Below are 72,089 nucleotides of genomic sequence, written 5' to 3' on the forward strand. Positions count from 1 at the left end.
ACCACGGTCAGAACACTTCTCCAAAGCTATCAGCGCAAAGAAAAAAAAAGAGACACACCGCTCTCGGGAGGGCTCGAACCTCAGACCTTTTGGCTAACAGCCGAACGCGCTAGCCAATTGCGTCATGGAGGTAGTCGTGCTCCAATCTCACCACCATCAGAACATTATTTCAAAGGTATCAGCGCAAAAAAAAGAGACACACCGCTCATGGGAGGGTTTGAACCTCCAACCTTTTGGTTAACGGCGCAACGCGCTAGCCAAGTGCGCCACGGAGACAGTCGTGCTCCACTCTCACCACGGTCAGAACACTTCTCCAAAAATATCAGTGCAAAGAAAAAAAAGCAACACACCGCTCATGGGAAGGCTCGAACCTCCAACCTTTTGCTTAACAGCCGACGCACTAGCAGATTGCGCCAAAAGACAGTCGTGCTCCACTCTCACCACCGTCAGAACATTTCTCCATAGCTGTCAGCGCAAAGAAAAAGCGAAACGCCGCTCCCGGGAGGGCTCCAACCTCCAACCTTTCAGTAAACAGCTGATCGCGCTAGCCAAATGCGCCACGTAGACAGTCGTGCTCTACTCTCACCACAGTCAGAACATTTCTCCGCAGCTGTCACCGCAAAGAAAAAAGAGACACACCGCTCTCGGGAGGGCTCGAACCTCCAACCTTTTGGTTAACAGCTGAACGCGCTAGCCAATTCCACCAAGGAGGTAGTCGTGCTCTACTCTCACCACCGTCAGAACATTTCTCCAAAGCTATCACTGCAAAGAAATAAAGCGACACACTGCTCCCGGGAGGGCTTGAACCTCCAACCTTTCAGTTAGAGGTTGATCGCGCTAGTCAATTCTGCCACGGAAACAGTCGCGCTCCACTCTCACCACCCTCATAACATTTCTCCAAAGCTATCAGCGCAAAGAAAAAAGTGACACACGGCTCCCGGGAGGGCTGGAACCTCCAACCTTTCAGTTAACAGTTGATCGCGCTAGCCATTGCACCTCGAATCCAACTATGCTCCACTCTCACCACCGACAGAACATTTTTCCAAAGCTATCAGCGCAAAGAAAAAAAAGCGACACACCGCTCATGGGAGGGCTCGAACCTCCAACCTTTTGGTTAACAGCCGATCGCGCTAGCCATTGCACCACGGACCCAACCACGCTCCACTCTCACCACCGTCAGAACGTTTCTCCAAAGCTATCAGCGCAAAAAAAAAGAGACACACTGCTCCTGGAAGGGCTCAAACCTCCAACCTTTTGCTTAACAGCCGACGCATTAGCAGATTGCGCCACGGAGACAGTCGTGCTCCACTCTCATCACTGTCGGAACATTTCACCATAGCTGTCAGCGCAAAGAAAAAAGCGAAACGCCGCTCCCGGGAGGGCTCCAACCTCCAACCTTTCGGTAAACAGCCGATCGCGCTAACCAAATGCGCCACGTAGACAGCCGTGCTCTACTCTCACTACCGTCAGAACATTTCTCCACAGCTGTCAGCGCAAAGAAAAAAGAGACACACCGCTCACGGGAGTGTTCGAACCTCCAATCTTTTGGTTATAGCCCAACGCGTTAGCCAATTGCGTCACGGAGACAGTCGTGCTCGACTCTCGCCACGGTCAGAACACTTCTCAAAAGATATCAGTGCAAAGAAAAAAAAGCGACAGCGCTCATGGGAGGGTTCGAACCTCCAACCTTTTGGTTAACAGCCGATCGCGCTAGCCATTGCACCACGGACCCAACCGCGCGGCACTCTCACCACCGTCAGAACATTTCTCCAAAGCTATCAGCGCAAAGAAAAAAAAGAGACACACTGCTCTCGGGAGGGCTCCAACCTCCAACCTTTTGGTTAACAGACGAACACGCTAGCCAATTGCGTCACGGAGGTAGTCGTGCTCCACTCTCACCACCATCAGAACATTTTTCCAAAGGTATCAGCGCAAAGAAAAAAAGAGACACACCGTTCATGGGAGGGTTCGAACTTCCAAACTTTTGGTTAACAGCCGAACGCGCTAGCCAATTGCGTCACGGAGGTAGTCGTGCTTCACTCTCACCACCATCAGAACATTTTTTCAAAGCTATCAGCGCAAAGAAAAAAAGCGACACACTGCTCCCGGGAAGGCTTGAACCTCCAACCTTTGGTTAACAGCCGAACGCGCTAGCCAATGGCGTCATGGAGGTAGTCGTGCTCCACTCTCACCACCATCAGAACATTTTTCCAAAGGTATCAGCGCAAAGAAAAAACGAGACCCACTGCTCATGGGAGGGTTCGAACCTCCAACCTTTTGGTTAACAGCCCAACGCGCTAGCCAAATGCGCCACGGAGACAGTCGTGCTCCACTCTCACCACGGTCGGAACACTTCTCCAAAGATATCAGTGCAAAGAAAAAAAAAGCACACCGCTTATGGGAGGGCTCGAACCTCCAACCTTTTGGGTAACAGCCGATCGCGCTAGCCAATTGCGCCAAGGAGATAGTCGTGCTCTACTCTCACCACCGTCAGAACATTTCTCCAAAGCTATCAGCGCAAAGGAATAAAAGAGACACACCACTCTCCGGAGGGCTCGAACCTCTAACCTTTTGGTTAACAGCCGAAAGCAGTAGCCAATTGCGCCACGGAGACAGTCGTGCTCCACTCTCACCACCATGGGAAGAAATTTCCAAAGGTATCAGAAAAGAAAAAAAGTACACACCGCTCATGAAAGGCTCGAACCTGCAACCTTTTGGTTAACAGCCGAGCGCGCTAGCCATTGCACCACGAACCCAACCGCGCTCCACTCTCACCACTGTCAGAACGTTTCTCCAAAGCTATCAGCGCAAAGATAAAAATCGACACACTGCTTCCGGGAGGGCTCGAATCTCAAACCTTTTGCATAACAGCCGACGCACTAGCAGAATGCGCCACGGAGACAGCCGTGCTCCACTCTCACCACCATCAGAACATTTCTCCAAAGCTATCAGCGCAAAGAAAAAAAAGAGACACACCGCTCTCGGGAGGGCTTGAACCTCCAACCTTTTGGCTAACAGCCGAACGTGCTAGCCAATTGCGTCACGGAGGTAGTCGTGCTCCAATCTCACCACCATCAGAACATTATTTCAAAGGTATAAGCGCAAAAAAAGAGACACACCGCTCATGGGAGCGTTTGAACCTCCAACCTTTTGGTTAACGGCGCAACGCGCTAGCCAAGTGCGCCACAGAGACAGTCGTGCTCCACTCTCACCACGGTCAGAACACTTCTCCAAAAATATCAGTGCAAAGAAAAAAAAGCGACACACCGCTCATGGGAGGGCTCGAACCTCCAACCTTTTGCTTAACAGCCGACGCACTAGCAGATTGCGCCAAAAAGACAGTCGTGCTCCACTCTCACCACCGTCAGAACATTTCTCCATAGCTGTCAGCGCAAAGAAAAAGCGAAACGCCGCTCCCGGGAGGGCTCCAACCTCCAACCTTTCGGTAAACAGCTGATCGCGCTAGCCAAATGCGCCACGTAGACAGCCGTGCTCTACTCTCACCACAGTCAGAACATTTCTCCACAGCTGTCACCGCAAAGAAAAAAGAGACACACCACTCTCGGGAGGGCTTGAACCTCCAAACTTTTGGTTAAAAGCTGAACGCGCTAGCCAATTGCACCAAGGAGGTAGTCGTGCTCTACTCTCACCAAAGTCAGAACATTTCTCCAAAGCTATCACCGCAAAGAAATAAAGCGAAACGCCGCTGCCGGGAGGGCTCCAACCACCAACCTTTCGGTAAACAGCCGATCACGCTAGCCAAATGCGCCACGTAGACAGTCGTGCTCTACTCTCACCACAGTCAGAACATTTCTCCACAGCTGTCAGCGCAAAGAAAAAAGAGACACACAGCTCTCGGGAGGGCTTGAACCTCCAACCTTTTGGTTAACAGCTGAACGCGCTAGCCAATTGCACCAAGAAGATAGTGGTGGTCTACTCTCACAACCGTCAGAACATTTCTCCAAAGCTATCAGCGCAAAGAAAAAAAGCGACACACTGCTTCCGGGAGGGCTCGAAACTCCAACCTTCTGCTTAACAGCCGATGCACCAGCAGATTGCGCCACGGAGACAGTAGTGCTCCACTCTCACCACCGTCAGAACATTTCTCCAAAGCTATTAGCGTGAAGAAAAAAAGAGACACACCGCTCTCGGGAGGACACGAACCTCCAACCTTTTGGTTAACAGCTGAACGCGCTAGCCAATTGCGTCACGGACGTTGTCGTGCTCCACTCTCACCACCATCAGAACATTTTTCCAAAGGTATCAGCGCAAAGAAAAAAAAAGACAAACCGCTCATGGGAGAGTTCGAACCTCCAACCTTTTGATTGACAGCCCAACGCGCTAGCCAATTGCGTCACGGAGGTAGTCGTGCTCCACTCTCACCACCATTAGAACATTTTTCCAAAGGTATCAGCGCAAAGAAAAAAGTGAAACGCCGCTCCCGGGAGGGCTCCAACCTCCAACTTTTCGGTAAACAGCCGATCGCGCTAGCCAAATGCACAACAGAGACAGTCATGCTCCACTCTCACCGCCGTCGAAGATTTCTCGATAGCTATCAGCGCAAAGAAAAAAAGCGAAACACAGCTCCCGGGAGGGCTCGAACCACCAAACCTTGGGTTAACAGCCAAACGCGCTAGCCTATTGCGCCATGGAGACAGCCGTGTTCTACTCTCACCACCATCAGAACGTTTTTCCAAAGCTATCAGGGCAAAGAAAAAAAGCGACACACCGCTCTCAGAAGGGCTCGAACCTCCAACATTTTGGTTAACACCCGAACGCCCTAGCCAATTGCGTCACGGAGGTAGTCGTGCTCCACTCTCACCACCATCAGAACATTTTTCCAAAGGTATCAGCGCAAAGAATAAAAGAGACACAGCGCTCATGAAAGGGTTCGAACCTCCAACCTTTTGGTTAACAGCCCAACGCGCTAGCCAATTGCGCCACGGAGACAGTCGTGCTCCACTCTCACCACGGTCAGAACACTTCTCCAAAGATATCAGTGCAAAAAAAGCGACACACCGCTCTAGGGAGGGCTCGAACCTCCAACCTTTTGGTTAACAGCCGATGGCGCTAGCCAATTGCGCCACGGAGACAGTCGTGCTGCACTCTCACTACCATCAGAACATTTCTTCAAAGCTATCAGCGCAAAGAAAAAAAGCGACACACTGCTCCCGGGAGGGCTTGAACCTCCAAACTTTCAGTCAACAGTTGTTCGCACTGGCCATTGCACCAAGAACGCAACCACGCTCCACTCTCACCACCATCAGAACATTTTTTCAAAGGTATCAGCGCAAAGAAAAAAAGAGACACAGCGCTCGTGGGAGGGTTCGAACCTCCAACCTTTTTGTTAGCAGCCCAACGCGCTAGCCAATTGCACCATGGAGACAGTCGTGCTCCACTCTCACCACGGTCAGAACACTTATCCAAAGATATCAGTGCAAAGAAAAAAAAGCGACACACCGCTCATGGGAGGGCTCGAACCTCCAACTTTTTGGTTAACAGCCGATCGCGCTAGCCATTGCACCATGGACCAAACCGCGCTGCACTCTCACCACCGTCAAAACATTTCTCCAAAGCTATCAGCGCAAAGAAAAAAAAGTGACACACTGCTCTCGGGAGGGCTCGAACCTCCAACCTTCTGGCTAACAGCCGATCGCGCTAGCCAATTGCGCCAAGGAGATAGCCGTGCTCTACTCTCACAACCGTCAGAACAATTCTCCAAAGCTATCAGGGCAAAAGAAAAAAAGCGACACACTGTTCCCGGGAGGGCTTGAACCTCCAACCTTTCAGTTAACAGTTGATCGCGCTAGCCGCTTCTGCCACGGAAACAGTCGTGCTCCACTCTCACCACCGTCAGAACAAGTCTCCAAAGCTATCAGCGCAAAGAAAAAAAAAGAGACAGACCGCTCTCGGGAGGGCTCGAAACGCGCTAGCCAATGGCGTCACGGAGGTAGTCGTGCTCCACTCTCACCACCATGAGAACATTTTTCCAAAGGTATCAGCGCAAAGAAAAAAAGAGACACACTGCTCATGGTAGGGTTTGAACCTCCAACCATTTGGCTAAAAGCCTAACGCGCTAGCCGATTGCGCCACGGAGACAGTCGTGCTCCATTCTCACCACGGTCATAACACTTCTCAAAAGATATCAGGGCAAAGAAAAAAAAGCAACACACCGCTCATGGGAGGGCTCGAACCTCCAACCTTTTGATTAACAGCCGATCGCGCTAGCCATTGCACCACGGACCCAACCGCGCTCCACTCTCACCACCGTCAGAACGTTTCTCCAAAGCTATCAGCGCAAAGAAAAAAAGAGACACACCGCTCTCGGGAGGGCTCGAACCTCCTAACTTATGGGTAACAGCCGAACGCGCTAGCCAATTGCATCATGGAGGTTGTTGCGCTCCACTTTCACCACCATCAAAACATGTTTTCAAAGCTATCAGCGCAAAGAAAAAAAGCGACACGCTGCTCCCGGGAGGGCTTGAACCTCCAACCTTTCAGTTAACAGTTGATCGCGCTAGCCGATTCTGCCACGGAAACAGTCGTGCTCCACTCTCACCACTGTCAGAACATTTCTCCAAAGCTATCAGCGTGAAGAAAAAAACAGACACCGCTCTCGGGAGGGCTCGAACCTCCAACCTTTTGGTTAACAGCCGATCGCGCTAGCCATTGCACCACGGACCAAACCGTGCTGCACTCTCACCACCGTCAGAACATTTCTCCAAAGCTATCAGCGCAAAGAAAAAAAAGCGACACACTGCTCTTGGGAGGGCTCGAACCTCCAACCTTTTGGCTAAAAGCCGATCGCGCTAGCCAATCGCGCCAAGGAGATAGCCGTGCTCCACTCTCACCACCGTCAGAACAAGTCTCCAAAGCTATCAGCGCAAAGAAAAAAAAGAGACAGAGCGCTCTCGAGAGGGCTCGAAACGCGCTAGCCAATGGCGTCACGGAGGTAGTCGTGCTCCACTCTCACCACTATGAGAACATTTTTCCAAAGGTATCAGCGCAAAGAAAAAAAGAGACACACCGCTCATGGGAGGGTTTGAACCTCCAACCATTTGGCTAACAGCCTAACGCGCTAGCCAATTGCGCCACGGAGACAGTCGTGCTCCCTTCTCACCACGGTCAGAACACTTCTCAAAAGATATCAGTGCAAAGAAAAAAAGCGACACACCGCTCATGGGAGGGCTCGAACCTCCAACCTTTTGGTTAACAGCCGATCGCGCTAGCCAATTGCGTCATGGAGGTTGTCGCGCTCCACTCTCACCACCATCAGAACATGTTTTCAAAGCTATCAGAGCAAAGAAAAAAGCGACACACTGCTCCCGGGAGGGCTTGAACCTCCAACCTTTCAGTTAACAGTTAATCGCGCTAGCCGATTCTGCCACGGAAACAGTCGTGCTCCACTCTCACCACTGTCAGAACATTTCTCCAAAGCTATTACGTGAAGAAAAAAAAGATACGCACCGCTCTCGGGAGGGCTCGAACCTCCAACCTTTTGGTTAACAGCCGAACGCGCTAGCCAACTGCGTCACGGAGGTAGTCGTGCTGCACTCTCACCACCATCAGAACATTTTTCCAAAAGTATCAGCGTAAAGAAAAAAAGAGACATACTGCTCATGGGAGGGTTCGAACCTGGAACCTTTTGGTTAACAGCCCAATGCGCTAGGCAAATGCGCCACGGAGACAGTCGTGCTCTACTCTCACCACGGTCAGAACACTTCTCCAAAGATATCAGTGCAAAGAAAATAAAGCGACACACCGCTCATGGGAGGGCTCGAACCTCCAAACTTTTAGGTAACAGCCGATCGCGTTAGCCAATTGCGCCAAGGAGATAGTCGTGCTCTACTCTCACCACCGTCAGAACATTTCTCCAAAGCTATCAGCACAAAGAAAAAAAGAGACACACCGCTCTCGGGAGGGCTCCAACCTCCAACCTTTTGGTTAACAGCCGAACGCACTAGCCGATTGCGTCATGGAGGTAGTCGTGCTCCACTCTCACCACCATCAGAACATTTTTTCAAAGCTGTCAGCGCAATGAAAAAGAGAAACGCCGCTCATGGGAGGGTTCGAACCCCCAAATTTTCGTTAACAGCCCAACGCGCTAGCCAACTGCGCCACGGAAACAGTCGTGCTCCACTCTCACCACGGTCAGAACACTTCTCCAAAGTTATCAGTGCAAAGAAAATAAAGCGACACACCGCTCATGGGAGGGCTCGAACCTCCAACCTTTTGGTTAACAGCAGATCGCGCTAGCCATTGCACCATGGACCAAACCGCGCTGCACTCTCACCACCGTCAAAACATTTCTCCAAAGCTATCAGCGCAAACAAAAAAAAGTGACACACTGCTCTCGGGAGGGCTCGAACCTCCAACCTTTTGGCTAACAGCCGATCACGCTAGCCAATTGCGCCAAGGAGATAGCCGTGCTCTACTCTCACAACCGTCAGAACAATTCTCCAAAGCTATCAGGGCAAAAGAAAAAAAGCGACACACTGCTCCCAGGAGGGCTTGAACCTCCAACCTTTCAGTTAACAGTTGATCGCGCTAGCCGATTCTGCCACGGAAACAGTCGTGCTCCACTCTCACCACCGTCAGAACAAGTCTCCAAAGCTATCAGCGCAAAGAAAAAAAAAGAGACAGACCGCTCTCGGGAGGGCTCGAAACGCGCTAGCCAATGGCGTCAGGGAGGTAGTCGTGCTCCACTCTCACCACCATGAGAACATTTTTCCAAAGGTATCAGCGCAAAGAAAAAAAGAGACACACTGCTCATGGTAGGGTTTGAACCTCCAACCATTTGGCTAAAAGCCTAACGCGCTAGCCGATTGCGCCACAGTGACAGTCGTGCTCCATTCTCACCACGGTCATAACACTTCTCAAAAGATATCAGGGCAAAGAAAAAAAGCAACACACCGCTCATGGGAGGGCTCGAACCTCCAACCTTTTGGTTAACAGCCGATCGCGCTAGCCATTGCACCACGGACCCAACCGCGCTCCACTCTCACCACCATCAGAACATTTCTCCAAAGCTATCAGCGCGAAGAAAAAAAAGCGACATACTGCTCTCGGGAGGGCTCGAACCTCCAACCTTTTGGTTAACAGCCGATCGCGCTAGCCAATTGCGCCAAGGAGATAGTCGTGCTCTACTCTCACCACCGTCAGAACATTTCTCCAAAGCTATCAGCACAAAGAAAAAAAAGAGACACACCGCTCTCGGGAGGGCTCCAACCTCCAACCTTTTGGTTAACAGCCGAACGCGCTAGCCGATTGCGTCATGGAGGTAGTCGTGCTCCACTCTCACCACCATCAGAACATTTTTTCAAAGCTGTCAGCGCAATGAAAAAGAGAAACGCCGCTCATGGGAGGGTTCGAACCTCCAAATTTTCGTTACCAGCCCAACGCGCTAGCCAATTGCGCCACGGAAACAGTCGTGCTCCACACTCACCACGGTCAGAACACTTCTCCAAAGTTATCAGTGCAAAGAAAAAAAAGAGACACACCGCTCATGGGAGCGTTTGAGCCTCCAACCTTTTGATTAACAGCGCAGCGCGCTAGCCAATTGCGCCACGGAGACAGTCGTGCTCCACTCTCTCCACGGTCAGAACACTTCTCGAAAAATATCAGTGCGAAGAAAAAAAAGTGACACACCGCTCATGGGAAGGCTCGAACCTCCAACCATTTGCTTAACAGCCGACGCACAAGCAGATTGCGCCACGAAGACAGTCGTGCTTCACTCTCACCACCAGCAGAACATTTTTTCAAAGGCATCAGCGCAAAGAAATAAAGCGAAACCCCGCTACCGGGAGGGCTCCAACCTCCAACTTTTCGGTAAACAGCCGATCACGCTAGCCAAATGCGCCACGTAGACAGTCGTGCTCTACTCTCACCACAGTCAGAACATTTCTCCACAGCTGTCAGCGCAAAGAAAAAAAGGACACACCGCTCATGAAGGGCTCGAACCTGCAACATTTTGGTTAACAGCCGATCGCGCTAGCCATTGCACCACGAACCCAACCGCGCTTCACTCTCACCACTGTCAGAACGTTTCTCCAAAGCTATCAACGCAAAGAAAAAAAGCGACACACTGCTCCCGGGAGGGCTCGAACCTCAAACCTTTTCCATAACAGCCGACGCACTAGCAGAATGCGCCACGGAGACAGTCGTGCTCCACTCTCACCACCGTCAAAACATTTCTCCAGAGCTAACAGCGCAAAGAAAAAAAAGAGACACACCGCTCATGGAAGGGTTTGAACCTCCAACCTATTGGTTAACAGCGCAACGCGCTAGCCAATTGCGTCACGGAGGTAGTCGTGCTTCACTCTCACCACCATCAGAACATTTTTCAAAAGGTATCAGCGTGAAGAAAAAAAGCGAAACGCCGCTGCCGGGAGGGCTCCAACCACCAACCTTTCGGTAAACAGCCGATCACGCTAGCCAAATGCGCCACGTAGACAGTCGTGCTCTACTCTCACCACAGTGAGAACATTTCTCCACAGCTGTCAGCGCAAAGAAAAAAGAGACACACAGCTCTCGGGAGGGCTCCAACCACCAACCTTTCGGTAAACAGCCGATCACGCTAGCCAAATGCGCCACGTAGACAGTCGTGCTCTACTCTCACCATAGTCAGAACATTTCTCCACAGCTGTCAGCGCAAAGAAAAAAAAGAGACACACCGCTCCCGGGAGGGCTCGAACCTCCAAACCTTGGGTTAACAGCCAAACGCGCTAGCCTATTGCGCCATGGAGACAGCCGTGTTCCACTCTCACCACCATCAGAACGTTTTTCCAAAGCTATCAGCGCAAAGAAAAAAAAGCGACATACCGCTCTCGGAAGGGCTCGAACCTCCAACTTTTTGGTTAACAGGCGAACGTCCTAGCCAATTGCGTCACGGAGACAGTCATGCTCCACTCTCACCACAGTCAGAGCACTTCTTAAAAGCTATCAGTGCAAAGAAAAAAAAGCGACAGCGCTCATGGGAGGGTTCGAACCTCCAACCTTTTGGTTAACAGCCGATCGCGCTAGCCATTGCACCACGGACCCAACCGCGCTGCACTCTCACCACCGTCAGAACATTTCTCCACAGCTATCAGCGCAAAGAAAAAAAAAAGAGACACACTGCTCTCGGGAGGGCTCGAACCTTCAACTTTTTGGTCAACAGCTGGACGCGCTAGCCAATTGCACCAAGGAGATAGTGGTGGTCTACTCTCTCCACTGTCAGAACATTTCTCCAAAGCTATCAGCGCAAAGAAAAAAAGAGACACACCACTCTCGGAAGGGCTCGAACCTGCCACCTTTTGGTTAACAACCGAACGCGCTAGCCAATTGCGCCACGGAGACAGTCGTGCTCCACTCTCACCACCATCAGAACAAATTTCCAAAGGTATCAGCGCAGAGAAAAAAGTACACACCGCTCATGAAGGGCTCGAACCTGCAACATTTTGGTTAACAGCCGATCGCGCTAGCCATTGCACCACGAATCCAACCGCGCTCCACTCTCACTACTGTCAGAACGTTTCTCCAAAGCTATCAGCGCAAAGAAAAAAAGCGACACACTGCTCCCGGGAGGGCTCGAACCTCAAACCTTTTGCATAACAGCCGACGCACTAGCAGAATTCGCCACGGAGACAGTCGTGCTCCACTCTCACCACCGTCAGAACAATTCTCCAAAGCTATCAGCGCAAAGAAAAAAAAGAGACACACCGCTCATTGGAGGGTTTGAACCTCCAACCTTTTGGTTAACAGCGCAACGCGCTAGCCAATTGCGCCACGGAGACAGTCGTGCTCCACTCTCACCATGGTCAGAACACTTCTCCAAAAATATCAGTGCAAAGAAAAAAAAGCGACACACCGCTCATGGGAGGGCTCGAACCTCCAACCTTTCGCTTAACAGCCGACGCACTAGCAGATTGCGCCAAAAAGACAGTCGTGCTCCACTCTCACCACCGTCAGAACATTTCTCCATAGCTGTCAGCGCAAAGAAAAAAGCGAAACTCCGCTCACGGGAGGGCTCCAACCTCCAACCTTTCGGTGAACAGCCGATCGCGCTAGCCAAATGCGCCACGTAGACAGTCGTGCTCTATTCTCACCACAGTCAGAAAATTTATCCACAGCTATCACTGCAAAGAAATAAAGCGACACAGTGCTCCCGGAAGGGCTTGAACCTCCAACCTTTCAGTTAAAAATTGATCGCACTAGTCAATTCCGCCATGGAAACAGTCGCGCTCCACTCTCACCACCGTCATAACATTTCTCCAAAGCTATCAGCGCAGAGAAAAAAAGCGACACACAGCTCCCGGGAGGGCTTGAACCTCCAACCTTTCAGGTAACAGGTGATCGCGCTAGCCATTGCGCCACGAACCCAACCGCGCTCCAATCTCACTGCCGTCGAAGAATTCTCGATAGCTATCAGCGCAAAGAAAAAATGCGACACACCGCTCCCGGGAGGGCTCGAACATCCAACCTTTTGGTTTACAGCCGAACACGCTAGCAAATTGCGTCACGGAGGTAGTCGTGCTCCACTCTCACCACCATCAGAACATGTTTCCAAAGGTATCAGCGCAAAGAAAAAAACAGAGACACCGCTCATGGGAGGGTTGGAACCTCAACCCTTCTGGTTAGCAGCCCAATGCGCTATCCAAATGCGCCTCGAAGACAGCCGTGCTCCACTCTCACCACGGTCAGAACACTTCTCTAAAGATATCAGTCCAAAGAAAAAAAAGCGACACACTGCTCTCGGGAGGGCTCGAACCTTCAACCTTATGGTTAACAGCCGATCGCGCTAGCCAATTGCGCCAAGGAGATAGTCGTGCTCTACTCTCACCACCGTCAGAACATTTCTCCAAAGCTATGAGCGCAAAGAAAAAAAGAGACACACCGCTCATGGCAGGGTTTGAACCTCCAACCTTTTGTCTAACAGCCCAACGCGCTAGCCAATTGCGCCATGGAGACAGTCGTGCTCCATTCTCACCACGCTCAGAACACTTCTCAAAAGATATCAGTGCAAAGAAAAAAAAGCGACACACCGCTCATGGGAGGGCACGAACCTCCAACCTTTTGGTTAACAGCCGATCGCACTAGCCATTGCACCACAGACCCAACCGCGCTCCACTCTCACCACCGTCAGAACGTTTCTCCAAAGCTATCAGCGCAAAGAAGAAAAAAGAGACACACCGCTCTCGGGAGGGCTCGAACCTCCAAATGTTTGGTTAACAGCCAAATGCGCTAGCATATTGCGTCACGGAGGTAGTCGGGCTCCACTCTCACCACCATCAGAACATTTTTTCAAAGCTATCAGCGCAAAGAAAAAAAGAGACACACCGCTCATAGGGTTTGAACCTCTAACCTTTTGGCTAACAGCCCAACGCGCTAGCCATTTGCGCGACGGAGACAGTCGTGCTCCATTCTCACCACGCCTAGAACACTTCTCAAAAGATATCAGTGCAAAGAAAAAAAAGCGACACACCGCTCATGGGAGGGCTCGAACCTCCAACCTTTTGGTTAACAGCCGATCGCGCTAGCCATTGCAACACGGACCCAACCGCGCTCCACTCTCACCACCGTCAGAACGTTTCTCCAAAGCTATCAGCGCAAAGAAAAAAAAAGAGACACACCGCTCTCGGGAGGGCTCGAACCTCCAAACTTTTGGATAATAGCCGAACGCGCTAGCCAATTGCGTCACGGAGGTAGTCGGGCTCCACTCTGACCACCATCAGAACATTTTTTCAAAGCTCTCAGCGCAAAGAAAAAAAGCGACACACTGCTCTCGGGAGGGCTCGAACCTCCAACCTTTTGGTTAACAGCCGAACGCGCTAGCCAATTGCGTCACGGACGTAGTCGTGCTCGACTCTCACCACCATCAGAACATTTTTCCAAAGGGGTCAGCGCAAAGAAAAAAAGAGACACACCGTTCATGGCAGGGTTTGAACCTCCAACCTTTTGGCTAATAGCCCAACGCGCTAGCCAATTGTGCCACGGAGACAGTCGTGCTCCATTCTCACCACGCTCAGAACACTTCTCCAAAGATATCAGTGCAAAGAAAAAAAAGCGACACACCGCTCATGGGAGGGCTCGAACCTCCAACCTTTTGGGTAACAGCCGATCGCGCTAGCCGATTGCGCCACGGAAACAGTCGTGCTCCACTCTCACCACCGTCAGAACAAGTCTCCAAAAATATCAGTGCAAAGAAAAAAAAGCGACACACCGCTCATGGGAGGGCTCGAACCTCCAACCTTTTGGTTAACAGCCAATCGCGCTAGCCATTGCACCACGGACCCAACCGCGCTCCACTTTCACCACCGTCAGAATGTTTCTCCAAAGCTATCAACGCAAAAAAAAGAGACACACCGCTCTCGGGAGGGCTCGAACCTCCAAACTTTTGGTTAACAGCCAAACGCGCTAGCCAATTGCGTCACGGAGGTAGTCGGGCTCCACTCTCACCACCATCAGAACATTTTTCCAAAGGTATCAGCGCAAAGAAAAAAAAAGAGACACACCGCTCTCGGGAGGGCTCGAACCTCCAAACTTTTGGTTAACAGGCGAACGCGCTAGCCAATTGCGTCACGGATGTAGTTGGGCTCCACTCTCACCACCATCAGAACTTTTTTAAAGCTATCAGCACAAAGAAAAAAGCGACACACTGCTCCCGGGAGGGCTTGAACCTCCAACCTTTCAGTTAACAGTTGATCGCGCTAGCCGATTCTGCCACGAAGACAGTCGTGCTCCACTCTCACCACGGTCAGAACACTTCTCTAAAGATATCAGTCCAAAGAAAAAAAAGCGACACACTGCTCTCGGGAGGGCTCGAACCTTCAACCGTTTGGTTAACAGCCGATCGCGCTAGCCAATTGCGCCAAGGAGATAGTCGTGCTCTACTCTCACACCCGTCAGAACATTTCTCCAAAGCTATGAGCGCAAAGAAAAAAAGAGACACACCGCTCATGGCAGGGTTTGAACCTCCAACCTTTTGGCTAACAGCCCAACGCGCTAGCCTATTGCGCCATGGAGACAGTCGTGCTCCATTCTCACCACGCTCAGAACACTTCTCAAAAGATATCAGTGCAAAGAAAAAAAAGCGACACAACGCTCATGGGAGGGCTCGAACCTCCAACCTTTTGGTTAACAGCCGATCGCACTAGCCATTGCACCACAGACCCAACCGCGCTCCACTCTCACCACCGTCAGAACGTTTCTCCAAAGCTATCAGCGCAAAGAAGAAAAAAGAGACACACCACTCTCGGGAGGGCTCGAACCTCCAAATTTTTGGTTAACAGCCGAATGCGCTATTCCATTGCGTCACGGAGGTAGTCGGGCTCCACTCTCACCACCATCAGAACATTTTTTCAAAGCTATCAGCGCAAAGAAAAAAAGAGACACACCGCTCATAGAGTTTGAACCTCTAACCTTTTGGCTAACAGCCCAACGCGCTAGCCAATTGCGCGACGGAGACAGTCGTGCTCCATTCTCACCACGCTCAGAACACTTCTCAAAAGATATCAGTGCAAAGAAAAAAAAGCGACACACCGCTCATGGGAGGGCTCGAACCTCCAACCTTTTGGTTAACAGCCGATCGCGCTAGCCATTGCACAACGGAGCCAACCGCGCTCCACTCTCACCACCGTCAGAACGTTTCTCCAAAGCTATCAGCGCAAAGAAAAAAAAAGAGACACACCGCTCTCGGGAGGGCTCGAACCTCCAAACTTTTGGTTAATATCCGAACGCGCTAGCCAATTGCGTCACGGAGGTAGTCGGGCTCCACTCTGACCACCATCAGAACATTTTTTCAAAGCTATCAGCGTAAAGAAAAAAAGCGACACACTGCTCTCGGGAGGGCTCCAACCTCCAACCTTTTGGTTAACAGCCGAACGCGCTAGCCAATTGCGTCACGGAGGTAGTCGTGCTCGACTCTCACCACCATCAGAACATTTTTACAAAGGTATCAGCGCAAAGAAAAAAAGAGACACACCGTTCATGGCAGGGTTTGAACCTCCAAGCTTTTGGCTAACAGCCCAACGCGCTAGCCAATTGCGCCACGGAGACAGTCGTGCTCCATTCTCACCACGCTCAGAACACTTCTCAAAAGATATCAGTGCAAAGAAAAAAAAGCGACACACCGCTCATGGGAGGGCTCGAACCTCCAACCTTTTGGTTAACAGCTAATCGCGCTAGCCATTGCACCACGGACCCAACCACGCTCCACTTTCACCACCGTCAGAATGTTTCTCCAAAGCTATCAACGCAAAGAAAAAAAAAAGAGACACACCGCTCTCGGGAGGGCTCGAACCTCCAAACTTTTGGTTAACAGCCAAACGCGCTAGCCAATTGCGTCACGGATGTAGTCGGGCTCCACTCTCACCACCATCAGAACATTTTTCCAAAGGTATCAGCGCAAAAAAAAAAAGAGACGCACCGCTCTCGGGAGGGCTCGGACCTCCAAACTTTTGGTTAACAGCCGAACGCGCTAGCCAATTGCGTCACGGACGTAGTCGGGCTCCACTCTCACCACCATCAGAACTTTTTTTAAAGCTATCAGCGCAAAGAAAAAAGCGACACACTGCTCCCGGGAGGGCTTGAACCTCCAACCTTTCAGTTAACAGTTGATCGCGCTAGCCGATTCTGCCACGGAAACAGTCGTGCTCCACTCTCGCCACCGTCAGAACAATTCTCCAAAGCTATCAGCGCAAAGAAAAAAAGAGACACACCGCTCTCGGGAGGGCTCGAACCTCCAACCTTTTGGTTAACAGCCGAACGCGCTAGCCAATTGCGTCACGGAGGTAGTCGTGCTCCACTCTCACCACCATCAGAACATTTTTCCAAAGCTATCAGGGCAAAGAAAAAAAGAGACACACCACTCATGGCAGGGTTTGAACCTCCAACCTTTTGGCTAACAGCCCAACGCGCTAGCCAATTGCGCCACGGAGACAGTCGTGCTCCATTCTCACCACGCTCAGAACACTTCTCAAAAGATATCACTGCAAAAAAAAGTGACACACCGCTCATGGGAGGGCTCGAACCTCCAACCTTTTGGTTAACAGCCGATTGCGCTAGCCATTGCACCACGGACCCAACCGCGCTCCACTCTCACCACCGTCAGAACGTTTCTCCAAAGCTATCAGCGCAAAGAAAAAAAAAGAGACACACTGCTCTCGGGAAGGCTCGAACCTCCAACCTTTTGGTTAACAGCCGAACGCGCTAGCCAATTGCGTCACGGAGGTAGTCGGGCTCCACTCTCACCACCATCAGAACATTTTTCCAAAGGTATCAGCGCAAAAAAAAGAGTCACACCGCTCTCGGGAGGGCTCGAACCTCCAACCTTTTGGTTAACAGCTGAACGCGCTAGCCAATTGCACCAAGGAGGTAGTCGTGCTCTACTCTCACCACCGTCAGAACATTTCTCCACAGCTGTCAGCGCAAAAAAAAGAGACACACAGCTCTCGGGAGGGCTCGAACCTCCAACCTTTTGCTTAACAGCCGACGCACTAGCAGATTGCGCCAAAAAGACAGTCGTGCTCCACTCTCACCACCGTCAGAACATTTCTCCATAGCTGTCAGCGCAAAGAAAAAAGCGAAACGCCGCTCACGGGAGGGCTCCAACCTCCAACCTTTCGGTGAACAGCCGATCGCGCTAGCCAAATGCGCCACGTAGACAGTCGTGCTCTATTCTCACCACAGTCAGAAAATTTCTCCACAGCTATCACTGCAAAGAAATAAAGCGACACAGTGCTCCCGGGAGGGCTTGAACCTCCAACCTTTCAGTTAACAGTTGATCGCACTAGTCAATTCCGCCACGGAAACAGTCGCGCTCCACTCTCACCACCGTCAGAACATTTCTCCAAAGCTATCAGCGCAGAGAAAAAAAGCGACACACAGCTCCCGGGAGGGCTTGAACCTCCAACCTTTCAGGTAACAGGTGATCGCGCTAGCCATTGCACCACGAACCCAACCAAGCTCCACTCTCACCACCGTCAGAAGGTTTTTCCAAAGCTATCAGCGCAAAAAAAAACACACTGCTCCCGGGAGGGCTCGAACCTCCAACCTTCTGCTTAACAGCCGATGCACTAGCAGATTGCGCTACGGAGACAGTAGTGCTCCACTCTCACCACCGTCAGAACATTTCTCCAAAGCTATTAGCGCGAAGAAAAAAAGAGACACACCACTCTCGGGAGGACTCGAACCTCCAACCTTTTGGTTAACAGCCGATCGCGCTAGCCATTGCCCCACGGACCCAACCGCGCTCCATTCTCACCGCCGTCGAAGAATTCTCGATAGCTATAAGCGCAAAGAAAAAAAGCGACACACCGCTCCCGGGAGGGCTCGAACCTCCAAACTTTTGGATAATAGCCGAACGCGCTAGCCAATTGCGTCAAGGAGGTAGTCGGGCTCCACTCTGACCACCATCAGAACATTTTTTCAAAGCTATCAGCGCAAAGAAAAAAAGCGACACACTGCTCTCGGGAGGGCTCGAACCTCCAACCTTTTGGTTAACAGCCGAACGCGCTAGCCAATTGCGTCACGGAGGTAGTCGTGCTCGACTCTCACCACCATCAGAACATTTTTCCAAAGGTATCAGCGCAAAGAAAAAAAGAGACACACCGTTCATGGCAGGGTTTGAACCTCCAACCTTTTGGCTAACAGCCCAACGCCCTAGCCAATTGCGCCACGGAGACAGTCGTGCTCCATTCTCACCACGCTCAGAACACTTCTCCAAAGATATCAGTGCAAAGAAAAAAAAGCGACACACCGCTCATGGGAGGGCTCGATCCTCCAACCTTTTGGGTAACAGCCGATCGCGCTAGCCGATTGCGCCACGGACAGAACCGCGCTCCACTTTCACCACGGTCAGAATGTTTCTCCAAAGCTATCAACGCAAAAAAAAGAGACACACCGCTCTCGGGAGGGCTCGAACCTCCAAACTTTTGGTTAACAGCCAAACGCGCTAGCCAATTGCGTCACGGAGGTAGTCGGGCTCCACTCTCACCACCATCAGAACATTTTTCCAAAGGTATCAGCGCAAAAAAAAAGAGACACACCGCTCTCGGGAGAGCTCGAACCTCCAAACTTTTGGTTAACAGCCGAACGCGCTAGCCAATTGCGTCACGGATGTAGTTGGGCTCCACTCTCACCACCATCAGAACTTTTTTAAAGCTATCAGCACAAAGAAAAAAGCGACACACTGCTCCCGGGAGGGCTTGAACCTCCAACCTTTCAGTTAACAGTTGATCGCGCTAGCCGATTCTGCCATGAAGACAGTCGTGCTCCACTTTCACCACCGTCAGAATGTTTCTCCAAAGGTATCAACGCATAGAAAAAAAAAACACCGCTCTCGGGAGGGCTCGAACCTCCGAACTTTTGGTTAACAGCCAAACGCGCTAGCCAATTGCGTCACGGAGGTAGTCGGGCTCCACTCTCACCACCATCAGAACATTTTCCCAAAGGTATCAGCGCAAAGAAAAAAAAGAGACACACCGCTCTCGGGAGTGCTCGAACCTCCAAACTTTTGGTTAACAGCCGAACGCGCTAGCCAATTGCGTCACGGACGTAGTCGGGCTCCACTCTCACCACGATCAGAACTTTTTTTAAAGCTATCAGCGCAAAGAAAAAAGCGACACACTGCTCCCGGGAGGGCTTGAACCTCCAACCTTTCAGTTAACAGTTGATCGCGCTAGCCGATTCTGCCACGGAAACAGTCGTGCTCCACTCTCGCCACCGTCAGAACAATTCTCCAAAGCTATCAGCGCAAAGAAAAAAAAGAGACACACCGCTCTCGGGAGGGCTCGAACCTCCAACCTTTTGGTTAACAGCCGAACGCGCTAGCCAATTGCGTCATGGAGGTAGTCGTGCTCCACTCTCACCACCATCAGAACATTTTTCCAAAGCTATCAGCGCAAAGAAAAAAAGAGACACACCACTCATGGCAGGGTTTGAACCTCCAACCTTTTGGCTAACAGCCCAACGCGCAAGCCAATTGCGCCACGGAGACAGTCGTGCTCCATTCTCACCACGCTCAGAACACTTCTCAAAAGATATCAGTGCAAAAAAAAAAGTGACACACCGCTCATGGGAGGGCTCGAACCTCCAACCTTTTGGTTAACAGCCGATTGCGCTAGCCATTGCACCACGGACCCAACCGCGCTCCACTCTCACCACCGTCAGAACGTTTCTCCAAAGCTATCAGCGCAAAGAAAAAAAAGAGACACACCGCTCTCGGGAAGGCTCAAACCTCCAACCTTTTGGTTAACAGCCGAACGCGCTAGCCGATTGCGTCACGGAGGTAGTCGGGCTCCACTCTCACCACCATCAGAACGTTTTTCCAAAGGTATCAGCGCAAAAAAAAGAGACACACCGCTTTCGGGAGGGCTCGAACCTCCAACCTTTTGGTTAACAGCTGAACGCGCTTGCCAATTGCACCAAGGAGGTAGTCGTGCTCTACTCTCAACACCGTCAGAACATTTCTCCACAGCTGTCAGCGCAAAGAAAAAAGAGACACACAGCTCTCGGGAGGGCTTCAACCTCCAACCTTTTGGTTAACAGCTGAACGCGCTAGCCAATTGCACCAAGGAGATAGTGGTGGTCTACTCTCACAACCGTCAGAACATTTCTGCAAAGCTATCAGCGCAAAGAAAAAAAGCGAGACACAGATCCCGGGACGGCTTGAACCTCCAACCTTTCAGTTAACAGTTGATCGCACTAGCCATTGCACCATGAACCCAACCAAGCTCCACTCTCACCACCGTCAGAACGTTTCTCCAAAGCTATCAGCGCAAAGAAAAAAAGCGACACACTGCTCCCAGGAGGGCTCGAACCTCCGACCTTCTGCTTAACAGCCGATGCGCTAGCAGATTGCGCCACGGAGACAGTAGTGCTCCACTCTCACCACCGTCAGAACATTTCTCCAAAGCTATTAGCGCGAAGAAAAAAGAGACACACCGCTCTCGGGAGGACTCGAACCTCCAACCTTTTGGTTTACAGCCGAACGCGCTAGCCAATTCCGTCACGAAGGTTGTCGTGCTCCACTCTCACCACCATCAGAACATTTTTCCAAAGGTATCAGCGCAAAGAAAAAAAGAGACAAACCGCTCATGGGAGAGTTCGAACCTCCAACCTTTTGGTTAACAGCCCAACGCGCTAGCCAATTGCGTCACGGAGGTAGTCGTGCTCCACTCTCACCACCATCAGAACATTTTTCCAAAGGTATCAGCGGAAAGAATAAAAGAGACACAGCGCTCATGGGAGGGTTCGAACCTCCAACCTTTTGGTTAACAGCCCAACGTGCTAGCCAATTGCGCCACGGCGACAGTCGTGCTCCACTCTCACCACTGTCAGAACACTTCTCCAAAGATATCAGTGCAAAGAAAAAGAAGCGACACACCGCTCATGGGAGGGCTCGAACCTCCAACCTTTTGGTTAACAGCCAATCGCGCTAGCCATTGCACCACGGACCCAACCGCGCTCCACTTTCACCGCCGTCGAAGATTTCTCGATAGCTATCAGCGCAAAGAAAAAAAGCGACACACCGCTCCCGGGAGGGCTCGAACATCCAATCTTTTGGTTAACAGCCGAACACGCTAGCAAATTGCGTCACGGAGGTAGTCGTGCTCTACTCTCACCAACATCAGAACATTTTTGCAAAGGTATCAGCGCAAAGAAAAAAAGAGAGACACCGCTCATGGGAGGGTTGGAACCTCCAACCTTTTGGTTAACAGCCCAACGCGCTATCCAAATGCGCCACGAAGACAGTCGTGCTCCACTCTCACCACGGTCAGAACACTTCTCTAAAGATATCAGTCCAAAAAAAAAAAGCGACACACTGCTCTCGGGAGGGCTCGAACCTTCAACCTTTTGGTTAACAGCCGATCGCGCTAGCCAATTGCGCCAAGGAGATAGTCGTGCTCTACTCTCACCACTGTCAGAACATTTGTCCAAAGCTATGAGCGCAAAGAAAAAAAGAGACACACCGCTCATGGCAGGGTTTGAACCTCCAACCTTTTGGCTAACAGCCCAACGCGCTAGCCAATTGTGCCATGGAGACAGTCGTGCTCCTTTCTCACCACGCTCAGAACACTTCTCAAAAGATATCAGTGCAAAGAAAAAAAAAGCGACACACCGCTCATAGGAGGGCTCGAACCTCCAACCTTTTGGTTAACAGCCGATTGCACTAGCCATTGCAGCACAGACCCAACCGCGCTCCACTCTCACCACCGTCAGAACGTTTCTCCAAAGCTATCAGCGCAAAGAAGAAAAAACAGACACACCGCTCTCGGGAGGGCTCGAACCTCCAAATTTTTGGTTAACAGCCGAATGCGCTAGCATATTGCGTCACGGAGGTAGTCGGGCTCCCCTCTCACTACCATCAGAACAATTTTCAAAGCTATCAGCGCAAAGAAAAAAAGAGACACACCGCTCATAGGGTTTGAACCTCTAACCTTTTGGCTAACAGCCCAACGCGCTAGCCAATTGCGCGACGGAGACAGTCGTGCTCCATTCTCACCACGCTCAGAACACTTCTCAAAAGATATCAGTGCAAAGAAAAAAAAGCGACACACCGCTCATGGGAGGGCTCGAACCTCCAACCTTTTGGTTAACAGCCGATCGCGCTAGCCATTGCACCACGGACCCAACCGCGCTCCACTCTCACCACCGTCAGAACGTTTCTCCAAAGCAATCAGCGCAAAGAAAAAAAAGAGACACACCGCTCTCGGGAGGGCTCGAACCTCCAAACTTTTGGTTAACAGCCGAACGCGCTAGCCAATTGCGTCACGGATGTAGTCGGGCTCCACTCTCACCACCATCAGAACAATTTTCCAAAGGTATCAGCGCAAAGAAAAAAAAGAGACGCACCACTCTCGGGAGGGCTCGGACCTCAAAACTTTTGGTTAACAGCCGAACGCGCTAGCCAATTGCGTCACGGACGTAGTCGGGCTCCACTCTCACCACCAACAGAACTTTTTTTAAAGCTATCAGCGCAAAGAAAAAAGCGACACACTGCTCCCGGGAGGGCTTGAACCTCCAACCTTTCAGTTAACAGTTGATCGCGCTAGCCGATTCTGCCACGGAAACAGTCGTGCTCCACTCTCGCCACCGTCAGAACAATTCTCCAAAGCTATCAGCGCAAAGAAAAAAAGAGACACACCGCTCTCGGGAGGGCTCGAACCTCCAACCTTTTGGTTAACAGCCGAACGCGCTAGCCAATTGCGTCACGGAGGTAGTCGTGCTCCACTCTCACCACCATCAGAACATTTTTCCAAAGCTATCAGGGCAAAGAAAAAAAGAGACACACCACTCATGGCAGGGTTTGAACCTCCAACCTTTTGGCTAACAGCCCAACGCGCTAGCCAATTGCGCCACGGAGACAGTCGTGCTCCATTCTCACCACGCTCAGAACACTTCTCAAAACATATCAGTGCAAAAAAAAGTGACACACCGCTCATGGGAGGGCTCGAACCTCAAACCTTTTGGTTAACAGCCGATTGCGCTAGCCATTGCACCACGGACCCAACCGCGCTCCACTCTCACCACCGTCAGAACGTTTCTCCAAAGCTATCAGCGCAAAGAAAAAAAAGAGACACACCGCTCTCGGGAAGGCTCGAACCTCCAACCTTTTGGTTAACAGCCGAACGCGCTAGCCAATTGCGTCACGGAGGTAGTCGGGCTCCACTCTCACCACCATCAGAACATTTTTCCAAAGGTATCAGCGCAAAAAAAGAGACACACCGCTCTCGGGAGGGCTCGAACCTCCAACCTTTTGGTTAACAGCTGAACGCGCTAGCCAATTGCACCAAGGAGGTAGTCGTGCTCTACTCTCACCACCGTCAGAACATTTCTCCACAGCTGTCAGCGCAAAAAAAGAGACACACAGCTCTCGGGAGGGCTTGAACCTCCAGCCTTTTGGTTAACAGCTGAACGCGCTAGCCAATTGCACCAAGGAGATAGTGGTGGTCTACTCTCACAACCGTCAGAACATTTCTCCAAAGCTATCAGCGCAAAGAAAAAAAGCGACACACAGATCCCGGGACGGCTTGAACTTCCAACCTTTCAGTTAACAGTTGATCGCACTAGCCATTGCACCACGAACCCAACCAAGCTCCACTCTCACCACCGTCAGAACGTTTCTCCAAAGCTATCAGCGCAAAGAAAAAAAGCGACACACTGCTCCCAGGAGGGCTCGAACCTCCAACCTTCTGCTTAACAGCCGGTGCGCTAGCAGATTGCGCCACGGAGACAGTAGTGCTCCACTCTCACCACCGTCAGAACATTTCTCCAAAGCTATTAGCGCGAAGAAAAAAAGAGACACACCGCTCTCGGGAGGACTCGATCCTCCAACCTTTTGGTTAACAGCCGAACGCACTAGCCAATTGCGTCACGAAGGTTGTCGTGCTCCACTCTCACCACCATCGGAACATTTTTCCAAAGGTATCAGCGCAAAGAAAAAAAGAGACAAACCGCTCATGGGAGAGTTCGAACCTCCAACCTTTTGGTTAACAGCCCAAAGCGCTAGCCAATCGCGTCACGGAGGTAGTCGTGCTCCACTCTCACAACCATCAAAACATTTTTCCAAAGGTATCAGCGCAAAGAATAAAAGAGACACAGCGCTCATGGGAGGTTCGAACCTCCAACCTTTTGGTTAACAGCCCAACGCGCTAGCCAATTGCGCCACGGCGACAGTCGTGCTCCACTCTCACCACTGTCAGAACACTTCTCCAAAGATATCAGTGCAAAGAAAAAAAAGCGACACACCGCTCAAGGGAGGGCTCGAACCTCCAACCTTTTGGTTAACAGCCGAACACGCTAGCTAATTGCCTAATTGCGTCACGGAGGTTGTCGTGCTCCACTCTCACCACCATCCGAACATTTTTCCAAAGGTATCAGCGCAAAGAAAAAAGAGAGACACCGCTCATGGGAGGGTTCGAACCTCCAACCTTTTGGTTAACAGCCCAACGCGCTATCCAAATGCGCCACGAAGGCAGTCGTGCTCCACTCTCATCATGGTCAGAACACTTCTCCAAAGATATCAGTCCAAAGAAAAAAAAGCGACACACTGCTCTCGGGAGGGCTCGAACCTCCAACCTTTTGGTTAACAGCCGATCGCGCTAGCCAATTGCGCCAAGGAGATAGTCGTGCTCTACTCTCACCACCGTCAGAACATTTCTCCAAAGCTATCAGCGCAAAGAAAAAAGCGACACACTGCTCCCGGGAGGGCTTGAACCTCCAACCTTTCAGTTAACAGTTGATCGCGCTAGCCGATTCTGCCACGGAAACAGTCGTGCTCCACTCTCGCCACCGTCAGAACAATTCTCCAAAGCTATCAGCGCAAAGAAAAAAAGAGACACACCGCTCTCGGGAGGGCTCGAACCTCCAACCTTTTGGTTAACAGCCGAACGCGCTAGCCAATTGCGTCACGGAGGTAGTCGTGCTCCACTCTCACCACCATCAGAACATTTTTCCAAAGCTATCAGGGCAAAGAAAAAAAGAGACACACCACTCATGGCAGGGTTTGAACCTCCAACCTTTTGGCTAACAGCCCAACGCGCTAGCCAATTGCGCCACGGAGACAGTCGTGCTCCATTCTCACCACGCTCAGAACACTTCTCAAAACATATCAGTGCAAAAAAAGTGACACACCGCTCATGGGAGGGCTCGAACCTCAAACCTTTTGGTTAACAGCCGATTGCGCTAGCCATTGCACCACGGACCCAACCGCGCTCCACTCTCACCACCGTCAGAACGTTTCTCCAAAGCTATCAGCGCAAAGAAAAAAAAGAGACACACCGCTCTCGGGAAGGCTCGAACCTCCAACCTTTTGGTTAACAGCCGAACGCGCTAGCCAATTGCGTCACGGAGGTAGTCGGGCTCCACTCTCACCACCATCAGAACATTTTTCCAAAGGTATCAGCGCAAAAAAAGAGACACACCGCTCTCGGGAGGGCTCGAACCTCCAACCTTTTGGTTAACAGCTGAACGCGCTAGCCAATTGCACCAAGGAGGTAGTCGTGCTCTACTCTCACCACCGTCAGAACATTTCTCCACAGCTGTCAGCGCAAAAAAAGAGACACACAGCTCTCGGGAGGGCTTGAACCTCCAGCCTTTTGGTTAACAGCTGAACGCGCTAGCCAATTGCACCAAGGAGATAGTGGTGGTCTACTCTCACAACCGTCAGAACATTTCTCCAAAGCTATCAGCGCAAAGAAAAAAAGCGACACACAGATCCCGGGACGGCTTGAACTTCCAACCTTTCAGTTAACAGTTGATCGCACTAGCCATTGCACCACGAACCCAACCAAGCTCCACTCTCACCACCGTCAGAACGTTTCTCCAAAGCTATCAGCGCAAAGAAAAAAAGCGACACACTGCTCCCAGGAGGGCTCGAACCTCCAACCTTCTGCTTAACAGCCGGTGCGCTAGCAGATTGCGCCACGGAGACAGTAGTGCTCCACTCTCACCACCGTCAGAACATTTCTCCAAAGCTATTAGCGCGAAGAAAAAAAGAGACACACCGCTCTCGGGAGGACTCGATCCTCCAACCTTTTGGTTAACAGCCGAACGCACTAGCCAATTGCGTCACGAAGGTTGTCGTGCTCCACTCTCACCACCATCGGAACATCTTTCCAAAGGTATCAGCGCAAAGAAAAAAAGAGACAAACCGCTCATGGGAGAGTTCGAACCTCCAACCTTTTGGTTAACAGCCCAAAGCGCTAGCCAATTGCGTCACGGAGGTAGTCGTGCTCCACTCTCACAACCATCAAAACATTTTTCCAAAGGTATCAGCGCAAAGAATAAAAGAGACACAGCGCTCATGGGAGGTTCGAACCTCCAACCTTTTGGTTAACAGCCCAACGCGCTAGCCAATTGCGCCACGGCGACAGTCGTGCTCCACTCTCACCACTGTCAGAACACTTCTCCAAAGATATCAGTGCAAAGAAAAAAAAGCGACACACCGCTCAAGGGAGGGCTCGAACCTCCAACCTTTTGGTTAACAGCCGAACACGCTAGCTAATTGCGTCACGGAGGTTGTCGTGCTCCACTCTCACCACCATCCGAACATTTTTCCAAAGGTATCAGCGCAAAGAAAAAAGAGAGACACCGCTCATGGGAGGGTTCGAACCTCCAACCTTTTGGTTAACAGCCCAACGCGCTATCCAAATGCGCCACGAAGGCAGTCGTGCTCCACTCTCATCATGGTCAGAACACTTCTCCAAAGATATCAGTCCAAAGAAAAAAAAGCGACACACTGCTCTCGGGAGGGCTCGAACCTCCAACCTTTTGGTTAACAGCCGATCGCGCTAGCCAATTGCGCCAAGGAGATAGTCGTGCTCTACTCTCACCACCGTCAGAACATTTCTCCAAAGCTATCAGCGCAAAGAAAAAAAAGAGACACACTGCTCTCGGGAGGGCTCGAACCTCCAAACTTTTGGTTAACAGCCGAACGCGCTAGCCAATTGCGTCACGGAGGTAGTCGGGCTCCACTCTCACCACCATCAGAACATTTTTTCAAAGCTATCAGCGCAAAGAAAAAAAGAGACAAACCGCTCATGGGAGAGTTCGAACCTCCAACCTTTTGGTTAACAGCCCAACACGCTAGCCAATTGCGTCACGGAGGTAGTCGTGCTCCACTCTCACCACCATCAGAACATTTTTCCAAAGGTATCAGCGCAAAGAATAAAAGAGACACAGCGCTCATGGGAGGGTTTGAACCTCCAACCTTTTGGTTAACAGCCCAACGCGCTAGCCAATTGCGCCACGGCGACAGTCGTGCTCCACTCTCACCACTGTCAGAACACTTCTCAAAAGATATCAGTGCAAAAAAAAGTGACACACCGCTCATGGGAGGGCTCGAACCTCCAACCTTTTGGTTAACAGCCGATTGCGCTAGCCATTGCACCACGGACCCAACCGCGCTCCACTCTCACCACCGTCAGAACGTTTCTCCAAAGCTATCAGCGCAAAGAAAAAAAAAGAGACACACCGCTCTCGGGAAGGCTCGAACCTCCAACCTTTTGGTTAACAGCCGAACGCGCTAGCCAATTGCGCCACGGAGGTAGTCGGGCTCCACTCTCACCACCATCAGAACATTTTTCCAAAGGTATCAGCGCAAAAAAAGAGACACACCGCTCTCGGGAGGGCTCGAACCTCCAACCTTTTGGTTAACAGCTGAACGCGCTAGCCAATTGCACCAAGGAGGTAGTCGTGCTCTACTCTCACCACCGTCAGAACATTTCTCCACAGCTGTCAGCGCAAAAAAAAGAGACACACAGCTCTCCGGAGGGCTTGAACCTCCAGCCTTTTGGTTAACAGCTGAACGCGCTAGCCAATTGCACCAAGGAGATAGTGGTGGTCTACTCTCACAACCGTCAGAACATTTCTCCAAAGCTATCAGCGCAAAGAAAAAAAGCGACACACAGATCCCGGGACGGCTTGAACTTCCAACCTTTCAGTTAACAGTTGATCGCACTAGCCATTGCACCACGAACCCAACCAAGCTCCACTCTCACCACCGTCAGAACGTTTCTCCAAAGCTATCAGCGCAAAGAAAAAAAGCGACACACTGCTCCCAGGAGGGCTCGAACCTCCAACCTTCTGCTTAACAGCCGATGCGCTAGCAGATTGCGCCACGGAGACAGTAGTGCTCCACCTCACCACCGTCAGAACATTTCTCCAAAGCTATTAGCGCGAAGAAAAAAAGAGACACACCGCTCTCGGGAGGGCTCGAACCTCCAACCTTTTGGTTAACAGCCGAACACGCTAGCTAATTGCGTCACGAAGGTTGTCGTGCTCCACCCTCACCACCATCAGAAAATTTTTCCAAAGGTATCAGCGCAAAGAAAAAAAGAGACAAACCGCTCATGGGAGAGTTCGAACCTCCAACCTTTTGGTTAACAGCCCAACGCGCTAGCCAATTGCGTCACGGAGGTAGTCGTGCTCCACTCTCACCACCATCAGAACATTTTTCCAAAGGTATCAGCGCAAAGAATAAAAGAGACACAGCGCTCATGGGAGGGTTTGAACCTCCAACCTTTTGGTTAACAGCCCAACGCGCTAGCCAATTGCGCCACGGCGACAGTCGTGCTCCACTCTCACCACTGTCAGAACACTTCTCCAAAGATATCAGTGCAAAGAAAAAAAGCGACACACCGCTCAAGGGAGGGCTCGAACCTCCAACCTTTTGGTTAACAGTAGATCGCGCTAGCCATTGCACTGAAGACCCAACCGCGCTGCACTCTCACCACCGTCAGAACATTTCTCCAAAGCTATTAGCGCAAAGAAAAAAAAGAGACACACCGCTCTCGGGAGGGCTCGAACCTCCAACCTTTTGGTTGACAGCCGAACACGCTAGCAAATTGCGTCACGGAGGTTGTCGTGCTCCACTCTCACTACCATCAGAACACTTTTCCAAAGGTATCAGCGCAAAGAAAAAAAGAGAGACACCGCTCATGGGAGGGTTCGAACCTCCAACCTTTTGGTTAACAGCTCAACGCGCTATCCAAATGCGCCACGAAGACAGTCGTGCTCAACTCTCATCATGGTCAGAACACTTCTCCAAAGATAACAGTCCAAAGAAAAAAAAAGCGACACACTGCTCTCGGGAGGGCTCGAACCTCCAACCTTTTGGTTAACAGCCAATCGCGCTAGCCCATTGCGCCAAGGAAATAGTCGTGCTCTACTCTCACCACCGTCAGAACATTTCTCCAAAGCTATCAGCGCAAAGATAAAAAAGAGACACACTGTTTTCGGGAGGGCTCGAACCTCCAAACTTTTGGTTAACAGCCGAACGCGCTAGCCAATTGCGTCACGGAGGTAGTCGGGCTCCACTCTCACCACCATCAGAACATTTTTTCAAAGCTATCAGCGCAAAGAAAAAAATCGACGCACTGCTCCCGGGAGGGCTTGAACCTCCAACCGTTCAGTTAACAGTTGACCGCGCTAGCCGATTCTTCCACGGAAACAGTCGTGCTCTATTCTCACCACGCTCAGAACAGAACACCACGCTCTCAAAAGATATCAGTGCAAAGAAAAAAAACGACACACCGCTCATGGGAGGGCTCGAACCTCCAACCTTTTGGTTAACAGCCGATTGCGCTAGCCATTGCATCACGGGCCCAACCGCGCTTAACTCTCACCACCGTCAGAACGTTTCTCCAAAGCTATCAGCGCGAAGAAAAAAAAAGAGACACACCGCTCTCGGGAGGGCTCGAACCTCCAAACTTTTGGTTAACAGCCGAACGCGCTAGCCAATTGCGTCACGGAGACAGTCGTGCTCCACTCTCACCACGATCAGAACACTTCTCCAAAGATATCAGTGCAAAGAAAAAAAGCGACACAACGCTCAATGGATGGCTCGAACCTCCAACCTTTTGGGTAACAGCCGATCGCGCTAGCCAATTGCGCCAAGGAGATAGTCCTGTTCTACTCTCACCACCGTCAGAACATTTCTCCAAAGCTATCAGCGCATAGAGAAAAAAGAGACACACCACTCTCGGGAGAGGTCGAACCTCCAACCTGTTGGTTAACAGCTCAACGCGCTAGCCAATTGCGCCACGGAGACAGTCGTCCTCCACTCTCACCACGGTCAGAACACTTCTCCAAAGTTATCAGTGCAAAGAAAAAAAAAGCGACACACCGCTCAGGGGAGGGCTCGAACCTCCAACCTTTTGGTTAACAGCCTATCGCGCTAGCCAATCGCGCCAAGGAGTTGGTCGTGCTCCACACTCACCACGGTCAGAACACTTCTCCAAAGTTATCAGTGCAAAGAAAAAAAAGAGACACACCGCTCAGGGGAGGGCTCAAACCTCCAACCTTTTGGTTAACAGCGCAACGTGCTAGCCAATTGCGCCATGGAGACAGTCCTGCTCCACTCTCACTACGGTAAGAACACTTCTCCGAAAATATCAGTGCAAAGAAAAAAAAGCGACACACCGCTCATGGGAGGTCTCGAACCTCCAACCTTTTGCTTAACAGCCGACGCACTAGCAGATGGCGCCACGGAGACAGTCGTGCTCCACTCTCATCACCGTCAGAACCTTTCTCAATAGCTGTCAGCTCAAAGAAAAAAGCGAAACGCCGCTCCCAAGAGGGCTCAAACCTCCCACCTTTCGGTAAACAGCCGATCGCGCAAGCCAAATGCGCCCCGTAGACAGTCGTGCTCTACTCTCACCACAGTGAGAACATTTCTCCACAGCTGTCACCGCAAAGAAAAAAGAGACACACCACTCTCGGGAGGGCTCGAACCTCCAACCTTTTGGTTAACAGCTGAACGCGCTAGCCAATTGCACCAAGGAGGTAGTCGCGCTCTACTCTCACCACCGTCAGAAAATTTCTCCAAAGCTATCAGCGCAAAGAAATAAAGTGACACACTGCTCCCGGGAGGGCTTGAACCACCAACCTTTCAGTTAACAGTTAATCGCGCTAGTCGATTCTGCCACGGAAATAGTCGCGCTCCACTCTCACCACCATCAGCACATTTTTCCAAAGGTATCAGTGCAAAGAAAAAAAGCGACACACCGCTCATGGGAGGCCTCGAACCTCCAACCTTTTGGTTATCAGCCGATCGCGCTAGCCATTGCACCACGGACCCAACCGCGCCCCACTCTCACCACCGTCAGAACGTTTCTCCAAAGCTATCAGCGCAAAGAAAAAAAAAGAGACACAACGCTCTAAGGAGGGCTCGAACCTCCAAACTTTTGTTTACCAGCCCAACGCGCTATCCAAATGCGCCACGAAGGCAGTCGTGCTCCACTCTTATCATGGTCAGAACACTTCTCCAAAGATATCAGTCCAAAGAAAAAAAAGCGACACACTGCTCTCGGGAGGGCTCGAACCTCCAACCTTTTGGTTACCAGCCGATCGCGCTAGCCAATTGCGCCAAGGAGATAGTCGTGCTCTACTCTCACCACCGTCAGAACATTTCTCCAAAGCTATCAGCGCAAAGAAAAAAAAAGAGACACACTGCTCTCGGGAGGGCTCGAACCTCCAAACTTTTGGTTAACAGCCGAACGCGCTAGCCAATTGCGTCACGGAGGTAGTCGGGCTCCACTCTCACCACCATCAGAACATTTTTTCAAAGCTATCAGCGCAAAGAAAAAAAGCGACACACTGCTCCCGGGAGGGCTTGAACCTCCAACCGTTCAGTTAACAGCTAATCGCGCTAGTCGATTCTGCCACGGAAATAGTCGCGCTCCTCTCTCACCACCATCAGCACATTTTTCCAAAGGTATCAGTGCAAAGAAAAAAAGCGACACACCGCTCATGGGAGGGCTCGAACCTCCAACCTTTTGGTTAACAGCCGATCGCGCTAGCCATTGCACCACGGGCCCAACCGCGCCCCACTCTCACCACCGTCAGAACGTTTCTCCAAAGCTATCAGCGCAAAGAAAAAAAAAGAGACACACCGCTCTCGGGAGGGCTCGAACCTCCAAACTTTTGATTAACAGCCGAACGCGCTAGCCAATTGCGTCACGGAGGTAGTCGTGCTCCACTCTCACCACCATCAGAACATTTTTTCAAAGCTATCAGCGCATAGAGAAAAAAGAGACACACCACTCTCGGGAGGGCTCGACCCTCCAACCTTTTGGTTAACAGCCGAACACGCTAGCCAATTGCGCCACGGAGACAGTCAAGCTCCACTCTCACCACCATCAGAACAATTTTCTAAAGGTATCAGCGCAAAGAAAAAAAGAGACACACCGCACATGGGAGGCTTCGAACCTCCAACCTGTTGGTTAACGGCCCAACGCGCTAGCCAATTGCGCCACGGAGAGAGTCGTGCTCCACACTCACCACGGTCAGAACACTTCTCCAAAGTTATCAGTGCAAAGAAAAAAAAGCGACACACCGCTCAGGGGAGGGCTCGAACCTCCAACCTTTTGGTTAACAGCCTATCACGCTAGCCAATTGCGCCAAGGAGTTGGTCGTGCTCCACTCTCCCCACCATCAGAACATTATTTCAAAGGTATCAGCGCAAAAAAAGAGACACACCGCTCATGGGAGGGTTTGAACCTCCAACCTTTTGGTTAACAGCGCAACGTGCTGGCCAATTGCGCCACGGAGACAGTCCTGCTCCACTCTCACTACGGTAAGAACACTTCTCCGAAAATATCAGTGCAAAGAAAAAAAGCGACACACCGCTCATGGGAGGTCTCGAACCTCTAACCTTTTGCTTAACAGCCGACGCACTAGCAGATGGCGCCACGGAGACAGTCGTGCTCCACTCTCATCACCGTCAGAACCTTTCTCAATAGCTGTCAGCGCAAGGAAAAAAGCGAACGCCGCTCCCGGGAGGGCTCCAACCTCCAACCTTTCGGTAAACAGCCGATCGCGCTATCCAAATGCGCCACGAAGACAGTCGTGCTCCACTCTCACCATGGTCAGAACACTTCTCCAAAGATATCAGTCCAAAGAAAAAAAAGCGACACACTGCTCTCGGGAGGACTCGAACCTCCAACCTTTTGGTTAACAGCCGATCGCGCTAGCCAATTGCGCCAAGGAGATAGTCGTGCTCTACTCTCACCACCGTCAGAACATTTCTCCAAAGCTATCAGCGCAAAGAAAAAAAAGAGACACACTGCTCTCGGGAGGGCTCGAACCTCCAAACTTTTGGGTAACAGCCGAACGCGCTAGCCAATTGCGTCACGGAGCTAGTCGGGCTCCACTCTCACGACCATCAGAACATTTTTTCAAAGCTATCAGCGCAAAGAAAAAAAGCGACACACTGCTCCCAGGAGGGCTTGAACCTCCAACCGTTCAGTTAGCAGTTGACCGCGCTAGCCGATTCTTCCACGGAAACAGTCGTGCTCTATTCTCACCACGCTCAGAACACTTCTCAAAAGATATCAGTGCAACGAAAAAAAAGCGACACACCGCTCATGGGAGGGCTCGAACCTCAAACCTTTTGGTTCACAGCCGAACGCGCTAGCCAATTGCGTCACGGAGGTAGTCAGGCTCCACTTTTACCACCATCAGAACATTTTTCCAAAGGTATCAGTGCAAAGAAAAAAAGAGCCACACCGCTCATGGGAGTGTTCGAACCTCCAACCTTTTGGTTACCAGCGCGACGCGCTAGCCAAATGCGCCACAGAGACAGTCGTGCTCCACTCTCACCACGGTCAGAACACTTCTCCAAAGATATCAGTGCAAAGAAAAAAAGCGACACACCGCTCATGGGAGGGCTCGAACCTCCAACCTTTTGGGTAACAGCCGATCGCGCTAGCCAATTGCGCCAAGGAGATAGTCCTGTTCTACTCTCACCACCGTCAGAACATTTCTCCAAAGCTATCAGCGCATAGAGAAAAAAGAGACACACCACTCTCGGGAGGGCTCGAGCCTCCAACCTTTTGGCTAACAGCCGAATGCGCTAGCCAATTGCGACACTGAGACAGTCAAGCTCCACTCTCACCACCATCAGAACAATTTTCTAAAGGTATCAGCGCAAAGAAAAAAAGAGACACACCGCACATGGCAGGGTTCGAACCTCCAACCTGTTGGTTAACAGCCCAACGCGCTAGCCAATTGCTCCACGGAGACAGTCGTGCTCCACACTCACCACGGTCAGAACACTTCTCCAAAGTTATCAGTGCAAAGAAAAAAAAGAGACACACCGCTCAGGGGAGGGCTCAAACCTCCAACCTTTTGGTTAACAGCGCAACGTGCTAGCCAATTGCGCCACGGAGACAGTCCTGCTCCACTCTCACTACGGTAAGAACACTTCTCCGAAAATATCAGTGCAAAGAAAAAAAAGCGACAAACCGCTCATGGGAGGTCTCGAACCTCCAACCTTTTGCTTAACAGCCGACGCTCTAGCAGATGGCGCCACGGAGACAGTCGTGCTCCACTCTCATCACCGTCAGAACCTTTCTCAATAGCTGTCAGCGCAAAGAAAAAAGCGAAACGCCGCTCCCAAGAGGGCTCAAACCTCCCACCTTTCGGTAAACAGCCGATCGCGCTAGCCAAATGCGCCACGTAGGCAGTCGTGCTCTACTCTCACCACAGTGAGAACATTTCTCCACAGCTGTCACCGCAAAGAAAAAAGAGACACACCACCTTCGGGAGGGCTCGAACCTCCAACCTTTTGGTTAACAGCTGAACGCGCTAGCCAATTGCACCAAGGAGGTAGTCGTGCTCTACTCTCACCACCGTCAGAAAATTTCTCCAAAGCTATCAGCGCAAAGAAATAAAGTGACACACTGCTCCCGGGAGGGCTTGAACCACCAACCTTTCAGTTAACAGTTAATCGCGCTAGTCGATTCTGCCACGAAAATAGTCGCGCTCCACTCTCACCACCATCAGCACATTTTTCCAAAGGTATCAGTGCAAAGAAAAAAAGCGACACACCGCTCATGGGAGGCCTCGAACCTCCAACCTTTTGGTTATCAGCCGATCGCGCTAGCAGATGGCGCCACGGAGACAGTCGTGCTCCACTCTCATCACCGTCAGAACCTTTCTCAATAGCTGTCAGCGCAAGGAAAAAAGCGAACGCCGCTCCCGGGAGGGCTCCAACCTCCAACCTTTCGGTAAACAGCCGATCGCGCTATCCAAATGCGCCACGAAGACAGTCGTGCTCCACTCTCACCATGGTCAGAACACTTCTCCAAAGATATCAGTCCAAAGAAAAAAAAGCGACACACTGCTCTCGGGAGGACTCGAACCTCCAACCTTTTGGTTAACAGCCGATCGCGCTAGCCAATTGCGCCAAGGAGATAGTCGTGCTCTACTCTCACCACCGTCAGAACATTTCTCCAAAGCTATCAGCGCAAAGAAAAAAAAGAGACACACTGCTCTCGGGAGGGCTCGAACCTCCAAACTTTTGGTTAACAGCCGAACGCGCTAGCCAATTGCGTCACGGAGCTAGTCGGGCTCCACTCTCACTACCATCAGAACATTTTTTCAAAGCTATCAGCGCAAAGAAAAAAAGCGACACACTGCTCCCAGGAGGGCTTGAACCTCCAACCGTTCAGTTAGCAGTTGACCGCGCTAGCCGATTCTTCCACGGAAACAGTCGTGCTCTATTCTCACCACGCTCAGAACACTTCTCAAAAGATATCAGTGCAAAGAAAAAAAAGCGACACACCGCTCATGGGAGGGCTCGAACCTCCAACCTTTTGGTTCACAGCCGAACGCGCTAGCCAATTGCGTCACGGAGGTAGTCAGGCTCCACTTTTACCACCATCAGAACATTTTTCCAAAGGTATCAGTGCAAAGAAAAAAAGAGCCACACCGCTCATGGGAGTGTTCGAACCTCCAACCTTTTGGTTACCAGCGCGACGCGCTAGCCAAATGCGCCACAGAGACAGTCGTGCTCCACTCTCACCACGGTCAGAACACTTCTCCAAAGATATCAGTGCAAAGAAAAAAAGCGACACACCGCTCATGGGAGGGCTCGAACCTCCAACCTTTTGGGTAACAGCCGATCGCGCTAGCCAATTGCGCCAAGGAGATAGTCCTGTTCTACTCTCACCACCGTCAGAACATTTCTCCAAAGCTATCAGCGCATAGAGAAAAAAGAGACACACCACTCTCGGGAGGGCTCGAGCCTCCAACCTTTTGGCTAACAGCCGAACGCGCTAGCCGATTGCGACACTGAGACAGTCAAGCTCCACTCTCACCACCATCAGAACAATTTTCTAAAGGTATCAGCGCAAAGAAAAAAAGAGACACACCACTCAGGGGAGGGCTCGAACCTCCAACCTTTTGGTTAACAGCCTATCGCGCTAGCCAATCGCGCCAAGGAGTTGGTCGTGCTCCACTCTCACCACCATCAGAACATTATTTCAAAGGTATCAGCGCAAAAAAAAGAGACACACCGCTCATGGGAGGGTTTGAACCTCCAACCTTTTGGTTAACAGCGCAACGTGCTAGCCAATTGCGCCACGGAGACAGTCCTGCTCCACTCTCACTACGGTAAGAACACTTCTCCGAAAATATCAGTGCAAAGAAAAAAAAGCGACACACCGCTCATGGGAGGTCTCGAGCCTCCAACCTTTTGCTTAACAGCCGACGCACTAGCAGATGGCGCCACGGAGACAGTCGTGCTCCACTCTCATCACCATCAGAACCTTTCTCAATAGCTGTCAGCGCAAAGAAAAAAGCGAAACGCCGCTCCCAAGAGGGCTCAAACCTCCCACTTTTCGGTAAACAGCCGATCGCGCTAGCCAAATGCGCCACGTAGACAGTCGTGCTCTACTCTCAATACAGTGAGAACATTTCTCCACAGCTGTCACCGCCAAGAAAAAAGAGACACACCACTGTCGGGAGGGCTCGAACCTCCAACCTTTTGGTTAACAGCTGAATGCGCTAGCCAATTGCACCAAAGAGGTAGTCGTGCTCTACACTCACCACCGTCAGAAAATTTCTCCAAAGCTATCAGCGCAAAGAAATAAAGTGACACACTGCTCCCGGGAGGGCTTGAACCACCAACCTTTCAGTTAACAGCTAATCGCGCTAGTCGATTCTGCCACGGAAATAGTCGCGCTCCCTTCTCACCACCATCAGCACATTTTTCAAAAGGTATCAGTGCAAAGAAAAAAAGCGACACACCGCTCATGGGAGGCCTCGAACCTCCAACCTTTTGGTTAACAGCCGATCGCGCTAGCCATTGCACCACGGACCCAACCGCGCCCCACTTTCACCACCGTCAGTACGTTTCTCCAAAGCTATCAGCGCAAAGAAAAAAAAAGAGACACACCGCTCTCCTGAGGGCTCGAACCTCCAAACTTTTGATTAACAGCCGAACGCGCTAGCCAATTGCGTCACGGAGGTAGTCGTGCTCCACTCTCACCACCATCAGAACATTTTTTCAAAGCTATCAGCGCAAAGAAAAAAAGCGACACACTGCTCCCGGGAGGGCTTGAACCTCCAACCTTTCAGTTAACAGTTGATCGCGCTAGCCGATTCTGCCACAGAAACAGTCGTGCTCCACTCTCACCACGGTCAGAACACTTCTCCAAAGATATCAGTGCAAAGAAAAAAAAGCGACACACCGCTCATGGGAGGTCTCGAGCCTCCAACCTTTTGCTTAACAGCCGACGCACTAGCAGATGGCGCCACGGAGACAGTCGTGCTCCAATCTCATCACCATCAGAACCTTTCTCAATAGCTGTCAGCTCAAAGAAAAAAGCGAAACGCCGCTCCAAAGAGGGCTCAAACCTCCCACCTTTCGGTAAACAGCCGATCGCGCAAGCCAAATGCGCCCCGTAGACAGTCGTGCTCTACTCTCACCACAGTGAGAACATTTCTCCACAGCTGTCACCGCAAAGAAAAAAGAGACACACCACTCTCGGGAGGGCTCGAACCTCCAACCTTTTGGTTAACAGCTGAACGCGCTAGCCAATTGCACCAAGGAGGTAGTCGCGCTCTACTCTCACCACCGTCAGAAAATTTCTCCAAAGCTATCAGCGCAAAGAAATAAAGTGACACACTGCTCCCGGGAGGGCTTGAACCACCAACCTTTCAGTTAACAGTTAATCGCGCTAGTCGATTCTGCCACGGAAATAGTCGCGCTCTACTCTCACCACCATCAGCACATTTTTCCAAAGGTATCAGTGCAAAGAAAAAAAGCGACACACCGCTCATGGGAGGCCTCGAACCTCCAACCTTTTGGTTATCAGCCGATCGCGCTAGCCATTGCACCACGGACCCAACCGCGCCCCACTCTAACCACCGTCAGAACGTTTCTCCAAAGCTATCAGCGCAAAGAAAAAAAAAGAGACACACCGCTCTAAGGAGGGCTCGAACCTCCAAACTTTTGTTTAACAGCCGAACGCGCTAGCCAATTGCGTCACGGAGGTAGTCGTGCTCCACTCTCACCACAATCAGAACATTTTTTCAAAGCTATCAGCGCAAAGAAAAAAGCGACACACTGCTCCCGGGAGGGCTTGAACCTCCAACCTTTCAGTTAACAGTTGATCGCGCTAGCCGATTCTGCCACGGAAACAGTCGTGCTCCACTCTCACCACCGCCAGAACATTTCTCCAAAGCTATCAGCGCGAAGAAAAAAAAAGAGACACACTGCTCTCGGGAGGGCTCGAACCTCCAACCTTTTAGTTAACAGCCGAACGCGCTAGCCAATTGCGTCACGGAGGTAGTCGTGCTGCACTCTCACCACCATCACAACATTTTTCCAAAGGTATCAGCGCAAAGAAAAAAAGAGACACACTGCTCATGGGAGGGTTCGAACCTCCAACCTTTTGGTTAACAGCACAAAGCGCTAGCCAAATGCGCCACGGAGACAGTCGTGCTCCACTCTCACCACGGTCAGAACACTTCTCCAAAGATATCAGTGCAAAGAAAAAAAAACGACACACCGCTCAAGGGAGGGCTCGAACCTCCAACATTTTGGGTAACAGCCGATCGCGCTAGCCAATTGCGCCAAAGAGATAGTCGTGCTCTACTCTCACCACCGTCAGACCATTTCTCCGAAGCTATCAGCGCATAGGAAAAAGAGACACACCACTCTCGGGAGGGCTCGAACCTCCAACCTTTTGGTTAACAGAGAACACTTCTCCAAAGTTATAAGTGCAAAGAAAAAAAAAGCGACACACCGCTCATGGGAGGGCTCGAACCTCCAACCTTTTGGGTAACAGCCGATCGCGCTAGCCAATTGCGCCAAGGAAATAGTCCTGTTCTACTCTCACCACCGTCAGAACATTTCTCCAAAGCTATCAGCGCATAGAGAAAAAAGAGACACACCACTCTCGGGAGGGCTCGACCCTCCAACCTTTTGGTTAACAGCCGAACACGCTAGCCAATTGCGCCACGGAGACAGTCAAGCTCCACTCTCACCACCATCAGAACAATTTTCTAAAGGTATCAGCGCAAAGAAAAAAAGAGACACACCGCACATGGGAGGCTTCGAACCTCCAACCTGTTGGTTAACGGCCCAACGCGCTAGCCAATTGCGCCACGGAGAGAGTCGTGCTCCACACTCACCACGGTCAGAACACTTCTCCGAAGTTATCAGTGCAAAGAAAAAAAAGCGACACACCGCTCAGGGGAGGGCTCGAACCTCCAACCTTTTGGTTAACAGCCTATCACGCTAGCCAATTGCGCCAAGGAGTTGGTCGTGCTCCACTCTCCCCACCATCAGAACATTATTTCAAAGGTATCAGCGCAAAAAAAGAGACACACCGCTCATGGGAGGGTTTGAACCTCCAACCTTTTGGTTAACAGCGCAACGTGCTAGCCAATTGCGCCACGGAGACAGTCCTGCTCCACTCTCACTACGGTAAGAACACTTCTCCGAAAATATCAGTGCAAAGAAAAAAAGCGACACACCGCTCATGGGAGGTCTCGAACCTCTAACCTTTTGCTTAACAGCCGACGCACTAGCAGATGGCGCCACGGAGACAGTCGTGCTCCACTCTCATCACCGTCAGAACCTTTCTCAATAGCTGTCAGCGCAAGGAAAAAAGCGAACGCCGCTCCCGGGAGGGCTCCAACCTCCAACCTTTCGGTAAACAGCCGATCGCGCTATCCAAATGCGCCACGAAGACAGTCGTGCTCCACTCTCACCATGGTCAGAACACTTCTCCAAAGATATCAGTCCAAAGAAAAAAAAGCGACACACTGCTCTCGGGAGGACTCGAACCTCCAACCTTTTGGTTAACAGCCGATCGCGCTAGCCAATTGCGCCAAGGAGAAAGTCGTGCTCTTCTCTCACCACCGTCAGAACATTTCTCCAAAGCTATCAGCGCAAAGAAAAAAAAGAGACACACCGCTCTCGGGAGGGCTCGAACCTCCAAACTTTTGGTTAACAGCCGAACGCGCTAGCCAATTGCGTCACGGAGCTAGTCGGACTCCACTCTCACTACCATCAGAACATTTTTTCAAAGCTATCAGCGCAAAGAAAAAAAGCGACACACTGCTCCCAGGAGGGCTTGAACCTCCAACCGTTCAGTTAACAGTTGACCGCGCTAGCCGATTCTTCCACGGAAACAGTCGTGCTCTATTCTCACCACGCTCAGAACACTTCTGAAAAGATATCAGTGCAAAGAAAAAAAAGCGACACACCGCTCATGGGAGGGCTCGAACCTCCAACCTTTTGGTTAACAGCCGAACGCGCTAGCCAATTGCGTCACGGAGGTAGTCAGGCTCCACTTTTACCACCATCAGAACATTTTTCCAAAGGTATCAGTGCAAAGAAAAAAAGAGCCACACCGCTCATGGGAGGGTTCGAACCTCCAACCTTTTGGTTACCAGCGCGACGCGCTAGCCAAATGCGCCACAGAGACAGTCGTGCTCCACTCTCACCACGGTCAGAACACTTCTCCAAAGCTATCAGTGCAAAGAAAAAAAGCGACACACCGCTCATGGGAGGGCTCGAACCTCCAACCTTTTGGGTAACAGCCGATCGCGCTAGCCAATTGCGCCAAGGAGATAGTCCGGTTCTACTCTCACCATCGTCAGAACATTTCTCCAAAGCTATCAGCGCATAGAGAAAGAAGAGACACACCACTCTAGGGAGGGCTCGAGCCTCCAACCTTTTGGTTAACAGCCGAACGCGCTAGCCAATTGCGCCACGGAGACAGTCAAGCTCCACTCTCACCACCATCAGAACAATTTTCTAAAGGTATCAGCGCAAAAAAATAGAGACACACCGCTCAGGGGAGGGCTCAAACCTCCAACCTTTTGGTTAACAGCGCAACGTGCTAGCCAATTGCGCCACGGAGACAGTCCTGCTCCACTCTCACTACGCTAAGAACACTTCTCCGAAAATATCAGTGCAAAGAAATAAAAGCGACACACCGCTCATGGGAGGTCTCGAACCTCCAACCTTTTGCTTAACAGCCGACGCACTAGCAGATGGCGCCACGGAGACAGTCGTGCTCCACTCTCATCACCGTCAGAACCTTTCTCAATAGCTGTCAGCTCAAAGAAAAAAGCGAAACGCCGCTCCCAAGAGGGCTCAAACCTCCCACCTTTCGTTAAACAGCCGATCGCGCAAGCCAAATGCGCCCCGTAGACAGTCGTGCTCTACTCTCACCACAGTGAGAACATTTCTCCACAGCTGTCACCGCAAAGAAAAAAGAGACACACCACTCTCGGGAGGGCTCGAACCTCCAACCTTTTGGTTAACAGCTGAACGCGCTAGCCAATTGCACCAAGGAGGTAGTCGCGCTCTACTCTCACAACCGTCAGAAAATTTCTCCAAAGCTATCAGCGCAAAGAAATAAAGTGACACACTGCTCCCGGGAGGGCTTGAACCACCAACCTTTCAGTTAACAGTTAATCGCGCTAGTCGATTCTGCTACGGAAATAGTCGCGCTCCACTCTCACCACCATCAGCACATTTTTCCAAAGGTATCAGTGCAAAGAAAAAAAGCGACACACCGCTCATGGGAGGCCTCGAACCTCCAACCTTTTGGTTATCAGCCGATCGCGCTAGCCATTGCACCACGGACCCAACCGCGCCCCACTCTCACTACCGTCAGAACGTTTCTCCAAAGCTATCAGCGCAAAGAAAAAAAAAGAGACACACCGCTCTAAGGAGGGCTCGAACCTCCAAACTTTTGTTTAACAGCCGAACGCGCTAGCCAATTGCGTCACGGAGGTAGTCGTGCTCCACTCTCACGACAATCAGAACATTTTTTCAAAGCTATTAGCGCAAAGAAAAAAAGCGACACACTGCTCCCGGGAGGGCTTGAACCTCCAACCTTTCAGTTAACAGTTGATCGCGCTAGCCGATTCTGCCACGGAAACAGTCGTGCTCCACTCTCACCACCGCCAGAACATTTCTCCAAAGCTATCAGCGCGAAGAAAAAAAAGAGACACACTGCTCTCGGGAGGGCTCGAACCTCCAACCTTTTAGTTAACAGCCGAACGCGCTAGCCAATTGCGTCACGGAGGTAGTCGTGCTGCACTCTCACCACCATTACAACATTTTTCCAAAGGTATCAGCGCAAAGAAAAAAAGAGACACACTGCTCATGGGAGGGTTCGAACCTCCAACCTTTTGGTTAACAGCACAAAGCGCTAGCCAAATGCGCCACGGAGACAGTCGTGCTCCACTCTCACCACGGTCAGAACACTTCTCCAAAGATTTCAGTGCAAAGAAAAAAAAACGACACACCGCTCAAAGGAGGGCTCGAACCTCCAACATTTTGGGTAACAGCCGATCGCGCTAGCCAATTGTGCCAAAGAGATAGTCGTGCTCTACTCTCACCACCGTCAGACCATTTCTCCGAAGCTATCAGCGCATAGGAAAAAGAGACACACCACTCTCGGGAGGGCTCGAACCTCCAACCTTTTGGTTAACAGAGAACACTTCTCCAAAGTTATCAGTGCAAAGAAAAAAAAAGCGACACACCGCTCATGGGAGGGCTCGAACCTCCAACCTTTTGGGTAACAGCCGATCGCGCTAGCCAATTGCGCCAAGGAAATAGTCCTGTTCTACTCTCACCACCGTCAGAACATTTCTCCAAAGCTATCAGCGCATAGAGAAAAAAGAGACACACCACTCTCGGGAGGGCTTGAACCTCCAACCTTTCAGTTAACAGTTGATCGCGCTAGCCGATTCTGCCACGGAAACAGTCGTGCTCCACTCTCACCACCGCCAGAACATTTCTCCAAAGCTATCAGCGCGAAGAAAAAAAAGAGACACACTTCTCTCGGGAGGGCTCGAACCTCCAACCTTTTGGGTAACAGCCGATCGCGCTAGCCAATTGCGCCAAGGAGATAGTCCTGTTCTACTCTCACCACCGTCAGAACATTTCTCCAAAGCTATCAGCGCATAGAGAAAAAAGAGACACACCACTCTCGGGAGGGCTCGAGCCTCCAACCTTTTGGTTAACAGCCGAACGCGCTAGCCAATTGCGCCACGGAGACAGTCAAGCTCCACTCTCACCACCATCAGAACAATTTTCTAAAGGTATCAGCGCAAAGAAAAAAAGAGACACACCGCACATGGGAGGGTTCGAACCTCCAACCTGTTGGTTAACAGCCCAACGCGCTAGCCAATTGCGCCACGGAGACAGTCGTGCTCCACACTCACCACGGTCAGAACACTTCTCCAAAGTTATCAGTGCAAAGAAAAAAAGCGACACACCGCTCAGGGGAGGGCTCGAACCTCCAACCTTTTGGTTAACAGCCTATCGCGCTAGCCAATTGCGCCAAGGAGTTGGTCGTGCTCCACTCTCACCACCATCAGAACATTATTTCAAATGTATCAGCGCTAAAAAAAGAGACACACCGCTCATAGGAGGCTTTGAACCTCCAACAATTTGGTTAACAGCGCAACGTGCTAGCCAATTGCGCCACGGAGACAGTCCTGCCCCACTCTCACTACGGTAAGAACACTTCTCCGAAAATATCAGTGCAAAGAAAAAAAAGCGACACACCGCTCATGGGAGGTCTCGAACCTCCAACCTTTTGCTTAACAGCCGACGCACTAGCAGATGGCGCAACGGAGACAGTCGTGCTCCACTCTCATCACCGTCAGAACCTTTCTCAATAGCTGTCAGCGCAAAGAAAAAAGCGAAACGCCGCTCCCAAGAGGGCTCAAACCTCCCACTTTTCGGTAAACAGCCGATCGCGCTAGCCAAATGCGCCACGTAGACAGTCGTGCTCTACTCTCACTACAGTGAGAACATTTCTCCACAGCTGTCACCGCAAAGAAAAAAGAGACACACCACTCTCGGGAGGGCTCGAACCTCCAACCTTTTGGTTAACAGCTGAATGCGCTAGCCAATTGCACCAAGGAGGTAGTCGTGCTCTACTCTCACCACCGTCAGAAAATTTCTGCAAAGCTATCAGCGCAAAGAAATAAAGTGACACACTGCTCCCGGGAGGGCTTGAACCACCAACCTTTCAGTTAACAGTTAATCGCGCTAGTCGATTCTGCTACGGAAATAGTCGCGCTCCACTCTCACCACCATCAGCACATTTTTCCAAAGGTATCAGTGCAAAGAAAAAAAGCGACACACCGCTCATGGGAGGCCTCGAACCTCCAACCTTTTGGTTATCAGCCGATCGCGCTAGCCATTGCACCACGGACCCAACCGCGCCCCACTCTCACTACCGTCAGAACGTTTCTCCAAAGCTATCAGCGCAAAGAAAAAAAAAGAGACACACCGCTCTAAGGAGGGCTCGAACCTCCAAACTTTTGTTTAACAGCTGAACGCGCTAGCCAATTGCGTCACGGAGGTAGTCGTGCTCCACTCTCACGACAATCAGAACATTTTTTCAAAGCTATTAGCGCAAAGAAAAAAAGCGACACACTGCTCCCGGGAGGGCTTGAACCTCCAACCTTTCAGTTAACAGTTGATCGCGCTAGCCGATTCTGCCACGGAAACAGTCGTGCTCCACTCTCACCACCGCCAGAACATTTCTCCAAAGCTATCAGCGCGAAGAAAAAAAAGAGACACACTGCTCTCGGGAGGGCTCGAACCTCCAACCTTTTAGTTAACAGCCGAACGCGCTAGCCAATTGCGTCACGGAGGTAGTCGTGCTGCACTCTCACCACCATTACAACATTTTTCCAAAGGTATCAGCGCAAAGAAAAAAAGAGACACACTGCTCATGGGAGGGTTCGAACCTCCAACCTTTTGGTTAACAGCACAAAGCGCTAGCCAAATGCGCCACGGAGACAGTCGTGCTCCACTCTCACCACGGTCAGAACACTTCTCCAAAGATTTCAGTGCAAAGAAAAAAAAACGACACACCGCTCAAGGGAGGGCTCGAACCTCCAACATTTTGGGTAACAGCCGATCGCGCTAGCCAATTGTGCCAAAGAGATAGTCGTGCTCTACTCTCACCACCGTCAGACCATTTCTCCGAAGCTATCAGCGCATAGGAAAAAGAGACACACCACTCTCGGGAGGGCTCGAACCTCCAACCTTTTGGTTAACAGAGAACACTTCTCCAAAGTTATCAGTGCAAAGAAAAAAAAAGCGACACACCGCTCATGGGAGGGCTCGAACCTCCAACCTTTTGGGTAACAGCCGATCGCGCTAGCCAATTGCGCCAAGGAAATAGTCCTGTTCTACTCTCACCACCGTCAGAACATTTCTCCAAAGCTATCAGCGCATAGAGAAAAAAGAGACACACCACTCTCGGGAGGGCTCGACCCTCCAACCTTTTGGTTAACAGCCGAACACGCTAGCCAATTGCGCCACGGAGACAGTCAAGCTCCACTCTCACCACCATCAGAACAATTTTCTAAAGGTATCAGCGCAAAGAAAAAAAGAGACACACCGCACATGGGAGGCTTCGAACCTCCAACCTGTTGGTTAACGGCCCAACGCGCTAGCCAATTGCGCCACGGAGAGAGTCGTGCTCCACACTCACCACGGTCAGAACACTTCTCCAAAGTTATCAGTGCAAAGAAAAAAAAGCGACACACCGCTCAGGGGAGGGCTCGAACCTCCAACCTTTTGGTTAACAGCCTATCACGCTAGCCAATTGCGCCAAGGAGTTGGTCGTGCTCCACTCTCCCCACCATCAGAACATTATTTCAAAGGTATCAGCGCAAAAAAAGAGACACACCGCTCATGGGAGGGTTTGAACCTCCAACCTTTTGGTTAACAGCGCAACGTGCTGGCCAATTGCGCCACGGAGACAGTCCTGCTCCACTCTCACTACGGTAAGAACACTTCTCCGAAAATATCAGTGCAAAGAAAAAAAGCGACACACCGCTCATGGGAGGTCTCGAACCTCTAACCTTTTGCTTAACAGCCGACGCACTAGCAGATGGCGCCACGGAGACAGTCGTGCTCCACTCTCATCACCGTCAGAACCTTTCTCAATAGCTGTCAGCGCAAGGAAAAAAGCGAACGCCGCTCCCGGGAGGGCTCCAACCTCCAACCTTTCGGTAAACAGCCGATCGCGCTATCCAAATGCGCCACGAAGACAGTCGTGCTCCACTCTCACCATGGTCAGAACACTTCTCCAAAGATATCAGTCCAAAGAAAAAAAAGCGACACACTGCTCTCGGGAGGACTCGAACCTCCAACCTTTTGGTTAACAGCCGATCGCGCTAGCCAATTGCGCCAAGGAGATAGTCGTGCTCTACTCTCACCACCGTCAGAACATTTCTCCAAAGCTATCAGCGCAAAGAAAAAAAAGAGACACACTGCTCTCGGGAGGGCTCGAACCTCCAAACTTTTGGGTAACAGCCGAACGCGCTAGCCAATTGCGTCACGGAGCTAGTCGGGCTCCACTCTCACGACCATCAGAACATTTTTTCAAAGCTATCAGCGCAAAGAAAAAAAGCGACACACTGCTCCCAGGAGGGCTTGAACCTCCAACCGTTCAGTTAGCAGTTGACCGCGCTAGCCGATTCTTCCACAGAAACAGTCGTGCTCTATTCTCACCACGCTCAGAACACTTCTCAAAAGATATCAGTGCAAAGAAAAAAAAGCGACACACCGCTCATGGGAGGGCTCGAACCTCAAACCTTTTGGTTCACAGCCGAACGCGCTAGCCAATTGCGTCACGGAGGTAGTCAGGCTCCACTTTTACCACCATCAGAACATTTTTCCAAAGGTATCAGTGCAAAGAAAAAAAGAGCCACACCGCTCATGGGAGTGTTCGAACCTCCAACCTTTTGGTTACCAGCGCGACGCGCTAGCCAAATGCGCCACAGAGACAGTCGTGCTCCACTCTCACCACGGTCAGAACACTTCTCCAAAGATATCAGTGCAAAGAAAAAAAGCGACACACCGCTCATGGGAGGGCTCGAACCTCCAACCTTTTGGGTAACAGCCGATCGCGCTAGCCAATTGCGCCAAGGAGATAGTCCTGTTCTACTCTCACCACCGTCAGAACATTTCTCCAAAGCTATCAGCGCATAGAGAAAAAAGAGACACACCACTCTCGGGAGGGCTCGAGCCTCCAACCTTTTGGTTAACAGCCGAACGCGCTAGCCAATTGCGCCACGGAGACAGTCAAGCTCCACTCTCACCACCATCAGAACAATTTTCTAAAGGTATCAGCGCAAAGAAAAAAAGAGACACACCGCACATGGGAGGGTTCGAACCTCCAACCTGTTGGTTAACAGCCCAACGCGCTAGCCAATTGCGCCACGGAGACAGTCGTGCTCCACACTCACCACGGTCAGAACACTTCTCCAAAGTTATCAGTGCAAAGAAAAAAAGCGACACACCGCTCAGGGGAGGGCTCGAACCTCCAACCTTTTGGTTAACAGCCTATCGCGCTAGCCAATTGCGCCAAGGAGTTGGTCGTGCTCCACTCTCACCACCATCAGAACATTATTTCAAATGTATCAGCGCTAAAAAAAGAGACACACCGCTCATAGGAGGCTTTGAACCTCCAACAATTTGGTTAACAGCGCAACGTGCTAGCCAATTGCGCCACGGAGACAGTCCTGCCCCACTCTCACTACGGTAAGAACACTTCTCCGAAAATATCAGTGCAAAGAAAAAAAAGCGACACACCGCTCATGGGAGGTCTCGAACCTCCAACCTTTTGCTTAACAGCCGACGCACTAGCAGATGGCGCAACGGAGACAGTCGTGCTCCACTCTCATCACCGTCAGAACCTTTCTCAATAGCTGTCAGCGCAAAGAAAAAAGCGAAACGCCGCTCCCAAGAGGGCTCAAACCTCCCACTTTTCGGTAAACAGCCGATCGCGCTAGCCAAATGCGCCACGTAGACAGTCGTGCTCTACTCTCACTACAGTGAGAACATTTCTCCACAGCTGTCACCGCAAAGAAAAAAGAGACACACCACTCTCGGGAGGGCTCGAACCTCCAACCTTTTGGTTAACAGCTGAATGCGCTAGCCAATTGCACCAAGGAGGTAGTCGTGCTCTACTCTCACCACCGTCAGAAAATTTCTGCAAAGCTATCAGCGCAAAGAAATAAAGTGACACACTGCTCCCGGGAGGGCTTGAACCACCAACCTTTCAGTTAACAGTTAATCGCGCTAGTCGATTCTGCTACGGAAATAGTCGCGCTCCACTCTCACCACCATCAGCACATTTTTCCAAAGGTATCAGTGCAAAGAAAAAAAGCGACACACCGCTCATGGGAGGCCTCGAACCTCCAACCTTTTGGTTATCAGCCGATCGCGCTAGCCATTGCACCACGGACCCAACCGCGCCCCACTCTCACTACCGTCAGAACGTTTCTCCAAAGTTATCAGCGCAAAGAAAAAAAAAGAGACACACCGCTCTAAGGAGGGCTCGAACCTCCAAACTTTTGTTTAACAGCTGAACGCGCTAGCCAATTGCGTCACGGAGGTAGTCGTGCTCCACTCTCACGACAATCAGAACATTTTTTCAAAGCTATTAGCGCAAAGAAAAAAAGCGACACACTGCTCCCGGGAGGGCTTGAACCTCCAACCTTTCAGTTAACAGTTGATCGCGCTAGCCGATTCTGCCACGGAAACAGTCGTGCTCCACTCTCACCACCGCCAGAACATTTCTCCAAAGCTATCAGCGCGAAGAAAAAAAAGAGACACACTGCTCTCGGGAGGGCTCGAACCTCCAACCTTTTAGTTAACAGCCGAACGCGCTAGCCAATTGCGTCACGGAGGTAGTCGTGCTGCACTCTCACCACCATTACAACATTTTTCCAAAGGTATCAGCGCAAAGAAAAAAAGAGACACACTGCTCATGGGAGGGTTCGAACCTCCAACCTTTTGGTTAACAGCACAAAGCGCTAGCCAAATGCGCCACGGAGACAGTCGTGCTCCACTCTCACCACGGTCAGAACACTTCTCCAAAGATTTCAGTGCAAAGAAAAAAAAACGACACACCGCTCAAGGGAGGGCTCGAACCTCCAACATTTTGGGTAACAGCCGATCGCGCTAGCCAATTGTGCCAAAGAGATAGTCGTGCTCTACTCTCACCACCGTCAGACCATTTCTCCGAAGCTATCAGCGCATAGGAAAAAGAGACACACCACTCTCGGGAGGGCTCGAACCTCCAACCTTTTGGTTAACAGAGAACACTTCTCCAAAGTTATCAGTGCAAAGAAAAAAAAAGCGACACACCGCTCATGGGAGGGCTCGAACCTCCAACCTTTTGGGTAACAGCCGATCGCGCTAGCCAATTGCGCCAAGGAAATAGTCCTGTTCTACTCTCACCACCGTCAGAACATTTCTCCAAAGCTATCAGCGCATAGAGAAAAAAGAGACACACCACTCTCGGGAGGGCTCGACCCTCCAACCTTTTGGTTAACAGCCGAACACGCTAGCCAATTGCGCCACGGAGACAGTCAAGCTCCACTCTCACCACCATCAGAACAATTTTCTAAAGGTATCAGCGCAAAGAAAAAAAGAGACACACCGCACATGGGAGGCTTCGAACCTCCAACCTGTTGGTTAACGGCCCAACGCGCTAGCCAATTGCGCCACGGAGAGAGTCGTGCTCCACACTCACCACGGTCAGAACACTTCTCCAAAGTTATCAGTGCAAAGAAAAAAAAGCGACACACCGCTCAGGGGAGGGCTCGAACCTCCAACCTTTTGGTTAACAGCCTATCACGCTAGCCAATTGCGCCAAGGAGTTGGTCGTGCTCCACTCTCCCCACCATCAGAACATTATTTCAAAGGTATCAGCGCAAAAAAAGAGACACACCGCTCATGGGAGGGTTTGAACCTCCAACCTTTTGGTTAACAGCGCAACGTGCTGGCCAATTGCGCCACGGAGACAGTCCTGCTCCACTCTCACTACGGTAAGAACACTTCTCCGAAAATATCAGTGCAAAGAAAAAAAGCGACACACCGCTCATGGGAGGTCTCGAACCTCTAACCTTTTGCTTAACAGCCGACGCACTAGCAGATGGCGCCACGGAGACAGTCGTGCTCCACTCTCATCACCGTCAGAACCTTTCTCAATAGCTGTCAGCGCAAGGAAAAAAGCGAACGCCGCTCCCGGGAGGGCTCCAACCTCCAACCTTTCGGTAAACAGCCGATCGCGCTATCCAAATGCGCCACGAAGACAGTCGTGCTCCACTCTCACCATGGTCAGAACACTTCTCCAAAGATATCAGTCCAAAGAAAAAAAAGCGACACACTGCTCTCGGGAGGACTCGAACCTCCAACCTTTTGGTTAACAGCCGATCGCGCTAGCCAATTGCGCCAAGGAGATAGTCGTGCTCTACTCTCACCACCGTCAGAACATTTCTCCAAAGCTATCAGCGCAAAGAAAAAAAAGAGACACACTGCTCTCGGGAGGGCTCGAACCTCCAAACTTTTGGGTAACAGCCGAACGCGCTAGCCAATTGCGTCACGGAGCTAGTCGGGCTCCACTCTCACGACCATCAGAACATTTTTTCAAAGCTATCAGCGCAAAGAAAAAAAGCGACACACTGCTCCCAGGAGGGCTTGAACCTCCAACCGTTCAGTTAGCAGTTGACCGCGCTAGCCGATTCTTCCACAGAAACAGTCGTGCTCTATTCTCACCACGCTCAGAACACTTCTCAAAAGATATCAGTGCAAAGAAAAAAAAGCGACACACCGCTCATGGGAGGGCTCGAACCTCAAACCTTTTGGTTCACAGCCGAACGCGCTAGCCAATTGCGTCACGGAGGTAGTCAGGCTCCACTTTTACCACCATCAGAACATTTTTCCAAAGGTATCAGTGCAAAGAAAAAAAGAGCCACACCGCTCATGGGAGTGTTCGAACCTCCAACCTTTTGGTTACCAGCGCGACGCGCTAGCCAAATGCGCCACAGAGACAGTCGTGCTCCACTCTCACCACGGTCAGAACACTTCTCCAAAGATATCAGTGCAAAGAAAAAAAGCGACACACCGCTCATGGGAGGGCTCGAACCTCCAACCTTTTGGGTAACAGCCGATCGCGCTAGCCAATTGCGCCAAGGAGATAGTCCTGTTCTACTCTCACCACCGTCAGAACATTTCTCCAAAGCTATCAGCGCATAGAGAAAAAAGAGACACACCACTCTCGGGAGGGCTCGAGCCTCCAACCTTTTGGCTAACAGCCGAATGCGCTAGCCAATTGCGACACTGAGACAGTCAAGCTCCACTCTCACCACCATCAGAACAATTTTCTAAAGGTATCAGCGCAAAGAAAAAAAGAGACACACCGCACATGGCAGGGTTCGAACCTCCAACCTGTTGGTTAACAGCCCAACGCGCTAGCCAATTGCTCCACGGAGACAGTCGTGCTCCACACTCACCACGGTCAGAACACTTCTCCAAAGTTATCAGTGCAAAGAAAAAAAAGAGACACACCGCTCAGGGGAGGGCTCAAACCTCCAACCTTTTGGTTAACAGCGCAACGTGCTAGCCAATTGCGCCACGGAGACAGTCCTGCTCCACTCTCACTACGGTAAGAACACTTCTCCGAAAATATCAGTGCAAAGAAAAAAAAGCGACAAACCGCTCATGGGAGGTCTCGAACCTCCAACCTTTTGCTTAACAGCCGACGCTCTAGCAGATGGCGCCACGGAGACAGTCGTGCTCCACTCTCATCACCGTCAGAACCTTTCTCAATAGCTGTCAGCGCAAAGAAAAAAGCGAAACGCCGCTCCCAAGAGGGCTCAAACCTCCCACCTTTCGGTAAACAGCCGATCGCGCTAGCCAAATGCGCCACGTAGGCAGTCGTGCTCTACTCTCACCACAGTGAGAACATTTCTCCACAGCTGTCACCGCAAAGAAAAAAGAGACACACCACCTTCGGGAGGGCTCGAACCTCCAACCTTTTGGTTAACAGCTGAACGCGCTAGCCAATTGCACCAAGGAGGTAGTCGTGCTCTACTCTCACCACCGTCAGAAAATTTCTCCAAAGCTATCAGCGCAAAGAAATAAAGTGACACACTGCTCCCGGGAGGGCTTGAACCACCAACCTTTCAGTTAACAGTTAATCGCGCTAGTCGATTCTGCCACGAAAATAGTCGCGCTCCACTCTCACCACCATCAGCACATTTTTCCAAAGGTATCAGTGCAAAGAAAAAAAGCGACACACCGCTCATGGGAGGCCTCGAACCTCCAACCTTTTGGTTATCAGCCGATCGCGCTAGCAGATGGCGCCACGGAGACAGTCGTGCTCCACTCTCATCACCGTCAGAACCTTTCTCAATAGCTGTCAGCGCAAGGAAAAAAGCGAACGCCGCTCCCGGGAGGGCTCCAACCTCCAACCTTTCGGTAAACAGCCGATCGCGCTATCCAAATGCGCCACGAAGACAGTCGTGCTCCACTCTCACCATGGTCAGAACACTTCTCCAAAGATATCAGTCCAAAGAAAAAAAAGCGACACACTGCTCTCGGGAGGACTCGAACCTCCAACCTTTTGGTTAACAGCCGATCGCGCTAGCCAATTGCGCCAAGGAGATAGTCGTGCTCTACTCTCACCACCGTCAGAACATTTCTCCAAAGCTATCAGCGCAAAGAAAAAAAAGAGACACACTGCTCTCGGGAGGGCTCGAACCTCCAAACTTTTGGTTAACAGCCGAACGCGCTAGCCAATTGCGTCACGGAGCTAGTCGGGCTCCACTCTCACTACCATCAGAACATTTTTTCAAAGCTATCAGCGCAAAGAAAAAAAGCGACACACTGCTCCCAGGAGGGCTTGAACCTCCAACCGTTCAGTTAGCAGTTGACCGCGCTAGCCGATTCTTCCACGGAAACAGTCGTGCTCTATTCTCACCACGCTCAGAACACTTCTCAAAAGATATCAGTGCAAAGAAAAAAAAGCGACACACCGCTCATGGGAGGGCTCGAACCTCCAACCTTTTGGTTCACAGCCGAACGCGCTAGCCAATTGCGTCACGGAGGTAGTCAGGCTCCACTTTTACCACCATCAGAACATTTTTCCAAAGGTATCAGTGCAAAGAAAAAAAGAGCCACACCGCTCATGGGAGTGTTCGAACCTCCAACCTTTTGGTTACCAGCGCGACGCGCTAGCCAAATGCGCCACAGAGACAGTCGTGCTCCACTCTCACCACGGTCAGAACACTTCTCCAAAGATATCAGTGCAAAGAAAAAAAGCGACACACCGCTCATGGGAGGGCTCGAACCTCCAACCTTTTGGGTAACAGCCGATCGCGCTAGCCAATTGCGCCAAGGAGATAGTCCTGTTCTACTCTCACCACCGTCAGAACATTTCTCCAAAGCTATCAGCGCATAGAGAAAAAAGAGACACACCACTCTCGGGAGGGCTCGAGCCTCCAACCTTTTGGCTAACAGCCGAACGCGCTAGCCGATTGCGACACTGAGACAGTCAAGCTCCACTCTCACCACCATCAGAACAATTTTCTAAAGGTATCAGCGCAAAGAAAAAAAGAGACACACCGCTCAGGGGAGGGCTCGAACCTCCAACCTTTTGGTTAACAGCCTATCGCGCTAGCCAATCGCGCCAAGGAGTTGGTCGTGCTCCACTCTCACCACCATCAGAACATTATTTCAAAGGTATCAGCGCAAAAAAAAGAGACACACCGCTCATGGGAGGGTTTGAACCTCCAACCTTTTGGTTAACAGCGCAACGTGCTAGCCAATTGCGCCACGGAGACAGTCCTGCTCCACTCTCACTACGGTAAGAACACTTCTCCGAAAATATCAGTGCAAAGAAAAAAAAGCGACACACCGCTCATGGGAGGTCTCGAGCCTCCAACCTTTTGCTTAACAGCCGACGCACTAGCAGATGGCGCCACGGAGACAGTCGTGCTCCACTCTCATCACCATCAGAACCTTTCTCAATAGCTGTCAGCGCAAAGAAAAAAGCGAAACGCCGCTCCCAAGAGGGCTCAAACCTCCCACTTTTCGGTAAACAGCCGATCGCGCTAGCCAAATGCGCCACGTAGACAGTCGTGCTCTACTCTCAATACAGTGAGAACATTTCTCCACAGCTGTCACCGCCAAGAAAAAAGAGACACACCACTGTCGGGAGGGCTCGAACCTCCAACCTTTTGGTTAACAGCTGAATGCGCTAGCCAATTGCACCAAAGAGGTAGTCGTGCTCTACACTCACCACCGTCAGAAAATTTCTCCAAAGCTATCAGCGCAAAGAAATAAAGTGACACACTGCTCCCGGGAGGGCTTGAACCACCAACCTTTCAGTTAACAGCTAATCGCGCTAGTCGATTCTGCCACGGAAATAGTCGCGCTCCTCTCTCACCACCATCAGCACATTTTTCAAAAGGTATCAGTGCAAAGAAAAAAAGCGACACACCGCTCATGGGAGGCCTCGAACCTCCAACCTTTTGGTTAACAGCCGATCGCGCTAGCCATTGCACCACGGACCCAACCGCGCCCCACTTTCACCACTGTCAGTACGTTTCTCCAAAGCTATCAGCGCAAAGAAAAAAAAAGAGACACACCGCTCTCCTGAGGGCTCGAACCTCCAAACTTTTGATTAACAGCCGAACGCGCTAGCCAATTGCGTCACGGAGGTAGTCGTGCTCCACTCTCACCACCATCAGAACATTTTTTCAAAGCTATCAGCGCAAAGAAAAAAAGCGACACACTGCTCCCGGGAGGGCTTGAACCTCCAACCTTTCAGTTAACAGTTGATCGCGCTAGCCGATTCTGCCACAGAAACAGTCGTGCTCCACTCTCACCACGGTCAGAACACTTCTCCAAAGATATCAGTGCAAAGAAAAAAAAGCGACACACCGCTCATGGGAGGTCTCGAGCCTCCAACCTTTTGCTTAACAGCCGACGCACTAGCAGATGGCGCCACGGAGACAGTCGTGCTCCAATCTCATCACCATCAGAACCTTTCTCAATAGCTGTCAGCTCAAAGAAAAAAGCGAAACGCCGCTCCAAAGAGGGCTCAAACCTCCCACCTTTCGGTAAACAGCCGATCGCGCAAGCCAAATGCGCCCCGTAGACAGTCGTGCTCTACTCTCACCACAGTGAGAACATTTCTCCACAGCTGTCACCGCAAAGAAAAAAGAGACACACCACTCTCGGGAGGGCTCGAACCTCCAACCTTTTGGTTAACAGCTGAACGCGCTAGCCAATTGCACCAAGGAGGTAGTCGCGCTCTACTCTCACCACCGTCAGAAAATTTCTCCAAAGCTATCAGCGCAAAGAAATAAAGTGACACACTGCTCCCGGGAGGGCTTGAACCACCAACCTTTCAGTTAACAGTTAATCGCGCTAGTCGATTCTGCCACGGAAATAGTCGCGCTCTACTCTCACCACCATCAGCACATTTTTCCAAAGGTATCAGTGCAAAGAAAAAAAGCGACACACCGCTCATGGGAGGCCTCGAACCTCCAACCTTTTGGTTATCAGCCGATCGCGCTAGCCATTGCACCACGGACCCAACCGCGCCCCACTCTAACCACCGTCAGAACGTTTCTCCAAAGCTATCAGCGCAAAGAAAAAAAAAGAGACACACCGCTCTAAGGAGGGCTCGAACCTCCAAACTTTTGTTTAACAGCCGAACGCGCTAGCCAATTGCGTCACGGAGGTAGTCGTGCTCCACTCTCACCACAATCAGAACATTTTTTCAAAGCTATCAGCGCAAAGAAAAAAGCGACACACTGCTCCCGGGAGGGCTTGAACCTCCAACCTTTCAGTTAACAGTTGATCGCGCTAGCCGATTCTGCCACGGAAACAGTCGTGCTCCACTCTCACCACCGCCAGAACATTTCTCCAAAGCTATCAGCGCGAAGAAAAAAAAAGAGACACACTGCTCTCGGGAGGGCTCGAACCTCCAACCTTTTAGTTAACAGCCGAACGCGCTAGCCAATTGCGTCACGGAGGTAGTCGTGCTGCACTCTCACCACCATCACAACATTTTTCCAAAGGTATCAGCGCAAAGAAAAAAAGAGACACACTGCTCATGGGAGGGTTCGAACCTCCAACCTTTTGGTTAACAGCACAAAGCGCTAGCCAAATGCGCCACGGAGACAGTCGTGCTCCACTCTCACCACGGTCAGAACACTTCTCCAAAGATATCAGTGCAAAGAAAAAAAAACGACACACCGCTCAAGGGAGGGCTCGAACCTCCAACATTTTGGGTAACAGCCGATCGCGCTAGCCAATTGCGCCAAAGAGATAGTCGTGCTCTACTCTCACCACCGTCAGACCATTTCTCCGAAGCTATCAGCGCATAGGAAAAAGAGACACACCACTCTCGGGAGGGCTCGAACCTCCAACCTTTTGGTTAACAGAGAACACTTCTCCAAAGTTATCAGTGCAAAGAAAAAAAAAGCGACACACCGCTCATGGGAGGGCTCGAACCTCCAACCTTTTGGGTAACAGCCGATCGCGCTAGCCAATTGCGCCAAGGAAATAGTCCTGTTCTACTCTCACCACCGTCAGAACATTTCTCCAAAGCTATCAGCGCATAGAGAAAAAAGAGACACACCACTCTCGGGAGGGCTCGACCCTCCAACCTTTTGGTTAACAGCCGAACACGCTAGCCAATTGCGCCACGGAGACAGTCAAGCTCCACTCTCACCACCATCAGAACAATTTTCTAAAGGTATCAGCGCAAAGAAAAAAAGAGACACACCGCACATGGGAGGCTTCGAACCTCCAACCTGTTGGTTAACGGCCCAACGCGCTAGCCAATTGCGCCACGGAGAGAGTCGTGCTCCACACTCACCACGGTCAGAACACTTCTCCGAAGTTATCAGTGCAAAGAAAAAAAAGCGACACACCGCTCAGGGGAGGGCTCGAACCTCCAACCTTTTGGTTAACAGCCTATCACGCTAGCCAATTGCGCCAAGGAGTTGGTCGTGCTCCACTCTCCCCACCATCAGAACATTATTTCAAAGATATCAGCGCAAAAAAAGAGACACACCGCTCATGGGAGGGTTTGAACCTCCAACCTTTTGGTTAACAGCGCAACGTGCTAGCCAATTGCGCCACGGAGACAGTCCTGCTCCACTCTCACTACGGTAAGAACACTTCTCCGAAAATATCAGTGCAAAGAAAAAAAGCGACACACCGCTCATGGGAGGTCTCGAACCTCTAACCTTTTGCTTAACAGCCGACGCACTAGCAGATGGCGCCACGGAGACAGTCGTGCTCCACTCTCATCACCGTCAGAACCTTTCTCAATAGCTGTCAGCGCAAGGAAAAAAGCGAACGCCGCTCCCGGGAGGGCTCCAACCTCCAACCTTTCGGTAAACAGCCGATCGCGCTATCCAAATGCGCCACGAAGACAGTCGTGCTCCACTCTCACCATGGTCAGAACACTTCTCCAAAGATATCAGTCCAAAGAAAAAAAAGCGACACACTGCTCTCGGGAGGACTCGAACCTCCAACCTTTTGGTTAACAGCCGATCGCGCTAGCCAATTGCGCCAAGGAGAAAGTCGTGCTCTTCTCTCACCACCGTCAGAACATTTCTCCAAAGCTATCAGCGCAAAGAAAAAAAAGAGACACACCGCTCTCGGGAGGGCTCGAACCTCCAAACTTTTGGTTAACAGCCGAACGCGCTAGCCAATTGCGTCACGGAGCTAGTCGGACTCCACTCTCACTACCATCAGAACATTTTTTCAAAGCTATCAGCGCAAAGAAAAAAAGCGACACACTGCTCCCAGGAGGGCTTGAACCTCCAACCGTTCAGTTAACAGTTGACCGCGCTAGCCGATTCTTCCACGGAAACAGTCGTGCTCTATTCTCACCACGCTCAGAACACTTCTGAAAAGATATCAGTGCAAAGAAAAAAAAGCGACACACCGCTCATGGGAGGGCTCGAACCTCCAACCTTTTGGTTAACAGCCGAACGCGCTAGCCAATTGCGTCACGGAGGTAGTCAGGCTCCACTTTTACCACCATCAGAACATTTTTCCAAAGGTATCAGTGCAAAGAAAAAAAGAGCCACACCGCTCATGGGAGGGTTCGAACCTCCAACCTTTTGGTTACCAGCGCGACGCGCTAGCCAAATGCGCCACAGAGACAGTCGTGCTCCACTCTCACCACGGTCAGAACACTTCTCCAAAGCTATCAGTGCAAAGAAAAAAAGCGACACACCGCTCATGGGAGGGCTCGAACCTCCAACCTTTTGGGTAACAGCCGATCGCGCTAGCCAATTGCGCCAAGGAGATAGTCCGGTTCTACTCTCACCATCGTCAGAACATTTCTCCAAAGCTATCAGCGCATAGAGAAAGAAGAGACACACCACTCTAGGGAGGGCTCGAGCCTCCAACCTTTTGGTTAACAGCCGAACGCGCTAGCCAATTGCGCCACGGAGACAGTCAAGCTCCACTCTCACCACCATCAGAACAATTTTCTAAAGGTATCAGCGCAAAAAAAAGAGACACACCGCTCAGGGGAGGGCTCAAACCTCCAACCTTTTGGTTAACAGCGCAACGTGCTAGCCAATTGCGCCACGGAGACAGTCCTGCTCCACTCTCACTACGGTAAGAACACTTCTCCGAAAATATCAGTGCAAAGAAAAAAAAGCGACACACCGCTCATGGGAGGTCTCGAACCTCCAACCTTTTGCTTAACAGCCGACGCACTAGCAGATGGCGCCACGGAGACAGTCGTGCTCCACTCTCATCACCGTCAGAACCTTTCTCAATAGCTGTCAGCGCAAAGAAAAAAGCGAAATGCCGCTCCCAAGAGGGCTCAAACCTCCCACTTTTCGGTAAACAGCCGATCGCGCTAGCCAAATGCGCCACGTAGACAGTCGTGCTCTACTCTCACCACAGTGAGAACATTTCTCCACAGCTGTCACCGCAAAGAAAAAAGAGACACACCACTCTCGGGAGGGCTCGAACCTCCAACGTTTTGGTTAACAGCTGAACGCGCTAGCCAATTGCACCAAGGAGGTAGTCGTGCTCTACTCTCACCACCGTCAGAAAATTTCTCCAAAGCTATCAGCGCAAAGAAATAAAGTGACACACTGCTCCCGGGAGGGCTTGAACCACCAACCTTTCAGTTAACAGTTAATCGCGCTAGTCGATTCTGCCACGGAAATAGTCGCGCTCCACTCTCACCACCATCAGCACATTTTTCCAAAGGTATCAGTGCAAAGAAAAAAAGCGACACACCGCTCATGGGAGGCCTCGAACCTCCAACCTTTTGGTTATCAGCCGATCGCGCTAGCCATTGCACCACGGACCCAACCGCGCCCCACTCTCACCACCGTCAGAACGTTTCTCCAAAGCTATCAGCGCAAAGAAAAAAAAAGAGACACACCGCTCTAAGGAGGGCTCGAACCTCCAAACTTTTGTTTAACAGCCGAACGCGCTAGCCAATTGGGTCACGGAGGTAGTCGTGCTCCACTCTCACCACCATCAGAACATTTTTTCAAAGCTATCAGCGCAAAGAAAATAAGCGACACACTGCTCCCGGGAGGGCTTGAACCTCCAACCTTTCAGTTAACAGTTGATCGCGCTAGCCGATTCTGCCACGGAAACAGTCGTGCTCCACTCTCACCACCGCCAGAACATTTCTCCAAAGCTATCAGCGCGAAGAAAAAAAAGAGACACACTTCTCTCGGGAGGGCTCGAACCTCCAACCTTTTGGGTAACAGCCGATCGCGCTAGCCAATTGCGCCAAGGAGATAGTCCTGTTCTACTCTCACCACCGTCAGAACATTTCTCCAAAGCTATCAGCGCATAGAGAAAAAAGAGACACACCACTCTCGGGAGGGCTCGAGCCTCCAACCTTTTGGTTAACAGCCGAACGCGCTAGCCAATTGCGCCACGGAGACAGTCAAGCTCCACTCTCACCACCATCAGAACAATTTTCTAAAGGTATCAGCGCAAAGAAAAAAAGAGACACACCGCACATGGGAGGGTTCGAACCTCCAACCTGTTGGTTAACAGCCCAACGCGCTAGCCAATTGCGCCACGGAGACAGTCGTGCTCCACACTCACCACGGTCAGAACACTTCTCCAAAGTTATCAGTGCAAAGAAAAAAAGCGACACACCGCTCAGGGGAGGGCTCGAACCTCCAACCTTTTGGTTAACAGCCTATCGCGCTAGCCAATTGCGCCAAGGAGTTGGTCGTGCTCCACTCTCACCACCATCAGAACATTATTTCAAATGTATCAGCGCTAAAAAAAGAGACACACCGCTCATGGGAGGGTTTGAACCTCCAACCTTTTGGTTAACAGCGCAACGTGCTAGCCAATTGCGCCACGGAGACAGTCCTGCTCCACTCTCACTACGGTAAGAACACTTCTCCGAAAATATCAGTGCAAAGAAAAAAAGCGACACACCGCTCATGGGAGGTCTCGAACCTCTAACCTTTTGCTTAACAGCCGACGCACTAGCAGATGGCGCCACGGAGACAGTCGTGCTCCACTCTCATCACCGTCAGAACCTTTCTCAATAGCTGTCAGCGCAAGGAAAAAAGCGAACGCCGCTCCCGGGAGGGCTCCAACCTCCAACCTTTCGGTAAACAGCCGATCGCGCTATCCAAATGCGCCACGAAGACAGTCGTGCTCCACTCTCACCATGGTCAGAACACTTCTCCAAAGATATCAGTCCAAAGAAAAAAAAGCGACACACTGCTCTCGGGAGGACTCGAACCTCCAACCTTTTGGTTAACAGCCGATCGCGCTAGCCAATTGCGCCAAGGAGAAAGTCGTGCTCTTCTCTCACCACCGTCAGAACATTTCTCCAAAGCTATCAGCGCAAAGAAAAAAAAGAGACACACCGCTCTCGGGAGGGCTCGAACCTCCAAACTTTTGGTTAACAGCCGAACGCGCTAGCCAATTGCGTCACGGAGCTAGTCGGACTCCACTCTCACTACCATCAGAACATTTTTTCAAAGCTATCAGCGCAAAGAAAAAAAGCGACACACTGCTCCCAGGAGGGCTTGAACCTCCAACCGTTCAGTTAACAGTTGACCGCGCTAGCCGATTCTTCCACGGAAACAGTCGTGCTCTATTCTCACCACGCTCAGAACACTTCTGAAAAGATATCAGTGCAAAGAAAAAAAAGCGACACACCGCTCATGGGAGGGCTCGAACCTCCAACCTTTTGGTTAACAGCCGAACGCGCTAGCCAATTGCGTCACGGAGGTAGTCAGGCTCCACTTTTACCACCATCAGAACATTTTTCCAAAGGTATCAGTGCAAAGAAAAAAAGAGCCACACCGCTCATGGGAGGGTTCGAACCTCCAACCTTTTGGTTACCAGCGCGACGCGCTAGCCAAATGCGCCACAGAGACAGTCGTGCTCCACTCTCACCACGGTCAGAACACTTCTCCAAAGCTATCAGTGCAAAGAAAAAAAGCGACACACCGCTCATGGGAGGGCTCGAACCTCCAACCTTTTGGGTAACAGCCGATCGCGCTAGCCAATTGCGCCAAGGAGATAGTCCGGTTCTACTCTCACCATCGTCAGAACATTTCTCCAAAGCTATCAGCGCATAGAGAAAGAAGAGACACACCACTCTAGGGAGGGCTCGAGCCTCCAACCTTTTGGTTAACAGCCGAACGCGCTAGCCAATTGCGCCACGGAGACAGTCAAGCTCCACTCTCACCACCATCAGAACAATTTTCTAAAGGTATCAGCGCAAAAAAAAGAGACACACCGCTCAGGGGAGGGCTCAAACCTCCAACCTTTTGGTTAACAGCGCAACGTGCTAGCCAATTGCGCCACGGAGACAGTCCTGCTCCACTCTCACTACGGTAAGAACACTTCTCCGAAAATATCAGTGCAAAGAAAAAAAAGCGACACACCGCTCATGGGAGGTCTCGAACCTCCAACCTTTTGCTTAACAGCCGACGCACTAGCAGATGGCGCCACGGAGACAGTCGTGCTCCACTCTCATCACCGTCAGAACCTTTCTCAATAGCTGTCAGCGCAAAGAAAAAAGCGAAATGCCGCTCCCAAGAGGGCTCAAACCTCCCACTTTTCGGTAAACAGCCGATCGCGCTAGCCAAATGCGCCACGTAGACAGTCGTGCTCTACTCTCACCACAGTGAGAACATTTCTCCACAGCTGTCACCGCAAAGAAAAAAGAGACACACCACTCTCGGGAGGGCTCGAACCTCCAACGTTTTGGTTAACAGCTGAACGCGCTAGCCAATTGCACCAAGGAGGTAGTCGTGCTCTACTCTCACCACCGTCAGAAAATTTCTCCAAAGCTATCAGCGCAAAGAAATAAAGTGACACACTGCTCCCGGGAGGGCTTGAACCACCAACCTTTCAGTTAACAGTTAATCGCGCTAGTCGATTCTGCCACGGAAATAGTCGCGCTCCACTCTCACCACCATCAGCACATTTTTCCAAAGGTATCAGTGCAAAGAAAAAAAGCGACACACCGCTCATGGGAGGCCTCGAACCTCCAACCTTTTGGTTATCAGCCGATCGCGCTAGCCATTGCACCACGGACCCAACCGCGCCCCACTCTCACCACCGTCAGAACGTTTCTCCAAAGCTATCAGCGCAAAGAAAAAAAAAGAGACACACCGCTCTAAGGAGGGCTCGAACCTCCAAACTTTTGTTTAACAGCCGAACGCGCTAGCCAATTGGGTCACGGAGGTAGTCGTGCTCCACTCTCACCACCATCAGAACATTTTTTCAAAGCTATCAGCGCAAAGAAAATAAGCGACACACTGCTCCCGGGAGGGCTTGAACCTCCAACCTTTCAGTTAACAGTTGATCGCGCTAGCCGATTCTGCCACGGAAACAGTCGTGCTCCACTCTCACCACCGCCAGAACATTTCTCCAAAGCTATCAGCGCGAAGAAAAAAAAGAGACACACTTCTCTCGGGAGGGCTCGAACCTCCAACCTTTTGGGTAACAGCCGATCGCGCTAGCCAATTGCGCCAAGGAGATAGTCCTGTTCTACTCTCACCACCGTCAGAACATTTCTCCAAAGCTATCAGCGCATAGAGAAAAAAGAGACACACCACTCTCGGGAGGGCTCGAGCCTCCAACCTTTTGGTTAACAGCCGAACGCGCTAGCCAATTGCGCCACGGAGACAGTCAAGCTCCACTCTCACCACCATCAGAACAATTTTCTAAAGGTATCAGCGCAAAGAAAAAAAGAGACACACCGCACATGGGAGGGTTCGAACCTCCAACCTGTTGGTTAACAGCCCAACGCGCTAGCCAATTGCGCCACGGAGACAGTCGTGCTCCACACTCACCACGGTCAGAACACTTCTCCAAAGTTATCAGTGCAAAGAAAAAAAGCGACACACCGCTCAGGGGAGGGCTCGAACCTCCAACCTTTTGGTTAACAGCCTATCGCGCTAGCCAATTGCGCCAAGGAGTTGGTCGTGCTCCACTCTCACCACCATCAGAACATTATTTCAAATGTATCAGCGCTAAAAAAAGAGACACACCGCTCATAGGAGGCTTTGAACCTCCAACAATTTGGTTAACAGCGCAACGTGCTAGCCAATTGCGCCACGGAGACAGTCCTGCCCCACTCTCACTACGGTAAGAACACTTCTCCGAAAATATCAGTGCAAAGAAAAAAAAGCGACACACCGCTCATGGGAGGTCTCGAACCTCCAACCTTTTGCTTAACAGCCGACGCACTAGCAGATGGCGCAACGGAGACAGTCGTGCTCCACTCTCATCACCGTCAGAACCTTTTTTATTTATTTTTTTATTTATTTTTTATTTATTTTATTTATTTATTTATTTATTTATTGTTTTTTATTTATTTTTTTGAAATAAAATAAATAAAAAACCTTTCTCAATAGCTGTCAGCGCAAAGAAAAAAGCGAAACGCCGCTCCCAAGAGGGCTCAAACCTCCCACTTTTCGGTAAACAGCCGATCGCGCTAGCCAAATGCGCCACGTAGACAGTCGTGCTCTACTCTCACTACAGTGAGAACATTTCTCCACAGCTGTCACCGCAAAGAAAAAAGAGACACACCACTCTCGGGAGGGCTCGAACCTCCAACCTTTTGGTTAACAGCTGAATGCGCTAGCCAATTGCACCAAGGAGGTAGTCGTGCTCTACTCTCACCACCGTCAGAAAATTTCTGCAAAGCTATCAGCGCGAAGAAATAAAGTGACACACTGCTCCCGGGAGGGCTTGAACCACCAACCTTTCAGTTAACAGTTAATCGCGCTAGTCGATTCTGCCACGGAAATAGTCGCGCTCCACTCTCACCACCATCAGCACAATTTTCCAAAGGTATCAGTGCAAAGAAAAAAAGTGAAACACCGCTCATGGGAGGCCTCGAACCTCCAACCTTTTGGTTAACAGCCGATCGCGCTAGCCATTGCACCACGGACCCAACCGCGCCCCACTCTCACCACCGTCAGAACGTTTCTCCAAAGCTATCAGCGCAAAGAAAAAAAAGAGACACACCGCTCTCGGGATGGCTCGAACCTCCAACCTTTTGGTTAACAACCGATCGCGCTTGCCAATTGCGCCAAGGAGTTGGTTGTGCTCAACTCTCACCACCATCAGAAAATTATTTCAAAGGTATCAGCGCTAAGAAAAGAGACACACCGCTCATGGGAGGGTTTGAACCTCCAATCTTTTGGTTAACAGCGCAACGTGCTAGCCAATTGCGCCACGGAGACAGTCCTGCTCCACTCTCACTACGCTAAGAACACTTCTCCGAAAATATCAGTGCAAAGAAAAAAAAGCGACACACCGCTCATGGGAGGTCTCGAACCTCCAACCTTTTGCTTAACAGCCGACGCACTAGCAGATGGCGCCACGGAGACAGTCGTGCTCCACTCTCATCACCGTCAGAACCTTTCTCAATAGCTGTCAGCGCAAAAGAAAAGCGAAACGCCGCTCCCAAGAGGGCTCAAACCTCCCACTTTTCGGTAAACAGCCGATCGCGCTAGCCAAATGCGCCACGTAGACAGTCGTGCTCTACTCTCACTACAGTGAGAACATTTCTCCACAGCTGTCACCGCAAAGAAAAAAAAAGAGACACACCACTCTCGGGAGGGCTCGAACCTCCAAACTTTTTTTTAACAGCCGAACGCGCTAGCCAATTGCGTCACGGAGGTAGGCGTGCTCCACTCTCACCACCATCAGAACATTTTTTCAAAGCTATCAGCGCAAAGAAAAAAAGCGACACACTGCTCCCGGGAGGGCTTGAACCTCCAACCTTTCAGTTAACAGTTGATCGCGCTAGCCGATTCTGCCACGAAAAAAGTCGTGCTCCACTCTCACCACAGCCAGAACATTTCTCCAAAGCTATCAGCGCGAAGAAAAAAAAGAGACACACTGCTCTCGGGAGGGCTCGAACCTCCAATCTTCTAGTTAACAGCCGAACGCGCTAGCCAATTGCGTCACGGAGGTAGTCGTGCTGCACTCTCACCACCATCAGAACATTTTTCCAAAGGTATCAGCGCAAAGAAAAAAAGAGACACACTGCTCATGGAAGGGTTCGAACCTCCAACCTTTTGGTTAACAGCACAAAGCGCTAGCCAAATGCGCCACGGAGACAGTCGTGCTCCACTCTCACCATGGTCAGAACACTTCTCCAAAGATATCAGTGCAAAGAAAAAAAAAGCGACAAACCGCTCAAGGGAGGGCTCGAACCTCCAACATTTTGGGTAACAGCTGATCGCGCTAGCCAATTGCGCCAAAGAGATAGTCGTGCTCTACTCTCACCACCATGAGAACATTTCTCCGAAGCTATCAGCGCATAGAAAAAAGAGACACACCACTCTCGGGAGCGCTCGAACCTCCAACCTTTTGGTTAACAGCCGAACGCGCTAGCCAATCGCGCCACGGAGACATTTAAGCTCCACTCTCACCACCATCAGAACAATTTTCCAAAGGTATCAGCGCAAAGAAAAAAAGAGACACACTGCTCATGGGAGGGTTCGAACCTCCAACCTTTTGGTTAACAGCCCAACTCACTAGCCAATTGCGCCACGGAGACAGTCGTGCTCCACACTCACCACGGTCAGAACACTTCTCCAAAGTTATCAGTGCAAAGAAAATAAAGCGACACACCGCTCATGGGAGGGCTCGAACCTCCAACCTTTTGGTTAACAACCGATCGCGCTAGCCAATTGCGCCAAGGAGTTGGTCGTGCTCAACTCTCACTACCGTCAGAACATTTCTCCAAAGCTATCAGCGCAAAGAAAAGAAGAGACCCACCGCTCTCGGGAGGGCTCGAACCTCCAACCTTTTGGTTAACAGCCGAACGCGCTAGCCAATTGCGTCACGGAGGTAGTCGTGCTCCACTCTCACCATCATCAGAACATTATTTCAATGGTATCAGCGCAAAAAAAAAGAGACACACCGCCGCTCATGGGAGGGTTCGAACCTCCAACCTTTTGGTTAACAGCGCAACGCGCTAGCCAATTGCGCCACAGAGACAGTCGTGCTCCACTCTCACCACGGTTAGAACACTTCTCCAAAAATATCAGTGCAAAGAAAGGAAAAGCGACACACCGCTCATGGGAGGGCTCGAATCTCCAACCTTTTGCTTAACAGCCGACGCACTAGCAAATTGCGCCACGGAGACAGTCGTGCTCCACTCTTACCACCGTCCGAACATTTCTCCATAGCTGTCAGCGCAAAAAAAAGCGAACGCCGCTCCCGTGAGGGCTCCAACCTCCAACCTTTCGTTAAACAGCCGATCGCGCTATCCAAATGCGCCACGAAGACAGTCGTGCTCCACTCTCACCATGGTCAGAACACTTCTCCAAAGATATCAGTCCAAAGAAAAAAAAGCGACACACTGCTCTCGGGAGTGCTCGAACCTCCAACCTTTTGGTTAACAGCCGATCGCGCTAGCCAATTGCGCCAAGGAGATAGTCGTGCTCTAGTCTCACCACCGTCAGAACATTTCTCCAAAGCTATCAGCGCAAAGAAAAAAAAAGAGACACACTGCTCTCGGGAGGGCTCGAACCTCCAAACTTTTGGTTAACAGCCGAACGCGCTAGCCAATTGCGTCACGGAGGTAGTCGGGCTCCACTCTCACCACCATCAGAACATTTTTTCAAAGCTATCAGCGCAAAGAAAAAAAGCGACACACTGCTCCCGGGAGGGCTTGAACCTCCAACCGTTCAGTTAACAGTTGACCGCGCTAGCCAATTCTTCCACGGAAACAGTCGTACTCTATTCTCACCATGCTCAGAACACTTCTCAAAAGATATCAGTGCAAAGAAAAAAAAGCGACACACCGCTCATGGGAGGGCTCGAACCTCCAACCTTTTGGTTAACAGCCGATTGCGCTAGTCATTTCATCACGGACCCAACCGCGCTTCATTCTCACCACCGCCAGAACATTTCTCCAAAGCTATCAGCGCGAAGAAAAAAGAGAGACACACTGCTCTCGGGAGGGCTCGAACCTCCAACCTTTTAGTTAACAGCCGAACGCGCTAGCAAATTGCGTCACGGAGGTAGTCGTGCTGCACTCTCACCACCATCAGAACATTTTTGCAAAGGTATCAGCGCAAAGAAAAAAAGAGACACACTGCTCATGGGAGGGTTCGAACCTCCAACCTTTTGGTTAACAGCACAAAGCGCTAGCCAAATGCGCCACGGAGACAGTCGTGCTCCACTCTCACCACGGTCAGAACACTTCTCCAAAGATATCAGTGCAAAGAAAAAAAGCGACACACTGCTCATGGGAGGGCTCGAACCTCCAACCTTTTGGGTAACAGCCGATCGCGCTAGCCAATTGCGCCAAGGAGATAGTCCTGTTCTACTCTAACCACCGTCAGAACATTTCTCCAAAGCTATCAGCGCATAGAGAAAAAAGAGACACTCCACTCTCGGGAGGGCTCGAGCCTCCAACCTTTTGGTTAACAGCCGAACGCGCTAGCCAATTGCGCCACGGAGACAGTCAAGCTCCACTCTCACCACAATCAGAACAATTTTCTAAAGGTATCAGCGCAAAGAAAAAAAGAGACACACCGCACATGGGAGGGTTTGAACCTCCAACCTGTTGGTTAACAGCCCAACGCGCTAGCCAATTGCGCCACGGAGACAGTCGTGCTCCACACTCACCACGGTCAGAACACTTCTCGAAAGTTATCAGTGCAAAGCAAAAAAAGAGACACACCGCTCAGGGGAGGGCTCGAACCTCCAACCTTTTGGTTAACAGCGCAACGTGCCAGCCAATTGCGCCACGGAGACAGTCCTGCTCCACTCCCACTACGGTAAGAACACTTCTCCGAAAATATCAGTGCAAAGAAAAAAAAGCGACACACCGCTCATGGGAGGTCTCGAACCTCCAACCTTTTGCTTAACAGCCGACGCACTAGCAGATGGCGCCACGGAGACAGTCGTGCTCCACTCTCATCACCGTCAGAACCTTTCTCAATAGCTGTCAGCGCAAAGAAAAAAGCGAAACGCCGCTCCCAAGAGGGCTCAAACCTCCCACCTTTCGGTAAACAGCCGATCGCGCTAGCCAAATGCGCCACGTAGACAGTCGTGCTCTACTCTCACCACAGTGAGAACATTTCTCCACAGCTGTCACCGCGAAGAAAAAAGAGACACACCACTCTCGGGAGGGCTCGAACCTCCAACCTTTTGGTTAACAGCTGAACGCGCTAGCCAATTGCGCCAAGGAGGTAGTCGTGCTCTACTCTCACCACCGTCAGAAAATTTCTCCAAAGCTGTCAGCGCAAAGAAATAAAGTGACACACTGCTCCCGGGAGGGCTTGAACCACCAACCTTTCAGTTAACAGTTAATCGCGCTAGTCGATTCTGCCACGGAATTAGTCGCGCTCCACTCTCACCACCATCAGCACATTTTTCCAAATGTATCAGTGCAAAGAAAAAAAGCGACACACCGCTCATGGGAGGCCTCGAACCTCCAACCTTTTGGTTATCAGCCGATCGCGCTAGCCATTGCACCACAAACCCAACCACGCCCCACTCTCACCACCGTCAGAACGTTTCTCCAGAGCTATCAGCGCAAAGGAAAAAAAGAGACACACCGCTCTAAGGAGGGCTCGAACCTCCAAACTTTTGTTTAGCAGCCAAACGCGCTAGCCAATTGCGTCACGGAGGTAGTCGTGCTCCACTCTCACCACCATCAGAACATTTTTTCAAAGCTATCAGCGCAAAGAAAAAAAGCGACACACTGCTCCCGGGAGGGCTTGAACCTCCAACCGTTCAGTTAACAGTTGACCGCGCTAGCCGATTCTTCCACGGAAACAGTCGTGCTCTATTCTCACCACGCTCAGAACACTACTCAAAAGATATCAGTGCAAAGAAAAAAAAGCGACACACCGCTCATGGGAGGGCTCGAACCTCCAACCTTTTGGTTAACAGCCGATTGCGCTAGCCATTGCATCACGGACCCAACCGCGCTTCACTCTCACCACCGCCAGAACATTTCTCCAAAGCTATCAGCGCGAAGAAAAAAAAGAGACACACTGCTCTCGGGAGGGCTCGAACCTCCAACCTTTTAGTTAACAGCCGAATGCGCTAGCCAATTGCGTCACGGAGGTAGTCGTGCTGCACTCTCACCACCATCAGAACATTTTTCCAAACGTATCAGCGCAAAGAAAAAAAGAGACACACTGCTCATGGGAGGGTTCGAACCTCCAACCTTTTGGTTAACAGCACAAAGCGCTAGCCAAATGCGCCACGGAGACAGTCGTGCTCCACTCTCACCACGGTCAGAACACTTCTCCAAAGATATCAGTGCAAAGAAAAAAAGCGACACACTGCTCATGGGAGGGCTCGAACCTCCAACCTTTTGGGTAAAAGCCGATCGCGCTAGCCAATTGCGCCAAAGAGATAGTCCTGTTCTACTCTCACCACCGTCAGAACATTTCTCCAAAGCTATCAGCGCATAGAGAAAAAAGAGACACACCACTCTCGGGAGGGCTCGAGCCTCCAACCTTTTGGTTACCAGCCGAACGCGCTAGCCAATTGCGCCACGGAGACAGTCAAGCTCCACTCTCACCACAATCAGAACAATTTTCTAAAGGTATCAGCGCAAAGAAAAAAAGAGACACACCGCACATGGGAGAATTCGAACCTCCAACCTGTTGGTTAACAGCCCAACGCGCTAGCCAATTGCGCCACGGAGACAGTCGTGCTCCACACTCACTACGGTCAGAACATTTCTCCAAAGTCATCAGTGCAAAGAAAAAAAAGAGACACACCGCTCATGGGAGGTCTCGAACCTCCAATCTTTTGCTTAACAGCCGACGCACTAGCAGATGGCGCCACGGAGACAGTCGTGCTCCACTCTCATCACCGTCAGAACCTTTCTCAATAGCTGTCAGCGCAAAGAAAAAAGCGAAACGTCGCTTCCAAGAGGGCTCAAACCTCCCAACTTTCGGTAAACAGCCGATCGCGCTAGCCAAATGCGCCACGTAGACAGTCGTGCTCTACTCTCACCACAGTGAGAACATTTCTCCACAGCTGTCACCGCGAAGAAAAAAGAGACACACCACTCTCGGGAGGGCTCGAACCTCCAACCTTTTGGTTAACAGCTGAACGCGCTAGCCAATTGCACCAAGGAGGTAGTCGTGCTCTACTCTCACCACCGTCAGAAAATTTCTCCAAAGCTGTCAGCGCAAAGAAATAAAGTGACACACTGCTCCCGGGAGGGCTCGAACCTCCAACCTTTTAGTTAACAGCCGAACGCGCTAGCCAATTGCGTCACGGAGGTAGTCGTGCTGCACTCTCACCACCATCAGAACATTTTTCCAAAGGTATCAGCGCAAAGAAAAAAAGAGACACACTGCTCATGGGAGGGTTCCAACCTCCAACCTTTTGGTTAACAGCACAAAGCGCTAGCCAAATGCGCCACGGAGACAGTCGTGCTCCACTCTCACCATGGTCAGAACACTTCTCCAAAGATATCAGTGCAAAGAAAAAAAGCGACACACTGCTCATGGGAGGGCTCGAACCTCCAACCTTTTGGGTAACAGCCGATTGCGCTAGCCAATTGCGCCAAGGAGATAGTCCTGTTCTACTTTCACCACTGTCAGAACATTTCTCCAAAGCTATCAGCGCATAGAGAAAAAAGAGACACACCACTCTCGGGAGGGCTCGAGCCTCCAACCTTTTGGTTAACAGCCGAACGCGCTAGCCAATTGCGCCACGGAGACAGTCAAGCTCCACTCTCACCACAATCAGAAAAATTTTCTAAAGGTATCAGCGCAAAGAAAAAAAGAGACACACCGCACATGGGAGGGTTCGAACCTCCAACCTGTTGGTTAACAGCCCAACGCGCTAGCCAATTGCGCTACGGAGACAGTCGTGCTCCACACTCACCACGGTCAGAACACTTCTCCAAAGTCATCAGTGCAAAGAAAAAAAAGAGACACACCGCTCATGGAAGGTCTCGAACCTCCAACCTTTTGCTTAACAGCCGACGAACTAGCAGATGGCGCCAAGGAGACAGTCG

At 51.0% G+C, this 72,089-nt stretch overlaps 2 non-coding genes across 2 annotated transcripts; both read right to left on the reverse strand.

Moving 5' to 3' along the window:
• Positions 1-27,663: 27,663 nt before the first annotated feature.
• Positions 27,664-27,734, reverse strand: TRNAN-GUU (transfer RNA asparagine (anticodon GUU)). Its single transcript has one exon. It is a non-coding gene; the product is annotated as a tRNA-Asn (tRNA).
• Positions 27,735-28,974: 1,240 nt separating this feature from the next.
• TRNAN-GUU (transfer RNA asparagine (anticodon GUU)) lies at positions 28,975-29,045 on the reverse strand. The gene has a single exon. It is a non-coding gene; the product is annotated as a tRNA-Asn (tRNA).
• Between the last annotated feature and the right edge of the window lie 43,044 nt (positions 29,046-72,089).

This window comes from Rhipicephalus microplus, unplaced genomic scaffold, assembly GCF_043290135.1.
Source record: "Rhipicephalus microplus isolate Deutch F79 unplaced genomic scaffold, USDA_Rmic scaffold_19, whole genome shotgun sequence".
Classification (NCBI taxonomy): domain Eukaryota; kingdom Metazoa; phylum Arthropoda; class Arachnida; order Ixodida; family Ixodidae; genus Rhipicephalus; species Rhipicephalus microplus.